Genomic DNA, 71793 nt, shown 5'->3' on the forward strand with positions numbered 1-71793 from the left:
ACAATTGAGCGACTGAACTGAACCCACACACATGCACACACACATCATTTCATGTACTAACACTAATCATGATGTCTATATATTAAAATAAAGCAAAACTCATAGAAAGAAAAGCAAAATTTGTCAAAACTAGGGATTCTAAACTCTAGATAGGATGTGATAAGTTATTTAAGGCTTTACATTAGAAAATAAAATACCCCTTAACGTAGTTTCATTGCCCAAATCACAAACTCTTCTCATCCTATTTCACTTCCTTTGCCAAGACAGTAAAATCTTTCCAATTAATTTCCTTCTCTGATTTACCTTTATACCCATATAAAGCACTGCAAACAATAGACCCTTAATATGCATTTACTGAAAGGATGGGCCCCATAAAAGCATCAGATGGCTTCAAAAGTTGAAAATATGACCTAATGCAAGTTTCCATTTTGATTCCTTGGAAGCTTTCAGATAGTTTTCAAGCTGAAAACTCCATATTTCATGTATTGGCCAAAAATTTGAAGGAAATTGGTAAGAAAGAGATGATTTAAAAGGTGCTGTCCATACTTAGTTGGGTTTTAAAATACTTTTTCACTCTTTGTTTAGATTGTGATGGTGGCATTAATAAAAACATTTTACAATACAACAGGAAAAGGATATGCACCATAATTTCTTGAAAAATAACAGTGAAAGCAATTAAAGAAAGATTTTAAAAGAATGACTTTTCTGGGCTTCCCTGGCGGCTCAGTGGTAAAGAAACTGCCTGCCAATGCAGGCAGCTTCCCTGATACCTCAGTTGGTAAAGAATCCATCTGCACTGCAGGAGACCCCAGTTCAATTCCTGGGTCGGGAAGATCCACTGGAGGAGTAGGCTGCTTACTCCAGTACTCTTGGGCTTCCCTCGTGGCTCAGCTGGTAAAGAATCCACCTGCAATGCGGGAGACCTGGGTTCGATCCTTGGGTTGGGAAGATCCCCTGGAGAAGGGAAAGACTACCCACTCCAGTATTCTGGCCTGGAGAATTCCATGGACTATATAGTCCATGGGGTCGCAAAGAGTCAGACACGACTGGTTCAGTCCCTGGGTCAGGAAGATCCCCCAGAGAAGGAAATGGCAACCCACTCCAGTATTTTTGCCTGGGAAATTCCACTGACAGAGGAGCCTGGCAGGCTACAGTCCATAGGGTTGCAAAAGAGTCAGACACAACTTAGCGACTGAACACACAAGTTGAATAAAATGGAAAATAAAAATAGTAAAAAAAAAAAAAAAAGAATGACTTTTCTATAATTGTGTGCTTGTTAAACTGTCTAAATATTTTATTGTGGTGCTGTCATTGTTTAAAATTATTTATTTGTTTAATATACCTTTCTGTGAGTTAAGTTGATACAGTATTACTGTGGTATGGGGAGTAAAAAGATTTGCCTACACAAAAGAATCCAGAAATAAAAGTTACTGTTCATTGTTTAGAATTACAAAGCTCTAATAAAAGAGTTCTGAAACTGGCTCCAATAGAATTTGGTTTGGAGTGTGGTCATTGGATAAATCCTCAGCAAAGTATTTATTACTTTTATGGGTCAAACAAATGTCCCTCAAAAATGATTACAAATGAAAGCTTAAGTGCCCTTCATTCATAATCTAAATAAATTTCCTTTTATAATTCTATAAAACCACCCCCCAGAAATCCAGTTAAATAAAGAAAAAAGTGATAATGACAGAAGCAAAAGAATCAGAGACTGACAGACCAATAAGGTTATTGAGTATAATTATTAGGATATTATTTCTACTAATAGACATCAGGTAACATACACAGTGGGAATACCAGACCACCTGGCCTGCCTCTTGAGAAACCTATATGCAGGTCAGGAAGCAACAGTTAGAACTGGACATGGAACAACAGACTGGTTCCAAATTGGAAAAGGAGTACGTCAAGGCTGTATATTGTCACCCTGCTTATTTACCTTACATGCAGAGTACATCATGAGAAACGCTGGGATGGAAGAAGCACAAACTGGAATCAAGATTGCCGAGAGAAATATCAATAACCTCAGATATGCAGATGACACCACCCTTATGGCAGAAAGTGAAGAGGAACTAAAGAGCCTCTTGATGAAAGTGAAGGAGGAGAGTGAAGAAGTTGGCTTAAAGCTCAACATTCAGAAAACTAAGATCATGGCATCTGGTCCCATCACTTCATGGGAAATAGATGGGGAAGCAGTAGAAGCGATGTCAGACTTTACTTTTGGGGGCTCCAAAATCACTGCAGATGGTGATTTCAGCCATGAAATTAAAAGATGCTTACTCCTTGGAAGGAAAATTATGACCAACCTAGACAGCATATTAAAAAACAGAGACATTACTTTGCCAACAAAGGTCCGTCTAGTCAAGGCTATGGTTTTTCCAGTGGTCATGTATGGATATGAGAGTTGGACTGTGAAGAAAGCTGAGCACCAAAAAATTGATGCTCTTGAACTGTGGTGTTGGAGAAGACTCTTGAGAGTCCCTTGGACTGCAAGGAGATCCAACCAGTCCATCCTAAAGGAGATCAGTCCTGGATGTTCATTGGAAGGACTGATGCTGAAGCTGAAACTCCAGTACTTTGGCCACGTCATGAGAAGAGTTGACTCATTGGAAAAGACCCTGATGCTGGGAGGGATTGGGGGCAGGAGGAGAAGGGGACGACAGAGGATGAGATGGCTGGATGGCATTACCAACTCGATGGGCATGAGTTTGAGTAAACTCCGGGAGTTGGTGATGGACAGGGAGGCCTGGCGTGCTGCGATTCATGGGGTCGCAGATAGTTGGACACGACTGAGCGACTGAATTGAACTGAACTGAACATACCTAGTACCTGGAAACACGTGCTGAGTAAATGTGTGCAGTTCCTCAATCAGATAATAGTCATACAGATGCAGAAATGACAGGATCTTCTGCATACACCTCTCAATGCCAGTCCTTTACAGTGATTAATCTGGAAGACTTGCAATAGAATGTCAAGCTGAGCACATTGAGCAGAATCACAATACCTTGGCTTCATTAAGGACTTCCCACCCAGTTCTATACAGTCAGTGTTACCCGATCCCTGACAGAGATGGCCCAGGCTAAGCTTACATCCTGAAGGGACAGGCAGTTCACCACAGTCAAAGCTGTCTTTTCCAGTCCTTTAAATTTTTAGAAAAAAATTTTCTCACATTGAGTTTAATCAGTCTCCTGGTAACATCTCTCGACTGACCTTTATCCTATATCTTTACAGGAAAAGGGTATGATTTCACCTAAAATGCTTTGAGCACGTCTGGGTGAACCATTTTGCTGTATGCTGGCAATGTAAGAATGAAAGAGACAAATACCAACTTCATCCACAGTCTACATCTTCTTCCCCAAAACCAGCCCCAAATACTGGAGGATAGGGTTCACAATTCTAAGTTTTCTCTGTTCTAGGATGACGATCGCAATCTCCTCAACTCTTTCTCCCTCAACATGATGTCCAGGACTTTCTCTAATCTGATTGCTCTCTGTTAGGGACATTTGGGTTTACAAATGAGGTCATAAGCACATCACCCCTGATCTTTATTAATGCAGTCTGGGATTTCACTCACTCCCTGTGTTTGTCGGTCTCAGTATATTGCTGGGCATGATGCTTAATGTGGTTTTTGCTATGCTTTGTGGCTTGCAAGATCTAAGTTCCCCAACCAGGGATTGAACCCACGCCCGTGTCAGTGTAAGTGTGGCGTCTTCACCACTGGACTGCCAGAGAATCCCCAAACTGTACACATTTTCATGTCTTCCTCTGTCCATTTCTCATCCTCCCCTTTATGCTTACGTTTTTATTTTTATCTTTGTTAAATTATAGCCTCGAGGATTTTTTTCCAGAGTATTAGCCTGTCAACATATTTTTCAATCCTCATTCTGTAATGCAAGGTACTGACTCTAATGAACACATCTTCTAATTCTTCTGAGTTACTAATTTTTAATATTAGAAAGGATAAGGCCAAGGACAACAGTCCTATAGCAAATCATTGAAACAATTGTCTCAAATTGGTTTCTATTAGTCAATCAACCTCTTTGGGAGAGAATTATTCAAATAGCTGCAAATCTGGGGTGAAAATGGTAGATACAACATACCAATTGATTTCCTTATGCTGGAGGCCATGATAAGCATTTCATATGTATTATCTTATTTAATCATCACAACCATGCCCATGCAAAGATTATTGCTATGCATGTTTCATATAATGAATGTGTCTCATATGTGGAGGTATGTTTCAAGGGTTTCATACAAGAATATTATGGCTCAGAGAGGTTATGTAATTTTCTAATATCCAAGAGAGCAAGGGATGGATCTGAAATTCACAAATGTCTGTCCCACTCCAAAGCGCATGTCCTTAGTCTAAAGGCACACTGCCTTCACATAGGACGGCATCACTCAACTCAGACTGGAGAGCCAGTGAGAAAGTTTTGAAATGTCTCTGTAAGCTCCGGATACATTATGGCCCTGATACTCAGTCTAGTAAATCTATAGCAAAGGATGTGCGAATACGTGGAAGGATCTGTTCTTCCAGAATCCATGCTGGCCCCTAGGGGTGCCCTCTTTCCCTTCCAGAGTGCACGACTAGCCATGCTGACAATCTAAACTATCACTTTTCTGTGGAAACCACAGCATGATTCCCCACCTGTAGTTTCTAGAGCCCCTCTTTCTCCCTCTTTCTGAAAAATAAGTTTTTTTTCAGCCTCTGCTATTACACATCCTTCCCATTTTGCATACATTTCAAAGGTAACTGACCATAATTTCAAGATCGAAACTGCAAACTCTTGACTATATTAGGATGTCATTCTTCTAGACTTGACACTTGATCTCTTTCAAAGCACCTATTAGGTACTATCAAAATGATTGCCTCTTCCTTCAAGTTTTATTCTTATCCTTTCTTCGTTTTCTTCTAATATGATTTTCCTAAAAGCTTTTGTGTGTGTGAGCCAAGTTGCTTCAGTCATGTCTGACTCTTTGAGACCCTATGGACTGTAGATCTCCAGGTTCCTCCGTCCGTGAGATTCTTCAGGCAAGAATACTGGAGTGAGTTGCCATACCCTCCTCCGGGGGATCTTCCCGATCCAGGGATCAAACTCATGTCTTTTATGTCTCCTGCATTGATGAACAGGTGGATTCTTTACCACTAGCACCACCTGGGAAGCCCATGTGTGAGACTAGTATTTATCAAAAGATCAGGGTCAGTTCTCTTAAACTGTCCCCTAGACAGTCCCAGAGAGTTCAGATTTTGCTGTAACATGTTCAGAAAGAAATACTTTCATTTAAAATTTTTCATTAATTACCATTAGTTGCTTTTATAAATCTCATTAAGTCCATTTCTAAGGAAAAAGAACTTCGATATCATTCATTAAATTCATCTCATTTTGTAGATGAGAAAATTGAGGAATGGAAAGATCCAAGGACTTGCCCAAGATGATATAGCTGGTAAGTGAAAGAATCTGCTTATGTTAAAGAAATAAAAAGTCATTGAATACACATAAATCTCCATTTTTCTCAAAGTTCATGAATGGGACTTTTAGGAAATAGTTCCAATGTAATGCTAATTTCTCCTGAATGTTCCTTGGACTTAAGAGACATTTCAGCTCTGATGTTATACATCGTATGTGTTTACTCATGCTTTAAAGGTTAGATTTCTGCTCTACATCTTTCCATGTCTTTATTTGCAAATTTTTCCTCACAGATGTGTATTGGTCTATTGGTTGCATTTTGAAACCAAATTGTTTAGCATTCTCACCCTTTGAGATTGCCCCTTCTTTAAGCAATAATATGGAAAATATTCACAACGATGGAAATACCTGTCCCCCTGCATTGGTCACGCCAGGGAAAATGAGCACCTCTCACATTTTGTATGTGAAATATCCACTAGTGTTGGAAGCAATTGTTCTCTGGCTGTGTGCACCATTTACTCCAAGCCCTACCCCTACCTCCATTCCTTAACCTCTTTATCTCCAGGAGATAGAAATTTGAAAAGTGTTCCTTTCTGCAACTTCACACCCCCACAATTAAATAGAAAAGCCTAAGGATGTCCAAACATCCAAAATAGGCAATAAAATTACTGCTGCTCCTCAAAGTCCCAGAGAAGGTAGAAGTTTCTGTAGTCACAGTGATTTTCATCCTTACAAGTGATTTCAGTTTAAGCATCACTTTAGAAATTCTCAATATTGACATTGATTAAACATTATGGTTAAAGCAAGAAAAGCTGTTTCCTTTCCAGTGTTTGCCTCCATCTGTATAATCATGAAGAATCATTCTAGAGGTCATTTCACCTGCATTTAATTTAAGAAAAAGAAAATCTTTATGCAAATGTTAGTCCCTTCTATTTCGCTCTCTCATATCCAGATCACTGACACCTACGTGGTAGCAAAGTCTTATAAATCTAAGGGCAGGAGCTTGAACTGTAGTTTCACACATTCGACAGTAATTTTTCCAAATTGATGTTAAAAATACATAATCAAGATTCCTCCAAAATATGATTACAAGAAAGCTTCCAGATAGAAACGTGGCAAACAAAAAAATTAGAGTCAGACTATCACAACAAAACATGCACCTGTAATGTCTGATTTGGTGAGCAGTTATGCTTTTTGACGGGTAAGAGGTTGAAGTAGTATTTGGGTATGTGAAAGTAAGTCAATGCTCCCTTTTCTTGCTTTCTTTTGCCTGTTTATGAATCCAGGACAAAAATAACTCTGGAGAAAAGTGATAGTCCAAAAATATTGTCTCCTTCATTTCGGGAGGAAGAAAGTAAAGAAGGGTGGGAGGAAGAAAGACAGCATCATAGCAGTGTGGACAAAGTGCTGAGCATGTACATAGGTGGGAGATCCAGGCTGGAGTTCTCACCCTTACTTTCTAAGCAGGAAATTATGCACGTCCCCAGCTGATGAAAGCCTTCATTTTCTTTACACCCAGTTCAGGGTCTTGAATTGATGATAGGAAATTAAATTGTTTTGCAAAGTGACAGTATAGGATGGATTCCTTCCCATGTGTGATCTTAAGGAATTCTCACATGCATTCCCATTTCACAGCTCACTAGCTATTGAATAGCTTACTCCAACACCCAGGATGAAAGGGATCCGGGTCCTAAAGTGACACGATAATCCTAAATCTTGGTGTTCCCCCATTTTACTATCTTTGTGGCTTGGAATGACAGAAGAGGGAAACCAAGGCCGACAGTGTATTGTGTAAAAGAAAAGGCAGTCACAGGGAGCTACAGACAGAGTTTATGAAACCTTAAATCTCAGATGCCAAGGTGAGTAATAAGGAAGGAAGGAAGTCGGAGAAATTTAGACAATTCTTAATTAGATTTTTAGAAGAAAGACGTGAGACATGAGAGTGGAAATAGTTGATTTAATAGAATATTTTTCGGTGACATAAAAAAAAAAAAGTTAGAAATCTACTAGAAAACCGCCAGCAGAGGGCTCCATGCTAAGAGCATTCACATCCATGTGTGGCGCCTACATTTATCGGAAAATAGTCCCTCTCTCTGAGACTGAGAAAAGGGGAGTATTATCAACCTTCCTTTCTACTGTTAAAAACGTAAGTAAGTTTAAGTGAGAGCGGAAAATATGAACCTGGGATGTCTCCAGAGCACTTCTACTTAGACTAGCATGTGCCAGCCTTGAAAAACAAAACAAAAACAAAAAAAATATGTATGTATGGGTGTAAGGCATGATGAAATGGAAAATGAAATGATGATGAAAATACATATATTGGGTCGTTTATCTTCCCTTAGAAACCAGAGTTTGTTTTGCCTTTGCCTTTATTTTGTTTTGCATTTATTGAGTCCTTGTGGGAAGCTGTTCCTGCATCACGTGATTGGAGGTTAAAGCGAAATGCAATGGAAAGTTAGAAGCTGGCTCAAGTTAGGAAATTTTTCTTAGAAGAGAATGAACTTTTATTTGTACATACTTGAGACATTTGGAATTTTTAGATGCGGAAAAAATCATTTCTAAAATTAGTAGACATGATAAGACTTGAACTTTTAAAATGTCTTTAATAATAACAGGTTTTGAAGAACCGAAAGAAATCTCTCGGGGGAAAAAACAAAAAATCGTGCTTTCGTGCAGAATTTGCTTACACAAAACCCCGACAGAGGGCGCTGTTGCCCGTTCAATGACTTAGGGAAGGCTCCCTAAAAAAATTTGCCATGCAATTTCAAGGATTTTTTGAATAATGCCCACGTTGAAAAATTGACTCATTGACTTTAATGATAAATTGTGTATTTCCTTAGGTATCTCTTACATATATGTATATATTTTAAAATTTATGCTTCATTCCTAATAAACCAGATTTCCGTTTTTCTGAAGAATGTACATAAATTTCAACCAAATATTTCAAGACATTTCTAATTTTTAAAATACACAATTGTACCACAAAATAAAATTACACATGGAAATTTGAAATTCTCTATATACGGCTATGTAAAATAGTTACCCTAACAACGTATTATGTATTTTTAAGTAGTTGTTTAAATAAAATATCCTTCTCAGGCTTTTTTGTTTGCTTCAAGCTTTAGAGTTTATTTATTTTAGACTAAGCAATGATATACCAAAAAGAGATAAAAAGGTGTTAAAAGTATTTAGAGAAAAAAAGTTAAGATTCTTTTCCAAGTGCTTTTTATTTGGGTTGGAGTGATCTTTAAGTAAAAAAGATAAAGGAGTTACTGACTTGAAAGGGAGAAGACAGTTATTCCCATTAATAAATTTTGTCTAGACAATTTGAATTTCCAAGTCTATAATATCTATCTCGGACAATATTGATCTGAGATTGGTTTTCGTTCTGGAAAGTCTGGAAAGAGAGGGTAAAAGCCCGTTTCAAGTCCCACCACACAACAAAATTAGAAAGAATTCCTCCCCATGTCCAGACTAGGTCCAGGAGCAAAGAAGGAAATCTTCGCTCAGCCGAAGATTTGTACAGATTTTGTATAATTTAAGGTGTTAATGTTTAAAGTAGAGAAAAGGAGGGAGAAAGGAAGGGGGGAAGGAGTCAGGGAGGGAGGAAGACAGGATGGAGGAAAAAAGGAAGGAGAGATGAGGGAGGGAGGGAAAGACAAAACGTAAAAATTAAACTGGAAATGAGGAAAGGGTTCATTTCTGAAGTTCCTTCTGATGCACCTTCTTCGAGTTTCTTTCATGTGACTTATCTTTTAAAAAAATAAATTAAAAATCTGCAGACTTGTTCATTCTGCACGATATGAAGCGTCGCCCCGGTTTTGATCGAATCAATATCCACCGCGGTTGTCCGGAGCCCTCTCCGAGCGCGCTGCAGCGCTCGGCAGTCCAGAGATTTAGAGACAATCGCCCTTTGCAGATTCACTCTTATCAGGTTTAATAACTTCCACCCCAAATTGCCCTGGTCCCTCCTCATTCCCTCCTGTCATTTATTTTCTGCCCCAGGGGCAGAGAGCCTCCACTGGACTTCCCTTCTGGCAGTGGGAATCCTTCCGCACCCTGGACGGGAGTAGAAAAATAGAGGGGGTGGGGAAAGGGGGCAAAGAGGTGAGCATTCGCTTCGATGAAATTCGGAAACCCTGTGCCTTAAAGGGCGCCCATTTTCGAGGTTCGGTTAACTTTGTTCCTGTTGATGTTTATGTTTTTCTTAAAAAAAAAAAAAAGCTATACAAATCACCTTACCAAGAAAAAATACACTCAAAACAAACGAACAAACCCCCACATATCTTAAAGTATTTTTCAGTATCTTCCTGAAAAACATTCTGCTTAAATCTTCCAAAGGTTCAGGTGACCATTTCTTGATTCTCCGTGATTAAAACCACTTAAAAGTTATAGACAACAAATGCAGATATAAAATATCCCATGCCTCTGCAAAGAAGGCTTGAAAATAGCATTGCGTGATTGTGCACCTATCTTGCTTCCGACATCTGAAAAAAAAAAAAAAAAAAAAAAAAAAACTTCATAAAATGGAGACTTCAGCCAAAGAAAGAATGGCACATGGAATCCGTTGAAAATACAAACAACCCTTAAAGGATAAGCAGGACAGACTTAGGTGGTTATACTGTATTTAAGTTTTCAAATGCGTTGGGAAAATATAAGAAATGGTCATTGTGGTGAGCCGGCTTTTTTGTTCTACAGTGACTAAGGTACAGTGGGGGGAAAAAAAAAAAGTTGTGTAGCCATCAACACAGAGAGATCACCCTTAAAATCCCCAAATCCAGCTTGCAAAACCCTCCTGCTGAACAACCAAGAACAGGAGCTTTTGTATTTAAAAATCTCAGTAATGGTCCCTCTTTAAAATCTACATAAGAAAATGGGGAAACTGTGGGCACCCCGGTTTCCCCTAATGAATTGTAAAGATTTTAAATCAGTGGGTACAATGATTCATCATTTTTAGTACAGAGGTTTTTAAATGTGTATATTTATATTAATCATGCTGACCAACTCTCTCTCCTTTAAATGCATGTTTAGAGTCTGTAGACTCTTCATGACCCAGGGGTGCTTATATAACTAAATGTGGGTGTCTGGGTGTAAATACGTGTTTATGATTTTTTAGAATATATATGTCTGTGGGTTGCATCTAACTCCAGTGTGTGTAATCATGTTTTTCTCTCAGCTGAGGCTTACTTCTCCAGCCTATTGTTTGAGACAACAGATATAAGTTGCGATGGGAGAGGAGCGTCGGATTTGGTGTGTATCCCCCATTTCCAATTATAGATGGATCATTACAGACAGCGGAGTCCTGAGAAGCCAGACATCTGCTCCTCACATGAATGCACTCACCTCCTAGAGACCAGGCTGCCATCATGCTCTGGAAGCTCGTGGAGAATGTCAAGTACGAAGATATCTATGAGGTGAGCCGACACCCCCAGATGCATCTTAGAGCTTTGCAGATAGAGAATTTGAGCTTCTTGACACCCCAACTCATCTATATTTTTAAGCTATTTGCTTGTAGATTTCCGGCCGGTTTTCTCAGCTTTCTCTAACTTTTCGAAAAACTGGCTTGGGGAGACTTCGACATTCTGAAAAGGGACTTTAAGGTGGAAATCTGACTACTTTAACCTAGGAGATTTCTCTGGGGTTTTTTGCTATTTTATTTTTCTTTCTCTCTTCCTCGCCCCCCCTCCTTCAGGATCTGATGAGGAACGGGTGCTAGTGAATGTGGGCATAGAAAATAGAGACCAATAAAGGCAGAGGCTCCTCGTTTTGAGTGTGGGAGAGAATTAGACTTTCAAGCCTCCTTCGTAACAGACTCGGGCTTTGAATTTTTTATTTTTAATAACATTTTTGAGATCGATAACAAACGGATCCAAGTAGAGCACGAAAAATTAGAAGGAGGGTGGTCAACGGATAGACGGACAAACGATAGATGGATGTAGAGAGAGCGCAAGCCAAGGAGCCGTAGCAGACAATTTTTTAAACTTTCTTTTTTTCTTTCATGTTTCGCTTCTTTGAGACTCGGGGCGTCCAAACGGCCCCATGTCTTGACATTTTTAACCAAATTTTCTACCCGGGTTGAGTGCGCACGGTTCGTTAGCGCTGAGGCCAGGGGGACTTCCCCTCGGATGGAGATGCCGTCTGCAGCCCGGCGGGCGTCTGCCTCCTTGGGGCCGGGCGCGCAGGCCGTGCGCTCGGGTCTCGGGCGCCGACGGAGCGGCGGGGCGGCGGGGCTGCGCGCGGGACGGGCGGCCGGAAGGAGCGGGGACAGCGGCCCAGGCCCGCGGAACTTCGCTCCGAGCGCTGCAGCCGGGGAGCCCCCGAATTAGGCGCTAGGGGGGACGGGGAACGCGAAGATTCCGAGGAGACGTCGAGGGAGGGAAGCGAGAAAGAAAAGCTTGGAGGAAGGTGAAAGGAAAGGGGCAGAGGAATTGGGGAAGAGGGAGGTGGAAGCTGGCCAGCGGGCGGTGGCTGGAGATCGGCAGGAATCGGGAGAAGGGAGGCTGAGAAGCCAAGGCTCGGGCGATCGGCGCGGGAAGCGCTGGGTCGGACGAAGTGGTCGCGGTGGAACGCAGAGGATTCCCCAACCCGCGGGGAACACGCCACCCCGCCCGCTCCGGGGCGATCCCAGAAAGCCGGACGGGGAGCCGCCTTGCGGACGCTGGGAGTGGGCTCCTCCCGACTCCGCCGGCCCAGCCCCGCGACCCAGACCGCGGCTCCGAGGAGCCGGCGCGCGCCTTACGGCCACTCGGTGAAGTTTCAGAGGCAGCGCCCGGCGCCCGCGCCAGGAATCTCCCAGCTCTGCCCAGCCCCGAATCTTGATCTTGGGGTGTATATGTGTGTGTGTGTGTGTGTGTGTGTGTGCGCGCGCGCGTGTGTATGTGTGTGTGAGAGACAGAGAGAGGAGAGAGGGAGAGAGGAGATTCGTCTTTCTGCGCAATGATGACCGGGGCTTTCCTCTCCTCTTTGTGGTTGTGTATTGACTGTAACGGAGAGCCGCGCCTCCGCCTGGTGGGGTTTGTTTCGGTTCGGCCTCCTTTTCTTTCTTTAACAGCCGGGATAATGGTCAAGTCGAAGGCGCTAGAACCGTCCTAAAGAATGTGAGCGCCCAAAGTGGGCTTGGCGCGGGCTGGGATGGGACCACGGTGTAAATAGCTCGGGGTATACAGAAAGGGACTTCACTGGGTTCCGAAAAGTAAGCAGGATAAAACTCGTTCCAAGAGTCCAAAAGTAGACTGGCTAAATGGGAGGGAGGAGGGAGGAAGAGGGAGGGGTGGAGTGGAAGGGGGAAAGAGGGGAGAATAAAGGGGGTGGGGGAGAGGAGAGACTGGACGGAGAGAGACCAGAGATACTGCAGGTACTCCTATCTGCCTAATTTTTCTGCTCAAAAAAAATATAGGAGAAGGCGAAGCTGGTGGAAGGAGTCTATTTAAGTCTGGAGGAAGGTTGAACTTTAACAGAAATGGCAGTCAGGCCAGTTGAACGGGTTCCTGAAACATCCAAAAAGGTTTTCTGTTGCCCCTGGCTTTGCCTGGAAAGGATAACTTTAGTGTACTTGAAGATTGATTGCATATATTTTAAATTGAAATTTTAAAAAAATCACAGACTGCAGGAGCACCAACGAGGGAAAGGCTACACAGGGAATGGAAAGCTCCCCATGTCGCCTCTGTCCTTTAATAAATAAGCATCATCTCCAGTATACTGTGTAAGTCTGTAAACGTCACTATAAACAACCGGGCCCACCGGTTTCTTTTGCTCTCCCCTGCAAAGGGGGAGGCGACGCCTTTTTATTTTGTTTTGTAATCTGCACGCCAAGCACCTAGGGCGATCAGTTCTTCCCATTAGGAAAGTCCCTCTCCAGGAACCCAGACACCTACGGTTCAGCCCAAGACCCCAAGGATGCTCTCTCCTTCATCGTCTGGTCTAGGGGAGCAGGGGCTGCTTGACGCGCGTCTTCGGCTCAGTTAATTGAAGTTCTGCCTCTTTCCTGCTAAACTTTTTCCCCCGGCCTGCCTTTGCCAGCCCCCTCGTCTGATTACATCTAGTAATTCTCCACTGAATGAACGTCATTTACAATAGTAGGGGAGCTCTGCGCCCGCTGCTGTTCACGCTCCATTTGTCCTCCATTCTCCCTTTAAAGTACTCGTGTAATATTAATAGTCATGAATATCAATTATTATGAGGCGGTGTAGGCAAGCGGAGGGAGGAAGGGGCGCCCGAGCAGTCTGAGCCCAGCTTCGGGCGGAAGAGGACTGCTCCTGGAGCCTCGAAGAACCGCAGAAGAAAAAAGGCCAAAAAGCCAAGCAAGAGGCGGATGAACAGCTCTGTCTGTGTGTGACAGGCGTCGCCAATCTCGTTTCGGGGTGGGGGGGGGGGGGAATTTTTTTTTTTTTTTTTTTTTGATGGCTTGTCCTGGAAACACCTCCAGCTCGGCTCCTGTGTCCAGCTCGTTTCTCTGCTGGACTCCTTGATTTTTTTTTAAAAATCATTGTTTGATTTTGAGCAGTAACCAGGCTTTTTTTTCCAGATGTTAGTCCACACCTATTCATCCATGGTGAGTCTGGATTCACGTTGTACCAGAATTGCATGCTCTCCCCTCTCACTGTCTCTCTGTCTCTGTCTCTTGTGTGTGCGTCTCTCTCTCGTCTCTGTCTTCCTTCGAGCGCCTTTGGCTTGGTAATTTAGCACCATAATTGGACGAGGCTGCAGCTGCTTCTCTGCATTGTGTTCGTCTGAGCTCCATGAGTCAGCTGGGGAGTAGGGGGAGGCCGAACAGAAAAACTTTTGATTTGCCATTGCAGTTGGGAAATTTAGGTGACTCTTTCCCCAGAAAGAACCATGGGGACTTTACCATGGCATTTCCAGAGCGGAGAGGGAGAATCACACACTCATGCACACCTTCCCCTTTCACTGAGTTCAGCAGTCCACTTAGGACCAACACTAAATTGTCTGGGCCTTTTGTTTTTATTTTTTGGTTTCCCCCCCTCCCAACCCAAGGTCTTTCATCTTCACACCCTGGAATAGGGAACAATATTAGATAAAGAAAAGCAACCTTAGAAAGAAATCCTTTGAACTGCAGTTCAACTTAATTTAAGACGGACTCAGGATATGGTTTTTGAATGAGATCCATTTCAACCCAACCCTACATAAATTATTTAACTCCTCTTGGGGAGGAAGGGGTGACTGGAAACCCAGATCAGGCAGATTCCTAGGTGTCCTGGAATGACCAGGTCGTCTTGGGAAACTCCTGGCCAGCGGGCTGGGTGGCCACAGAGGCAGAAGTTGGTTTGTAAGGAGAGGAGCAGCACAGAAAATAGTAGGAAGTTTTATTTGTTATGCTCTGGACCTCTGGAAGAGTTAGAAAAACATAGTCTAAAACACCCAGAAGAACAAATACCGTGTGTTAGACTCCTGTATTTTCCATTAGGGAATTGATCATCTTCCCCCTCCCCCCCATACACACTGTTTCTTTACCCTCATCCCTTTTGCCGGCTTTGCACCCCAACAGAAGGCTTAGATATTGGTTCAGTGGGTGAGTCGCCCCCATGTTCCCCCAAAGCCTCGCGTTTGGAATTGCTGAAATCATGTACCCTCTGAGTCAGCTTGGGAGGCTAAGTTTCAGACTCTTGTTTCCCCTGTCCCGGGAAGAAGATGCCCAAGCCGGGTTTCTCCATCTGTCGCTTGTGTTTTTTGTTTTTGTTTTTTTTTCCTTCCCCTTCTCTCTCTCTCTCTGTCCTCTCCGCTCCCAGGACCGGCACGATGGCGTCCCGAGTCACAGCTCGCGGCTTTCCCAGCTGGGCTCGGTGTCCCAAGGACCTTACTCCAGCGCCCCGCCGCTGTCGCACACCCCGTCATCAGATTTCCAGCCGCCCTACTTCCCGCCCCCCTACCAGCCGCTCCCCTACCACCAGAGCCAGGACCCCTACTCCCACGTCAACGACCCCTACTCCTTGAACCCCCTCCACCAGCCCCAGCAGCATCCCTGGGGGCAACGGCAGCGGCAAGAAGTGGGTTCAGAAGCCGGTTCTCTCCTGCCCCAGCCTCGGGCCGCCTTGCCCCAGCTCTCGGGCCTCGACCCCCGGAGGGACTACCACTCGGTCCGCCGGCCCGACGTGCTCCTGCACTCGGCTCACCACGGCCTCGACGCGGGCATGGGGGACAGCCTCTCGCTGCACGGCCTCGGCCATCCGGGCATGGAGGACGTCCAGGTAACGGCGCGCAGACAGTAAACAAGTAACAAATGCCCAGGGAGGGGGGACGGGTGGGGAGGGACAGCTCGGTCTTTTGCGGGGGCGGAGGGGGAGGCAGTTTGTATAGGAGCCCCTGGACTCGACGTATGTAACCGTGTATTACCTCTATGACTCTCTAGTGGCGTTTTCTGGGGTTTTGATGATGAAAGCTAGAAAGTGTGAGAAATGCAAGAATGGAGGAGAAAAGTGTACATGTGTTTTGCTAGTTTGGGATCATCAGAATCAAGGCTAGGTGCTTTTGTCTTGCCTTAGCTAGGGGACTCCTTCCTGTTCTCTTGGCTTTGTGTAAGCAAGCCGGGTGCCCTCTCAACCTGCCCCCCTGGGTCTGGCCCCCTGACAGGGCAGGTGGAATCCTGGCTGCCCGGAGGCTGGGGCTGCAGCGTGGAAGTGCAGGGACCTCTATAGAGGTTCCTGCTCAATTTGCAAAGACTCTGTTAAGCATGACAAGGCACATTTGGAAGAAAACGTATTATTTTGTCCAAGCCAGGTCTTACTTTGAATGTCCCATAAGCTGTAGAACCCTTTTCCAAGAGAACTGAGCTCCAGAGGCAGCATCTGAGCAATGGAAGATTTATGGGGAGAGACCCAAAAAGTCATAATTCTGTTTGGGGGTTCATGAGGACACATACCGTTTTGGAGGTTCTTTTCCCCATTTGGACCGTGAAATGGCAGTGGGGCAACATTCTCCAGGTCCTTCCTTAGTCCTTCTTTCTGCTAGTACCCTCCTCTCCCCCGTGTCACCAGTTGAAGAGGCATCACATGTTTGTTTCTTAAAACAAAAGACTCCAAACACTCCCCCACCCCACCACTATCCCATCTGCAACCTACACAATGGAGCCTGATTTGGTGGAGAATACTTGGTTAGATTAAACAAAGAAACATCAAGGAAATGATTTCTGAAAACTGTCTGGGTGATTCTGAGCAGGTCTCCTTTTGCTCTTTAATTTAAATAGTCTCTAGAAAAGAAAAATGGTTGAAAGGTTTTCAAGTGATTCTTCAGTCTCATTGGCATGGTTGTCTATATTACGCATCCTTATAGACATACCTCTAAAGCGAAGGAACATGAAATGGGAAAGAGAAAGGGTGCATGAGTCCTTTCTCTTTACCTTGCTGAAGAAAATGTATTTTGAACAGTTAAAATGTGGTGATAGCATTAAATGCTGTCTGTGTCTTGTCTATGATGGTTTACTGATTTAAGGGAAATGTAGTTATTTAGTATTTCCGGAAATAATGGAATCACCTGAGTTGTGGCTGGATTTACCCATAGTCATAAGTGGTAGTTCTGTTGATTTAAGCAAGTTTAACTGTTTCTGTCTTGGAGGTATTGCTCATTTCAGAATATCAAATGAGAAAGGAAATATTCAGTAGTGTGTGTGTGTGTGTGTTTAATGCGTTGGGGTAATACTTGTCTGGGGGGAAAAGTTTTTAAATTAACCTTTGTGGGTACGGTTCAAAGTGCTAGATAATGAAAGTGGATCAACTCATCAGCATTGCTGTTGGCAACGCTACATTGGCTGTGTCACTACCACTCTGCAGGCGGGGTGGCTCAGGCTACTAAACCCAGAGTCTGCACCCAAAGAGGGAGCAGATTTCTTTGCTTTTAGTTATTTTATTGTATTTTTAAGACAGAATTGTGAGAACTTTGGAGGGTTTGGTCAGATGCAGGAGGCGAGAGTGAAATAGGGCCAGGTCGGTGTGCATTCGGGAGAACATCCTTGTCGAAGTTGCAGCCGGAGCTCAGACCTGGGAGGTGGAGAGAGCCCAGGGCAGAGAAAGCGCCGGCCCGGGGCCCTGGTTGCTCCCGCCTACCCCATCTCTCCCCGTCCCTCCCCCGGAAGCATCTCAGCAGGTCCCCTGGCGAGGTGGGGAGGCCCCTGAGACTTTCTCAGGGTCGACTCTTGGTGCCAGGGGTCAGGAGGAATTCACCCCGCGCCTTCCCAGGAAAAAGGGAGGATCTCTGTCTCCCACGCGATGACAGGTGTGCTTGACGAGACACGGGGCAGGTAACAAAGAAAGACAGGGGAGGAGATGGACCAAAGATGAGACCCCTGAATCCAGAGGCTGCGCCTCCTCTGTTCCATCCCGGAGGCTCCACTTACGAGTTAGGGATCAGGAGTGCAGGGGACGGTGTGGCAGGAGCGGCTGGCGGCCTCTGCGTTTCCCATTTCCTGCCTCTGCGGTATGGGTGGGCTGCGTCCCCCTCCCCCATCTGTAAAAAGGGACCAGAGGTGCCTCCGCCTGGACCCCAGTCACTTGTTCCATCTCAGGGGCCTAGTGTGTGTCCCGGATCTCTCTGTCAGCCCAGCCGCGATCCGGCAGATACCAGGGAGCTGCCAGGCCAAGGAGAGGGGAGTGGCCTCTCAGCCAAGGGTCCTCACCTGACCCAGGGTCGGGGCAAGATGTTGTGTGACCCAGACACACACGCGGGGCCACCGCCCCGATCGCGAGAGAAGCAAAGAAGAGCTAATTAACCAAATGCTTCTAATATTTTTTAAATGAAACTATAAAACCCTGTCAATTTCTATTTCAATTTACTCACAGGGGCTATTAAACCAGCAAATCGCTGTTTGGGTTCTGGTATGCTACATTTCACCCATTGTGTGTGTGTGTGTGTGTGTGTGTGTGTGTGTGTGTGTGTGTGTGTGTGTGTACGCGCGCGCGATCGCGCGCACCCGCGCACGGGCAGGCACGCAGGGAGTGGGGACAGTGTTAAAAACTCAGAAAAACAGCATCAGAAAGAAAGAGAGCTGCAGATGATAGTTTGGAGTTTGGTCAGTTGCTGTGAACACCTCTTTCCTTCTTCTGGCCTTTGCTCTCTAACCTCTCATCACCTCTCCTACCTGAGTGTAATCATATGAGGATGTTAAGTCAAAGCCCTTACACACACACACACACACTCAAACACACCCTACTGTCTTAAAGCAACCCCTGGTATCACTTTTAACTAAAGAAGTCTAGTAATTACGAGTCTGAGTTGTTTTTCCGAGCTTCCGCATGCAGTCCTAATTAAATCTTTACGATCCTCCCTGTGACGATTAAGCGCCAGCATGCTGCGTGAATATCCTGTACAAAAACCCAGCAGGCGGCCGTAATTAGATAGAAAATCAGACAAGAGCCTTCTCATTAACTACCACAACTACCCCACGTCGCTGATGAGGCGTATATACATATTTACGTACCGACGTGAGGGTGAGGTGTGGGGGCGCACAGTCCCGGCCCGTAAGATCGCGGGTCTGCCCGCCCACAGACACAGGCGAATATTTCTGTCCTGCGTGGACACGTCGCCGCTGTAGACACGTGAGCACAGAAAGGCGTGAATCTTGTGTGTGCGCGCCCGGTGTGCGTGGTGGGGTCTCCTGGGAGTTCCGAACAAGTTACATGAAGCATTTTTTTTTTTAAGCTTTTTGTTTTTACTATTTTTTAAGATGGAGATGGCATGTTGCAACATGGAAAATGGTTCTTATGGGGAATAACAATTTTCCTCATCTTTCTGAGAACAGAAGAGTGGCTATTAAAAACGAAAAGAAACAAATTAACATGCCCCCTCCGTGATTAGATCATCTCGTTTCTAATGTGCTGCTTGTTTGGGGTAGACAGTCTCTTCCTTGTGATGAACACACGCCCTGTCTGGGGATGCAGCTTGAGTGGGTGGGAGGTGCTGTCTAAACACAACCTCCCTCTCAAGCCCTTTGCTTTTTACTCCTCTGTAGAGAGGGTGACAGATGGGTCCAAATTTAGGTTTGTAAGGGTCAAGGAAAGCGGCTGGACATTGCAGGAAAAGCTAACACTAATTTTCACTGGGGAGTAAAAGGTGGGAATCCACTGCTTTTGGATGCCCTGGGATGCACAGCTAGAAGCCTAGTGCATCTTGACAGCAAGAATATCATTCTAAGAGCCATTTCCCCTCTGAAGTGCAGCCAACATCTAGGGTCGGAATTTTCCTTCTCTGGAATGCAACTGGCAAGGAAGGTGACTGTTCTTTGCCATGACCCAGGTGCTGCTCACCGGGAGATCCTGTGTGTGTGCGCGCGTGAGTGTGCATGTCTGTAGTTACTGCCTTCCTAACAGGTGTGCTTCTTGCTGGGCAGCAGCAGTGGCAGGGGGCGTAGACTGTGCAGGTCCCTCCGAGGGACTGTCCTGCAGCAGGAAGCTCACACAGCACTGAGATGTGTGTGGACTGCGGTGGGTGTGCGGTCCTGACCGCCTGCAAACGTGTTCCTATGTGTTGCTGTTTGCATTCCATTCCAAATTGCTCAGACTTTAATTAAAATCCTATAATGTAAACTATTATGTATTTGTAAAATGACTCTGGGGTTAAGATGCACTGGGATAGCATAGAAAACAGACATAGCTCTGACTAATATTGGTGGAAATCCTTCAGCGGCTGCCAAATTTTCACAATTCATAAGAGCGAATAATATAAGTTTATGTGTCTATGTAATATCTATGTTTAATATAATCACTAAACCAATCCTGCATCCCAGATGCCTCTCACAGTTTCCTCTTTCCTCTTCTTCCATTGGAAGAATTTATAATTTGGGTGAATTTCATTTCTGTGTCCATTTGGAGGTAATAATAATAATAATAAAACCTCCCTTTGTGAATTAATATAAATGGAAATAACAGAAACTCCAGTTTGGAATGACATGATTTATGTGTGCGATTCTTTAATATCCAGTCGATTTGAATAGTGATGTTTTTATATTCACAGTCAGTTGAAGATGCCAATAACAGCGGCATGAATCTATTGGACCAGTCTGTCATAAAAAAAGGTATGGACTCTCCCCCTCCCCAAAGTAAGCAAAGTTTTCCCGTGCATTCATGTCTTTGTGATGCATTTTCACTTTTAAGGACTTCATTGTTTTATAAGACACCAGTGTTTGTTCACAATCATAGGACAGTGGCTATCTGGATGAAAATGCCTGTTGGGAAGAAGGGATGGGGGTGGGGGACTGAAGGCAGAAACCCTGATGAGAGAGACAGAGACCACTGCCATTTTTCTCACAGTACATTCGCTAGCAATCCTAGATACATCATAAATAATTGAACTACCATTATGTATGGTTGGGAAACACTGCTTTCAAAAATATGAGCTAATTATTTCATTGATAACTGGAGTTTGTTGAGCCAAACCCTATGCCATTGGGGCAGCTCCTTCTCTCCTTGCTTTTGTATTTTGGAGTGGTAATTTTGTTCCCAGTTCTCTGTGTTTTACGAGTTGTTTCTTCAGATTTTTTTTTTTTAACTGTGCCAAATGTGTCGCTAAATATGCTCTTCCTGAGAAGCTGAGCTGGCCTCTGAACATTTCTCAATCTTCCTACATATGCATTCATGATTTAGTGTGACTGTGGAATCACCCCATACTGTTAAAGGGCATGTGATATTAACAAATGTTTGCAGTCTCTTGTACAGCTGTAAGCAAAATAATTAACTAATTAAACTAATTAAATGTAATTACAATAACTCATTTCGGGCGTATTGCAGCTGCTTAATTTTTCCCCCCCTCTTCTCTGACAGTCACTGAGAGAATGCTTGGCGATTAGTGTGGCTGCCAAAAGGCCCGAATGTCACTCACATGCCACAAATTTAGGAGCTTGAATGTGTAAACAGTGCAATCTTTAATTATCGCAAGAACCGGTATTTGGAGCTACAATTTTAACTACTGTAACCCTTTTTTAATCGATGCTGGAGAAGGCCTGTCCTTCTGTTTGGTGTCAACAATTCCTAGCTGCAGTCACTTCTGATTCATTTGAGCCAGATGACATTCACAAAAACAATGAAAAGGAAAAGGATGGTTTGAAAAGTAATGCAGAGTCAAGCCGGTAGAGTAGGACGGTTGTGAAGGAAGGATTGCAAGCAGGATGAGGTGTGCTCAATTTTCTGCTCTTACAAAAGCAGAAAAAGTCACTTGGAGAGGTGGGAGGTGAGGAGGGGGGGCTGTACTTGAAGTGATGCCATTTGGCTTTTGAATGTAATATCCTGAAGAAGACTAGTAGGGTTTGGGGTAAAAGTATCTAAGTGTTCCTCCAAATGTTTCCGACTCTTCCTTAGATAGTATCGTTTCGGGTTTTTAATGCCAGGGTTTGGGTTTGCTGGGACACTTGGGCTTGCGCTTGGATTTGCAAGTGCACTGACAGCTCACTTTCACCATTCCCTCCTGGGTCTTCTCTTCTGGTTAATTGCTGGTTAATGGGATGACGGGGTGGTAGTATGGGGAGGAGGAGAGGCGCTTCTTCATTGGCGTTCTTGGTTTCTTTTCTAGTTTCCGTCCCTTTTCATGGAAAGCTTGAACCCCTTAGCTCAGAGTTCTCTATGGGGGCTGAAACAGCATCGGGGCTGGTGGTGGGGCATGCCCAACTGACGACCAATCAGAATATTATTAATAGTCAGGCCAATAAAAATATTTGGAACTTAACTTGCCTAACAAAAATGGAGCTGAAAATATTCTTAGATGTGGGATGCTTTGGTTTCAGGGCTTGTGTATGTCTGTCAGTGAAATGTGAATATGTATGTATATATGAGGATCTCCAGGAATAAGAAAAAGAGAATGTTGACTAAGGTGGCAGTTTCTGGTTTTGGAAACATGGACTACTTTTTAAATAGTAAACCTTTTTAAAAATGCACAGCCTAACACATCTAAGTGGCACCCCAGTCAGTCTATTGATTTAAGGAGTGTGGTATGAATATGAAGTGTGAGGTCAAGTCCATTATTTAATATTTCAGGTATTTGCTTTATTACATGACAAAAAGATCCTAATACTATATTTTTATCTTTAGAGAGCCATGGGCAAAAGTGGAGTAAGTGGTTGATTTACTTTTCTAGATCACTATGAACCACTTAAAATAAGGTTATGGATTCATTAGCTCTGTCCCTGCCCTCTGGTCTCCCGTCTTTGCCCCTCCCCCACCTTTATGAGGAAGAGATTAATTTCATAAAAGAGGAGGTGAGAACGTTTCCTGGATGAAATATTCTAAATTTCAACAACTGGCAAGGGACTTGGTTGCTTTGTTTGTTTTCTAATGGGCTTTTAGAGAGATTTTTAAAGGTCTACCTTATTAATAAAGTGGCAGCAACTGGCCCAGGTTTAGGCTTCTGTGCCTCTGTGTGTATTTAAGGGAGAGGACTTAGACATAAAGGATATATATCTCTATGTGTCTGCATGTGTCTCTGTAATTATGCAAGGTCTCCGTCCTAAAATTTAACCCTGTCCAGTTTTGTGCCCGTGTTGATATCGCCCCCTTGATTGTAGGCTAGCTCTCTGGTTATGTTTGCTATCTGGGCTTAGCTGACATTTCTGAAGTAATTTAGTTAAGAGGAAATGAGTTGTTCCCAGTAGAGAGAGCAAACGAGTGGAGTGAAGGTAGCCAATGTGATAAATGGCTCTTTCATTTGAAGATCTCCAGAGCTCGTTTACGGCTAATTTTCTGTATTGGCCCCCTTTGAGCTATTAATGCAATCGGCAGGGACTGGGGCCCCTCTCCTCTTAGCTGCCCCATTAGAGCTCCCATTAAGCCAGCGAGTCTCAACTCCATTGCAGGAGTTGGGGGCGGGGGGAGTAATGAAAGGTGCTTTTTAAACTCTCCTAATCTAAACCGGCAGAGGGTGGTTAATACGATTTGAAGGGGGCTGGTCAATGAGCAATCAATAAAGTAATAATGAGAAGGATTCGGTACATTAACAGTCTAAAAATCCAACGAGACATTAAAAAATCATTCTTAACTCTCAGTTCCATTAAGATTAGGAATCTGGGCCGGGCAGGGGGTGGGGTGGTGCCCAGCTCCTATAAATGATCACTGCCACTCTCCTACCAGCCTAACCTAAAGAAGGCTCACCTAGGCTTTCAGAAAAAGTTTTTGGTGCAATTAGAGGCCAATATGCAATCGACTGGACATCTTAGATAGCAGAAAATGATGCTGGGATATCTTGGAATGACTGGCGTGGCTGGAGTCTAGGGTCCAAGTGCTGTGACGATGGGGCGTTTTCACTGGTCTTAGGGATATCCTGTTTGGTTAGTTTCAGTTCAACTTCTTGGTTCTCTCCCACTTTTTTCCTGTTAGTTCTGGTCCCTTCCCCACATAAACACTTTGATTGGTGTGGATTTTCTCTGGGTATGGTGGGAGATAGAGAAATTGCCAATTTCAATTACAAGGGGTTCTGTTGAGACTCCCCCTTCTGACATAGGAGGTCAAAGCACCCAGAGTCTGTCAGAACCTCTGAGAAGGCTATGAGTTTCCTCTCAAAGGGAGAGGTTCACGTTTTCAGAGCTGACTTGGGTCCCCATCGGCCTTTATTCAACTAGAGGCTCTCAGCCACATTCCAGCCACACAGGGAGTAATCAGAGTTCATAGAATTTCAAAGCTGGAAGGGTTAGATACTCTTCTCCAACTCCTACCCCCACCCTCCAGTGAGGAAACTGAGATGAAGAGAAGACAAATGACTTCTCAAGGTCCCACACACCCGAGTCAAATGATGGGATCCAACTCAGTTTCCAGCCTCTTAGGCTTTGCCCCTAAAGGAATCCAACACAGGATGTTCGTAGTTTCCTTATGTTCTGGCTTTCTCTGTGAGAAGCCTTTTTATGTTTTTTTCTTTAGGATTTCAGTGCTCATATTTATACACATGCTCTTATATACATATGGAATAACATTTAGCCCCCAGGTAGATAAGAAACAATCTAAGTATGAGGAAAAGGGTGATCTGCTGGTGAGAAATAATTATTTCAAGCAATGCTCCACCTCTTGCTGCTTCCGGGTGTAGTTTCCATATTTGAGTCTGAGCACCTTTCAGAGGGACTTAGGCTTCAGTCCATTAGATGGGTTCATTTCTTTCTTCTTTCCCACCAACAGATCAGAACCACAGAAAACGTGCCTCCAGTCAAACACAAAGATATCAGAGCTGTGATTTCATACTTAAGTGTAAAGAGTAAAGATGAAACGCTAGCTTATTAACACTTTGGCTCTATAGCGTTCACTAATGAATAAGATTTTCTCCAATCGGTTTTCCTTCCACTCTCTCAAATTAAACTCCAGTCCCTGTAATGAAATATTGATCGATTTTTAAACCTCTGTTCTTCTGCCCCCATATAATGCAAGTTATAAGGGAGGGGGGCAAATTTTGTGGGTGTTACATCCAGAAGTTGGCCACACTATCCAACTGAGAACTGAAGAGGGAAAAAAATCCCACCCAGTTTTAATGTATGCACAGAAAATTGTAAACATGTAAAGAACTGAAAGCTTCACGCTGAGTTTTGCTATGCTCCATTTCCTTACCATTTCCTGCTGTCGCTTTAAACCTATCTTAGTCATCTCTGGGTTCCGTGAGCAGGAGCAGTGTGCTCATAATTACTAACAAATCAACCGGGTCCTGTTGCTCCCTGGGTTTATTGATAAGCTGGAGGAAAGCAGAAGGGAAAAGACAAAGAGAATAAAATATGGGGTTAATCAGCTGAGGAAAGCAGGTGTGAGAGTGGAGGGGAAGGTAGATGCTAACAGTAGGCTGGACTTAGAAGAGTGTGAGACAAGACGTGCAGAGTCTAGTTTAGGAGACCATTCAGAGGCCAGCGTTTAGCACCTGAAGATGAGAGAGAGGAGGGTATGAACAAGATTGATACTGAAATTCAAAAATAGAAATATAACCTGAAGTGCGTCTGCTCAAAGTCTTGTCGGGCGGGGGTGGGGGGAGAAGGGGAGTGAAGAAATATCACCACTCCCCGCTTCCTTCTCCCTCTAGACAGCAGTGTGCTGAGGGATGCTGCCTGGGTGGGTGATATTTAGGTGATAATGTATATACAAAAAGGTACAGTCCTTGGGAGGGAGCTATGGACATGCCCCAAAGGAAATTGCTCTTGTCAGGTAAATCAGGCAATTAACAATAGTGAAATTGAGGGCAGGCTATAAAATGTCTCAAAAGGCCTGGCTTTTCAAGAGATTTGGCACCTGGGACTGTGAAAAGCAGGCAAAATTCCAGTTCTCAGCAGATATTCGGTTATCCGGTATGGTAAATAGGAATTAACTTACTATTTTCAAGTTGCTTGGCCATGGGGGGTGGGGGGGGGTTCTGTTTAAATTATCTTTCTAAATACAGTAGGATTTAAATTTTTAAATTTTGCTGAATATCAAAGATGAGGCTTTTTATACAACTTATTTCTATAGTTCATACCATATTAAAACTACAAAGGGCCATCTGTATTTTGCAGAAAAGTTTTTCAAGGTTACCATGATCATACACTGTTTGCTTATAGTGCCTGCATATGAATCTGAAATACAGAAATCAGAACAGCAGTGAACAAAAAAGGCATATTGCAATAGATGTGGATATTGTGTAAGAGAATTAAATGACAGGGTTGTTCCCACCCCAATCATTGTTTTTTAAGTGACTTTAAATCTGTACTTTACTCACATTTAATTAATACACTTCGAATTTGCATTGGTTCGCTCTCAAATGGGAAGCACTTTACTGAGTGTGATGAAGGGAATCAGAAAGAAGAAACCCCACTTTGTAACTGCCCCACCACCATGACAGTGCAGAATATTCACTTGGTTACCTGACATCATTCATTCAGCCCTGGGAGAGACTATATAGACAGATCAGAAACTCTAAAATGTCTATAAGAAGTAGAAAAAAGGCAATGCTTGTCTCCCTGTCCACTTTTCTCAAGAAAGACCTTTCTACAGGCATTTGTAAAGAGCCAAATGCAATTTATAGGAAATAGAAGATTTGAGACCTGCCTTTTAGGAGTCTCTAAAATACCATGAAGGTCTGAATGCTGGGATCTATGGTAGAGAGAATAAGCTGTTTCGAGAACACTCAGGGCGGTTAGTCTGTTTTAGTCAAGGGAGGTTATATAATTTGCTTGACGTGTGGGGTTCTAGGTTCCAGAGAGAAGAAAAAGCGTATCTTTCTCTTACTAGGATTATAGAGTGAGACAGAGTCTTTATTAAAAAGGAAGAATGGAAGCATCCTTTTTCATGCCAGAAACATTGCATGTTTCAATAAGTCCCCTGGCCTAGTGATCACTGGAGAGGTGCTTGAGGGGCTTCAGACCCCCATGGAAGAAGCTAAGGTTTAGGGCAAGCCAGCAGGGAGCGTCTCCTGCCCAGGGGCCTGCAGAAAGAAAATGGGCATCAGCCATGTAGAAGTCCAAGGGAGGGAGACTGCCAGGGAACTGGGAAGCTGACCGTTCACTGTTCCTGGCTCCCAGCCTCTGGTTCTACCGAGCCCCGCCTCCTCCTAAGGTGCAGATGACGCTGAAACACAATTAAACAGAAATACAGGCTGAAGAGACTGAATGCGCCTGGGTAGCAGTGGCAACCAGCTGTCAGCTCTTATTAACTTCTGCATAAAACATACCTTGAGTGCGGTTTGTTATCAATTACTTGCCGAAATGAAACAACTGGGGCAAGGCAAGACCGCCGCTCACATGAATTAGAGTGATTGGTTGATTGATCAGGGCACCTGTTGTAAATCATAACTGCTCCAAACAATCACCAGCCGGGTGCTTTACGTTAATTTGTAAACAAAATTCATGTCACTGCGGAATTGCTTTCACTGGAGAGGAGCATTTGGGTTCATTTCTAAATGAATCTGTTGTTAGGATATAGCAAAAACTGGGATCCACTGCAGAGAAATGAGCAGCTCTTTTGGGCCCAACTGCCCCAGTTTAATGGTATTATTACTTGGCTGTTCTTGGGCAGAGTGACTGATGGGGCTCACCATGCTGATCTTTGCCAGTGATGATCACGGATTTGTATCAAATAGGAGAGGAGGGAAGGGTTCCCATAAAACCATTGGTATTACTATTTTATATCACTGGTAGGGAGCATCGCCTTCAGGCTTCAGCACCAAATGTGATTATCAGGAGACAGACGAGGACGTTAAGATTCAGAGAGGTTTAGTGAGATGTCTAAGGTCACACAGCCAACACGTAATGGAATCCCATTTGTCTGGCTTCACAGCACAGTCCAAACTCTGGGTTGCGTGCTTTTCCTGATTTGTGTAGTGAGCGGGACTGTGGCAAGCCACTCTCACATGTCCACACATTTGGGGTAAGTTTCCAGAGGTGATGGCTTTTGCATTTTGTTTGTACACAGTGCTCTGAACGCACCGCGGAACCACGGGAACAAACACTTCCTCCTGCAGCTTTCCTCTTGGCGCCTGGCCTGTGGCCTCGCCCCTGCGCAGGCAGCGACACATTCATTCTATCGGCGGTCACGAGGATCGAAACCCGGTCACCTTTATGGCATATTTTTTCTCCCTCTCTCTAGTTCCGGTTCCTCCCAAATCTGTGACTTCCCTGATGATGAATAAAGATGGCTTCTTAGGAGGCATGTCCGTCAACACCGGCGAGGTGTTTTGCTCGGTCCCAGGCCGTTTGTCTCTGCTTAGTTCAACTTCAAAATACAAAGTAACTGTGGGAGAAGTTCAGAGACGGCTGTCGCCCCCCGAATGCCTCAATGCGTCTCTCCTCGGCGGCGTCCTCAGAAGGTAACCCACCACCTCAACCACTTTTTAATGCCGCGCGGTTGCCTAGCAACCGAATCCTGTAGCTTACGGCCGCCTCCACCACGTGCTCCCCGCCCAGCTCGCGCCGCCTCGCCCTCCCGCTCGCCTTGCGGGCCTGGGGACCTTCCACTTTCCCCACCGTGTACCCGGCGCCCCTCTTTCCACTCCCAGGATCCTTCGGGGCATTCTCTACCTTGAGTGGGACCCAAACTCTGCACACACTTACCTAAAACAGGAGTATCATGGAGCAACCCCCTTCTCACCTGCAATGTTCTCTGATCTCTTATTTTGTTTTAAAGTGCACTTGGCGGCTGACCAAGTTGATCCTGTCCCACTAATGCATTGTGCGCCGCAGTTTGAAAAACTTTATTCTAGACTTGTGTGACTTCCTTTCCTCAGTACCACTACCAAAAATAACAATGACACCATTTTAGAAGTATAGACAGGTATTCTTAGGGCCTTTCACATGCTCCCCAGTGTTGGAGAAAGACAATCCATAGACTCCTTTTGGAAACTGGGGAGGAGTTGAGTTTTATCTTAAGATTCAAAGCCTCCCCAAAAGTCCCTGCCAACACCTGAACTCTTTGGTTAGTGCCTCCGATATGAAGGTGTCACACTGCATGACATGACCTTTTCAAGTTAGCCTATCTTGGGAGTTGAAACCCCTTCTTCCCTAAAAGTGGCGGGGTGAACAGCACAGGAAGAGAAGTCAGAGTAGGTTTTTTCTTGTATTTTTGCCCAGACCTTAGCACATAAAGGGGGATCATTGGGAAGAAGTAAGGGTGTGACCCACAGACTTTTTTCACTTTGAGTCCTTTTGCTCTGCTCTACTTTGTAGTTCAGTTTCACATGAGTCCTTTGAGCTCTACAGTGTAGAAATTTCTTTCAATCAACCCTAGGAATTGAGGGTGTGTGTGTATGGAACTTACTATGAGATTAAGTGAGATGATCAATATAAAGTGCGTATCATGTAACTAAACTCCTCTGGTGCTAGTTTTATTGTTATGATGATTGCTAACATCATCATTAGTTTCCTGTTTCAGTCTTCCTTCCCCTTTTAACCCAACTCCATTTTATTGTGACTCTTGACCTCTTACTCTGAAAGCCCACCCGTTTCAGGCTGAGCCTTCTCCTTTCTGAACCACCCAGTTCTTCTCGTCTTTCGGCAAGGTTGTACTTGCCCGGTTTCGACTTCAGCTCACCTCTCTGGCTCCATGACCAGGAAGGAGCTGGGCTTGGGCACATGCAGCTTCTACCTTCTCTGGACCCACAACCTACACCCTAATTATTCCCATCTGGTGTCATTTTTTATTCTCATGAGATAGAAGAAAAGGACACAATTTTTTTTTATGCTCTGTATTGCAGAAATTAAGCAAGCCTCAGCAAACTATCAGCAAATAACCAAAAGGAAGAAAAAAAAAGTGCTAACCTCAAGTTAAAACCTCTTCAAGCTCCACTGGGCTTTAGATTGCTAAATCTAAACTTTGTTTCAGGAACACTCTGAGGTTAATCAGAATGTTAATTCTTGCAATTTCAGAGCCAAATCGAAAAATGGGGGGAGATCTTTGCGAGAAAGGCTAGAAAAAATCGGTTTGAATTTACCCGCGGGCAGACGCAAAGCAGCAAATGTCACGTTACTCACCTCCCTGGTGGAAGGTAAGCAAGACGAGTGGCCATTTCACGAAGTGGCAGAGTTTAACTGTTGGCTGAAGGCTGACATTTTACACGTTTCATGATTAACTGGAAATCATTGCAATTGTTGTGCCCTTATGAGTTGGATGTCAAGCGTTTGCTTGAAAAGTTCAAAGGTCTTTTTACTTAGAGGGAGTAGCAATTGTCCAGAGGCCAAGGGATGTGTGCGAGGGTCCCTGAGCTCTGGAGAGTGCTCAGGTCTGGCTTCCAAGCCAGTGCAGGTGCCTCCAGGTGGAGGACATGGTACCTGAAACAACCTCTATACAACTCACGAATAACTCTGTAACCATTAATCCCTTCTATACCCCTTCTCCTTCCCAAATTTTACCTCTGAATCATCAGTAGTAGTAAATACACTGTTGATTTGTGAAATTATTGTTGCATTCATGACCTCTAATGGTTATTTTATTTTTTTTTCTAATGGTTATTTTAAAACTCATGTCACTTCCAGGGCCCCTATCTCCCGCTGATTACCTGGGATTTATTGAAATAGAGCTTCATAAGACCAGTGACCTAGGAGAAATACGGGTTGGGGATGAGGGGAATGGGAGGGAGGAGTTAGGAAACGTGGAGGGGAGTTATGTATGATCTTTGGTTGTAAATTTAAAGGCCCATACTTATAACAAGCACATTCTAATTTGCTCATCATTTTGGGATTGGAGATGATATTTATGGTATGTAATAAAGAGGATCTTCTCCAGAGTCTAGAACAAGTGGATCTGCATTTGAATTTGTGGGTTGTGGAAGGCACAGGAAATACAGCCAGAAGGGCCTAATAGAGGAAGTTGTAGAATTTTCTCTATAGTCTAACATGTAGGTTTTGTTTTCTTCTTCTATTTTTATGGATATGATATTCTGACACTCCTTCGGAGAGTTAGTTTTTGGAGAGGGGATCTTAGAATATTTAGGCAGCAACCATAAAGTCATCACATTGACAGGCATTGCACTTTGCCATCTTTCAGGTAAAGTTGCCTGGCCCAAACTTACCCTTTAGAGGCAGAGGTGACCAAATTTCCAGACCACACTTATTAGTGGTTGCCTCTCAGCCTGGGGGCTTTACTTTTTGCCCTTTAGCGTATTGCTAAAATCACAATCTTCATTTTGAAAAGCAGTCAAGGTAATTTCAGCCCAAGACAGGGATTTGGGTGGAAAAGGAAAGGAACTGGAAAACCCACTGAAATGCCAATATTCCATTGGCAGTTTTCAGTGTTATGAGATGTTGTAAGCCGGAAGTGTTTGGTTACTATGCTAATGATGATTAAAAGTAGTCATGCTCCTTACAAATAATGTGGCTGTGGGATAATTCAGCATATCTCTTTTTTATGTTCAAATCTTCCCTTGAACCCCTAAGGCTGTGTTTTTAAAGGGTAATAATGCTTTATTCGAAAGGGGTTTCCACATAAACTGAGGAGTCTCTCAGCTGTCCAGGTTTTCTATAGCTGCTCTGTCATCTTTTGTAAAGTAGAAAGTCCTTAACTAGGAAAATGATGGCAAGAACCTCTGAAGAGGAGAAACCTGAAACCTAACTAGCAGGAAACTGACAAGGAGAATAAATATTTCATTGCTGGATAGACACTGATCCATATATGATTTACATATTCTTTAATATATGTGGACATAGGCACACAGGGATCTATATTTGTATATATTAGTTATTATAGGAAGATACAAAAGTTAGGAAGACTTAAATTTTATTTAAAGCAGGTGTTAACATGTTAGATGCTTAAAAAAGGGGCGGGGGGCAGATCTGGCTTGAATGTTCAGTTCACTGTCTGTCTAGGTGCAATTGCAAGGTGGCTCCCGAAAGTGGCCCACCTTTCCAGGGCTGGGGTGTGGGAGACCCAAAACTATTCAGGGGATGCCTAGCTAGGATTTGACTGGAAGTGTGATCAGGGAGAGGCTGGAAGGAGCAGCAGGAACAAAGTTTGTTCCATCAACTTTAATCATGGCCTGAGAACCATGTTCATTTGGGCATCTGTCCCACCTTTGCTACTGCCCCCAAGAGTTGACCTGTTTTGTGAACAATAACAATAGACCAGGGAACACCTCCTGATCTTGGGATGGTCTTGCGTGTTGATTATTTCCTCTGTGCCTGTCTTCTCAGGAGAAGCTGTTCATTTAGCTCGGGATTTTGGGTATATTTGCGAAACAGAGTTTCCCGCCAAAGCTGTTTCTGAATATTTGAACCGGCAGCACACGGACCCCAGTGACCTGCACTCCCGGAAGAATATGCTGCTGGCCACCAAGTGAGTGTCCTAAACTCGTTCCTACTCCCAACCTGCGCAGCCACCTCGCTTGGGAGGAGGCGGTGGGAGCTCCCAGCTCAGTGGCGGAAAGCCGGTGGATTGCTGGTAGGGAGCCCTCTGAGCTCCGCCCCCCTGCGCGTGCCCACCCCTCAGCGTTGATTACAGGCTGTGTGTTTGTGTCAGCCTTCTCTGTTTCCTAGATTCTGAGAAGGATGGCTTTGTTAATCTGAATCCAGGCTGCTTAACAAGTCACATCCCCAGCCCTGGGGATGACAGGCAGACCTTTTCGGGGTGGGGCCTTATTCCAGTTCTTTCCTGCATCCCTGGGTGCTTGTTTCTGCCCAGGTTGCACATCTTCCTGTCCTCCCCACACAGCCACGTGGCTCGCTCAGGGAGTCTGTATGTCACCCACGTGTACCCATCTCTACCCCCAGCTCTAATTACTCTCTTTCCAACGTTGCTGTTTGGCATCTTCCACAGACGTAGAATTTACTACAACTCCAGAGGGGAAACTAGTAAATCTCTGGCTAAATTTAGGTCTAGAGCTCATTTGAACTTTTACAGTGGGTTTTCTATTTATTTGATTTACTCCTGTCTTTGGCTTCGATGTCATATTGCTGGTGTTTTATGGCCGGCTCAGGCCTTCAGTGGGCGGCGCGGCGTGCACCCGCACGTTTCTCTCGCAGGCGCGGCGCAAGCAGCGGCGCTCATTTATTTAGTGCTCCAGGACGCGGTTTGTTCCGTTGACAGCGTAATTTAAAGAAATATATGGAAGGCTGAAAAATCATTTGCTCAAATTTGTCCAGATGTTTTTGAGACGTGATTGGAATTTGATTGCCCCTTTCCGCAGGGTCAAAAAATATTAATGTCCCAGAACTTTAATTGCTTACAGACCCCAGTTTGGGCTTTGAAGATTTAAAATGTTTGACTCTAAGCATTTGTTCTCCGCAGTTCAGAATTTCCTTTTTGGCACTTTGGTAATGAGTACAAACTTCAGGAAAGCCTTTAACCATCCCTTCCAATGATCAAAACCTGGCACCCACCTCTTTTTAGAAGGTTTTCCTTGATGTACTAACTAGCAATATAATAGATCTTTGTCAGTAAATTGCCCTCCCACCTATTGCCCTTGGTGGCTAGTGGCAGGGGAACTGTTGGTGCTTTATAAAAGAGTAAAGGTACTTTGGGGAAAAAATAAAGCCAAACTGGATAAATTAGATAACAGGATTTCACAAACAACTCTGTGGTTTCCCTGAGGAGTGCTTGTGGCTTCTCTTAGGCCAGCATTTCTTAACCTGAGGTGAGCATCAGAATCGTCTGGGGAGCATTTCCAAGATAATTATTCGTGGACCTAGCCCCAGGCTCCCTGAATGGGAACCCATTCGGGGAGGGTGAGGGTGAGGCTGGAGGCCTGGATGTGTTTGTTTGAACCCTACAGGTGATTCTTAGGAACCTCTGACTTAAGAAACTGCCCTATTTAGGTCAAAACTGTTACCTGTTTCTTCCTGGTTGGGATGATGTATGCCTGCATTTTGAACAGAGGAACCAGTGAGCACACGCCTGGTAGTGTCTTCTACCCATCAGTCTTAAAACCAAAACCCTTTTCTGGCTGTTGCAGGTGGGGGAGGAGGTGTTTTTTGTCTCCTTTGGCTGTTACTTCTCCTGGGTGTAATCCCCTTGGAATAGGTGCCCCAGAGTTACTCACATGAGCCTCCAGGCATTGGCCCTATTCATCTGTTGGCCAGGCCGGGTGTCACCGAGTGTCAGACTGTCCCAGGGAGGCCTGGAATTGGAGTTGTGTAGTTTTTCTTTTCTCACCACCCTGGAGACCAGGTGGAGGCAGGCTGACAGAAGCCTGCCAGTCTGTGAAAGGCTATGACCTTTGGGATGCCATGCCTCTGACCACGGTGAACCAAGCCCTTGGGCCTTCCAGGAGATGGCCTTTTGTCCATCTCCTATATTAAAAATTTCTCAAGTAAGTTCAGCCCATAGTTAAGCATGCAAGATTTCTAAGGCTGGGAGATTTGGGTACCTTGAGGAATTAAAAACCTTCAACAAATAAAAATCTTCCCTCCCTGGAGTCTTAACCATCTACTTTTAGGTTTTATTTAAACAGTGTGGGACTCCTTTTATATGGACAACAATCCTGTTGTACAAAGATCTTCTGTAGCCTACACTTTAAAAGAAAGGGGAAAAGGGGGGAGATGGTGGTGGTGGGAATACCTCCCTTCTCAAATACTGCAGGTAAACAGCTTTTTGCTTTGAATGGAATCAGCATTCTCTCATGGAATAAACAGTTGCTTGCCCTGGGCCATGCACAGCTCCAGCAATCTGCTTCTGTGAGAAGGACAGGCTTGTGGCCCAGGGCCCTAAATCTTTCTGGGCTTTCTGAGCCTGATCGCCAAGAGGTTGGAGAGGCAGGAGAGAGGAGGGGGAAAGGGCTTTAAAAAGAACTGTCAGGTAAGAGCTAAAAATGACTGAATATTCCAAATCAAATGCTAAAAGCCTAGCGATTTTCCCAAAGCGGGGTTTATGCAGTTTCCTGCATAATGAAGGGGGGGGGATGGGCAGGGGAGAGGGCTGCCAAAAAGGCCAGGCTTTGGGATGGAAGGGGTGCCTCACCTCCCCACCCCCGCTTTCCTTCCAGTCCCAGCTGCTCGAGAAGGCCGAGCGCTGGGAAAGGAAACAGAGCGGAATCGCCCACATTAGCCTCGCTCCCCGGCTCTCCGGTGACCGGGCGCCTCTGGGCTTGTGTGAGCGTCTCCTTTCTAATGCCAATGACAGCGACGCTGAGGGTGGTGTGTGTTTGTTTGTTATTGTGGTTGTTGTTCCTCTCCTGCCCCATTTGCAGGCAACTTTGTAAAGAATTTACGGATCTGCTGGCTCAGGACCGGACTCCGATCGGGAACAGCCGGCCCAGCCCCATCCTGGAGCCGGGGATCCAGAGTTGCCTCACGCACTTCAGCCTCATCACGCATGGCTTCGGCGCCCCGGCCATTTGCGCCGCGCTCACGGCCCTGCAGAACTATCTCACCGAGGCGCTCAAAGGCATGGACAAGATGTTCTTGAACAACACCACCACTAACAGGCACACGTCTGGGGAAGGCCCAGGTAGTAAAACTGGCGACAAGGAGGAGAAACACAGGAAATGAAAAATTAAAAAAAAAAAAAAAGGAAAGATGTTTTAAATACAAAAGGAAAACAGAAACAAATTTTAATTTTAGCTTTAAAAATATTGGATTGGCTTTGGAAGAATTATATTAGGTAGATACACATACAATCAAAATTTTAAAAAACAAAACTAAATAACTTAAAAAAAAAAAAAAAAAAAAAACTGAGGCGTACCACGGAGCAACAGTATCGGTTCTCAGTGTCTATTTCAAGATACACTTGGAGACCACCGTCCGGATTTTCCACTTCGGTTCTTTCGAGCTTAATAATACTGATAATAATAATAATAAAAACATGATTTTTTTCCCCTTTGGAAAATAAACATAAGACTAAACATGAGAAAACGCTAACTTATTGGAAGAAAATCGGAGAAACCTTGTCGGTGTCAGTGCTTTGAGAGCTGGTTGACTGAGACGCACGAACTTTTTAAATTTTTAATATATTTTTAGGAAACTGGCAGTCCCCGCCTTTCCACCTCACCTCACCCCTCTCCCAGCCACCCTTTTCTACGTTGCCCTTCCTCCCTCTGGCTGTCACAGGAATCTTCCGGGATGAAAAGGCGTGTGGTGATTGCGGTCCCCTCGATGCCCCCGCCCCGCCCCGCGTCCTTAACTCACCGGTGCCCCAGCTCCCGGGCCGTTTGCATAATTAGGGAGGGCGAGGGAGGGCGGGGCGGGGGGACCCTCGGGGACGCAGGCGGTGGCTGCAGCTCTCGGGCCGGCTGGCCTAGCGGAGGCTCCCGCGGCCGAGGAAAATCCGGACCAATAAGTTGATTCAGACTCATCATCAGTTGCTTTCAGAAACCTTACTAGTTCCCAGCCTTGCTGGCATCTGCCTACAGAGCATCTTGCATTTGTTATCCTATTTGTCATCTACCAATTTTAAGAACAATAGTAAAACCAAAACACAATATGAATACGTTGATTAGTATGTAATCCCTTCGGAGGGGTATGTACCATTTCATTCTCTTCTGTTTTCCAAAGCTTTGCCCGCATGGTTTATGAGCTTCTTCAAAGAGGACTTGGGCTTCCTACACAATCTATAAGGTACAGAGAAAAAAAAATCCGATCCCTTTTTAATCAAAGCCTGTGTGTCAGAATTCTGCAGGTGCACTTCTTTAAAGAAGCTCAAAGGGAATAATTTAGAAAGTGGCCAATAAGAGATTGAAGCAGCTTTCAGTCTAGTTGTTAACAGATACCTCATCACGGAATTCCGGAGGAGTGGGAAGCTGCTAAATGAATTTTAGGGGAGAGGAGTAAGGCTTCTTGGAGCCCAATATTTTAACATTATTGACTCGCCTTTAAAATGGATTCCATTTCCTTGGGCTCTTTGGCAATTTCGGGAAAAGCAGCAGCTTTGCGAGTGGTTGAGTGGTCCTGGGAAGAAGGGTGGTGCAAGCTCCTGTGTTTCAGCAGCAATTGCTTTCTTACAAGATGCTTTATAAATGGGGCCTTCCCCCACCCCAACGGACATGCACTTGTTTCGACAATAATGGTAAAATAATGCAAAGTGAAAGGAGATGTATTTCAGCTTTGAATGTTACCGTCTGGATACACTGGGGCTATTCCCAGTGGATAAAGTCTCATGCACTTAATATCTCTCACTTCTGGCAGCCCAGCTCCTTTCTTGGGCTTCACCTGAGCATTATCATGAAATAAGATCTGAAATCCATTGCTCCACCATCCCCAAAGCAGTGGGAAATCCCCAGGGGTATAAGTGGGTGAGATAGATCTCTAAAATAGAGTGTGAATGAACGCATCTCTTTAAACAAAGTAGGCATTAGGACCTTTGCAGCATCTCTTGAAGATAAAGCTCCAGAGGTCTGTTCTGCAGGATTTACAGTTAGGACCCACTGGGACTCTTAGGCCGGTGCCCCTGGGGCCTTGGCCTGGGGAGGGGGAAGGTTGAAGGGTGGGACTTAGGGACCTGCTGAAAGTTTTATGTTGACCTGTTTATGGGGGAGGGAGTTAGGGACCTGGTTTCAGGTCCCCAGGAGGGCCCAAGCAACGGTTGATGTCAGACCCCAGCCCATCCACTGTCAGCTCCTTTGAGGACCTCTGGATGTGCAGGGCCCAGCCATAAATGAGTTGATAAGAGTACAAAGGCCGGGAGCGTGTAGATGCGCCATCTCTTTCTAGCTTAGAAGCCTGAGCCTTTGTCCGAAGGCCTGGCCGCTTGCATAAGACGTATTCTGATTGCCAAAGGCAGAAAGGAGAAACCGCACTGAAAACCATCGTCTCCTTTCCTTGCAGGGCAACGCGCCCCACGCGTGTGACGTGCGAGAGACGCGATGGATGCGCCTTGCTCTTACTGTGCAGGTCCCGAGAGCGTGGGGGCCACTCGCGCCCAGTCGTGTTGAGGACATAGAATCAGCCGCTGGAGGGGCCGCGGGCCGCGCGGGCCCTTCCCGCTCTCGGTCTCACCCTAAGGGCTAAGGCGACCGAGAAAGCCCGGTGCTCCAGTAGGTAATGGGGCGGCGCCCCGCGGGCTGCAGGCTAGAGGGGTCTCAGTGCTCCCCGAGCCCCTAGCTGCCAGCGGCCGCCCGGGGCGCCTGCTCCCCGAGGGCGAGTGGCCTAGAAATGTCCAGGGGATTGGAAGCTTCCCCCGCCTTTGCCAGGACGAAAACTCTCCACCCTCAGGCTCCTAAAGGCGGGTCTTGGGTAGGAATTGTCTTACTGGGCTGCGCAGCCTCCTCCGTCGCCCTTCGCCCCTCTCTGTGAGCGTTCCTCCCGCCCGGGCTGAATAGAGCCCTCGGCATCGCTTCCCTGCAGCCTCCCACCCCACCCCCCACACACGTGGATAGAGCCCGCTGCCCCCTTTCCCTCCCTCATTTCTTCTTTCATGTATGACTCCCGCCCCCCTTGCTTTCGTTAGGCCCGCTACGTTTATCTGATAATTGAGTTATTAAAAGATTTGGTTTCCTTGGGTCCATAAATCAATAAACATTGGGATTAACGCAAGAGTTTGCCTTTTAAGTCAAGGGAAACGTTTAAAACAAGCCCCTTTGAGCCTTGTTTTCAAACTAAACAGGTGAGTCGCAGCTCTCCCCTGCACCCCTACCCTGTTAAGACACTATCCAAACCTCTTAAGTGCCCGGTCCCAAAGTAAGAGCTAAAAGGTAGGAAGAGTCAGGATATGGCAGCACTGCCTTCACACTTTCCATTCTGTAAGTTCCTTCGGAGGTTCTAAAGGTCTTCTGACCATCATCGTCTGTCCAATCCTGCCTCCTCTTATATGTATGGTGGCTCTTCTGGGAGAAAGAGAGAAAAGAAGGGCTGTTCTGGGTGAGGATTTCATCATCCAAGTGATCATTAACTTCTCTCCCAAACTGGGAAGGTAACTTTCTCCCTCGCAGTTAGCTTGCATTTTCTTTCCTTCTCTCTGGCACCGCATCCTTAGCTTTCTCCACTTTCAAAGTTTCAAAGACATGGCTGTTTTATTTTCTTTGGCCAAGGAAACCACTTTCTCTCAAGCAATTATTTTAGATCCTATGAAAACTTTGTTCGAATGGAAAAGCTGAAACCCCCAACTTATCTACACGCTGTTCCTCTGGTACAAAGCCTTACCTAAAAGGGCAACTCATTCCTACTTAGTGTGTTTATAGACAACTTGTCATCACATCTGATATTCTGTATGCATAATACATTATGTGGAAAGGAAAAAACCTTAAAACATCTGATGTTGCCTCAAGAGCCCAAACAGTGTTTCCCCTCCTGTGCCGATGTATGTTAAATTATAGGGTTAAAAAAATAACAAAATTCGTTTTGTTTTCTTTTTAAAAGTAGAATGAACACTATTCTTGAAATGCCAAAATCGACTCCTCTGTTGAGTTGGTCTCTCACTAACATTGTTTTTGACACACAATCGAGAAATATCAATCTATTGACTCTTCAGGAGAAGTGCTCTGGAGGGTATCCATGTTAAGTTTGTATATATTTATTTATGCTTAATTTAATGGGAATGTGTAAATATGGCGAGCAAGTAGTTTGGGATTATTTATCTGTGAATCTATACCTCTGTGAATGGGTGGTAAAAAGAAAAAAAAAAAAAACCGCTTGACCCTAGGTAGAATCCTCTCTGAATTTTTCTGTTCTTTATAGACAAGCTGTTATGGTAATGGGTAGAAATTGGTTTATTGTCCAGTGTTGATCTGATTTACATAAATAAAAAGATTGTTGTGTTTTTGTTGTGTTTTCATCTTCAGTTTCTTGAACATACTGTTTAATTCTACAGACAGAAAGAGTACAGCCAAGGAGGTTTCCTTTTTGTCCCCCACTCCATCATATAAACACAGGCAGTGTTTTCCTTACAATAAATACAATAAATTTTGCTTCTCAGAAAAATGGACACTTTTGTTTTCACTAGAAGGTGTTTTTGACTTTTTAAAATTCCAAATTGACACTATTCTCTCCTGTTTCTCACCGAATTTGGAATAAAAGCTCATGTTAGTTGCATCTCTTGGCTTATTTTGCCCTTTCAAAAAATGAGGTTGTCAAATTACTTACTTCCTAGATAACTAAAAGACTTTGTGTCCCAGGCACTATGGATCTCTGGGTCCAAGTTAAAGAAGGTGCTCCCCTCTTGTTGCTAGTGAGATGGCATTCTGGCATGATGTTCTTTGAAGGAGATGGTGCAAGAGAGTAGCCCACCAGACCAGGGCTCCTGTGCCTTACACCTTGGGATGTGGAGGAGTTAACTGGCTCATTTCAGGACTGAACCCTACCCTGACCTCACCAGCAGTGCAAGGCCCTCTGTAAACAAAAGAGGAAAAGCTCCCTTGACTACAGGAGGAAACAGGCTTCCTACCTTAGGCTCAGAGGGTGCCCAGAGAAGCCAGAGCATTTGTCATTTGGGTTAATGCGCTACAGCCCAACCCTAATGGGCTGCAGTTATCAAACATCTTCTCAATCTGTATTTCATCCCAAGGCTTGGTGTCTTCCCTGAGGCTAGGAAAGTAAATTTGTCCAAGCTGTTGCACACTTTGGACCAGTCACTGTTTCTCTCTGGACCTCAAAGTCTTTATCTGTAAAGTTCCTTTCCAACATTGTCTAGGTTTAATTATAAAAAGCAGGAACAGCAACATGTATATATATATATATTTAAGGATAACTAGCAAAGTTAAATCTAGATAACTGGTAAACCCAGATGAGGAGAGTGCTTCACATATAGTTGGTACTTGGGTAATTAATACTCAGGTAATTAATAATATGCCTTCTATATCAATTTTCTGTTTTTCAGGTGACTCAATCCCACTTGGACTCCCCTATAGGGAAAGACAGAAGGGACAATGGAATCTGCTTTCTGTGAGATTTTCCACTTCTTGGCTTCCTTACTAATTAAAAAAGGGGGATTATCATGGCTAGAACTATAAATGACTGAATCGAGAAAGAGAAGGAAAATAGAAGGAATTAAAAAAAAACAAGAGAAGTGATTAAGAGGGCCTGCAATGCATTTATCTAGAAAGAAATTAGGTATATGCCTTTGTCTCTGGCTCAAATGTATTGAGTTTCGTTTTCTTTTGCTTTCTTGGCCAGCGAAGGGTTGGTTACCACTGGGATTACACAAAGGCAGTGATGAGTAATTTCCATATCCTACCGCAAACTTACCTACTGAAGGGTTAACACCAGCTCTGGAGAAACAGACCAGCCATCTATTATTCCATAGGTAAATTCCAAATCATCCTCTCTTCCCACCACCATAAGACAGTCACCTTTACTAGGCAAAACTCAAGGTCCTGAGGGGCCTGAATGTGTGGAAAGAACTGGAAGAATGGGAAGGAAAGAGGTAGGTAGCCAAAGAGCCTTGCCTAACAAAAATGGCCCTGGGCTGCTAGTTACAGGTCCTCCGCCGGTGCTTTTGTTACTGCCTTAACCAGGCCGCGGAAGTAGTAAGGCCAGAAGGGAAACTGGAACCGCTAGGCCGTGGACCCTGAACACGGGCCCTTCGGGGGTCCTGGGTAACCTTGAAGGAGGTGTCTCTGCCGCCCCAGCCTGCCTGGAGGCAACCAGCCCGGGTGCGAGGCTTCCAGCGCCCCAGAAGTCAGCCTGCTCCCCCGCCCGCATTAGCGGCTTATGGGCCCATTAAAAATAATGCTAGGAGGAAGAAGAACCGATTATTTTTTTATGCGGCCACGTGCTTTTTCTTCTTTTGCAAATAAAAGTCCCATGGGGGTGGGGGGGAGGGTCCTTTCCTAGGGACCCCAGGCACCAGAGCTTAAAGACACCACGGATGGGACGTGTAATCTTCTTGGGGGCGCTCATGACTCCCAACGAAGGCTGCCTTCCACGCCTGGACTTCGAAGGCGGTTACCTGTCAAGTCGAAGCCTCAGAAATTAAACGTGCGGCTCACAAGTCCATTAATTTTGGCTTCCCATTAATCTATTTATAAGTGAGCCAGCGCTGGATCTATAAATACAGTCCTATAAAATTGAACGCCTTCCCATAAATCTTCTACGTTGTTTATTTACATGTATTCCCTCGCCCTCCAACGAGCCTCGTTTCAGGTTGGGGAAGACACTTCGCGGGGTGGGATCTCCCCACCTCAGCTTCCCGGCAAGAATCCTGGGCTCCTTGGAAAGGAATTGCGCGGGGGCAGAACACGGAGGGAGAAAACTCATTTTTCCTTCTTGACTTTGTTTCCTTGAGTCTATCCCAAACTCACGTTCTCCATATTTCCCATCACAAGCTCCACATTGATTTATACTGTCATAAACAGCATTCTCGAGACTATAACTTCTCTTATAGCTTGGGGTGAGCTCCTTTTTCACTTCCCTGGCAGCCACTACTTTTAAATCAGGCCTCATAAATAATCTCAGCGCTTCCAGAGGAGGAGGTCAGTCAATCGTCTCCCCAGGTCCACTTTCTTGGCTCGGGTCCCTCTGTGCCCCTCCCCCAGGTCACAGACCAGCGCTCTCCCACCGCCTTTATGCCACATTTCCAGGACGCAGCCGCGGACAGCAATGCGGAAACTGGGCGCCCGCGCTCGGATATTCACACCCCGGGCCCAGTCAGCGTGTGCACGTACCGCGCCTGCGCTGCCGCTGCCCAAGTTGAGCGCAAGCACGCGGCGCCGTGGTCCGCGTCTAGGCACGCTCTCCCAGTGCCAGGGCCGAGCGTCAACGAGCACGCACGCGCGGACGCCTACGCACGCGCACGCACGCACGCGCCGCGGCCCTCCCCCCAGCGGGCGTATCTCGTGGCCCAACTACTGCCCAGGGCGCAGTCTGCCCGTCAGGCTTTCTGCTGCGCGCCCTTGGGGTCAAGTTCGCGAACGGCCGCAGTGTTGGCAACCCTTTTTTCTTTTTTCAGGCTATTTATGCTGAAATTGAGGGAGCCGTTTTGTCACACAAGTTCAACACATTTTAGGCTGGTTCCAACCTAGCAAGATCAGGCCGCGATTTCTGGCCTTCTTGTTCTGAACCTATTTGTTCCTCCCCACCGTGCTGCTTTTTGCTTTTTCTCTTCTCTCAGAAGGGCTGCCGCCTTCTGGAGCTGACTCGAGCGAGAGGCGTCCAGACCCAAATAGGGGTCACACTTGCTGTCAGGAGAGGCCTCTGCATAAAAATGCTCTTAAAAAAAATTTTTTTTTAAAGCCGCATAATAGCCAATGGGCTTGGCAGCCTTGGCAGTCATCTGTGACTGGACCACCAGTTAACGTCGGAAACGTGCCTGTTCGCGGACGTATTTGCAAACGTTTAAAGGATGTGGCTGTCAGATGTCATTAGCCCACACGTTTTACTGGAAGGAGGGCACGACCATGGCGTGTAGGCATAGAATATTCTGGGGAGATCAGAGTCTGCCCTCTGTAAGTCACATGTCCCTTCCTGTACAGACTTTTATCAAATGACTGGAGAAAAGAAGCCGGCACATGAGCAGTGGGGTATGGGGGTGTGGAAGGAGTACATGCAAGACTTTGGGGGAAAAACTCGGACCCAAATCAGACACTACATAGAATGAGGTGGAGGATCGGATCGAGTCAACCCAATGAATTCTAGCACTCCCTGTGTGAACCATCAGGTTCTGAATGCTAGAACCTGGTGTCCAGAAGTGCCAGTTGAGGCCAGGCAGCTTGGAGAAACCTGGTGAGCCGGAAGGGCTGGTGGCTGTTCAGGTGGGCAAAGTGAGTGCGACTATAATCTGAGTGTCGAAAGAAATAGGATTCTAGATAGCTTCTACACAGCAGTGGATTTTACTGCTAAACTGACCACCCATGTAGGGCTGGGCGGGAGGGGAGAGAGGTTGAACAGAATGGCTGAGAAAATGCCAGTCAATGTGAAGAAAACAAGTGTAAAACCAAATCTTTGTGCTCCACTAGCCAACATCCTCTTTACCGCCGCTGTGTCAAAAGGTGGTAGTGCTAATTTTGAGAACAAAGTATCAATCTTGGACCAGTTTGAGTTTTCTGTATACATTATCTTCATTGATAATTCTACTAGAAACGACATGTGAGACCTGGGGGTGGAGGGTTGTAGTTACACACACACACACACACTACTGCCCCATACACACAATATCACAATATGGAAATTCCCCTAATAGTAGGACTACAAAAACAGTCACAATGAAACAGCATTTACCAATGTGAATTTACCTTTGCACAGGACTCCCATGAGTTAAGGAACCTAGAAAAGGGTTTTTGTTTTTTTTTTTTGGTAGTTTTTGTTTGCTTTTGTTTTTTAGGTTTTAGGGACTTTCAAGAGACTCCTTTTGGCCAGAGATTCCTAAAGATAGGAAACTACCAAGATTTGAGGCAGAAGCACAGTTGACTTTGGTTTGGGTTGTTTTCACACATTTTCCTTTTTGCTGTTTTTAGGAAGAAAGGAGAGCACGGGCCTGAGCCATATCAACAAAATAGACTCACTGAATGATTTCATTTGCCTTTATGTGCAATCTAAATATTCTTTTCTTCTTCAAAGATAAGGGCCATTTCAGACAATGGGGTCAAATAATCCAAAGAGGGATCAAGTTGATCTGAGTCCCTGTGACCTTTACCCTTCCTTTAATTCTCAATAGTGAACATCTGTGTTTGGTGGCCAGTGTCTGAAAGTAATAAAGACAATTAGAGCATTTTATTTTTTCTTGAAGGAGAGGGGTTTGGGTGTTGGTGTAGAGAGGTAAAAACTTTGCTTATGATGCTGCTCTAGGGATGAAACTAGGGAAGCAGCAGTCACTCGGCCTTGCTGCTTTGTAGGCCCTGAGAAGTTGAGTGTAGTAATGATGTACACTGAAGCTATAGGTAGTACATATTGTCCTTTCTTGATGAGGCTGGAGGCAGTCTTTTCTTACAGTCCCATCACTTGTCACCTATGCACCAGAAGAAGACAATGTCCACCTCTCTCTCCCTAGCCTTGCTCTGAGTTTGCTTCCAGCACTGACGATGGTTAATGAGTTAATGAGCTTCCTGAATACGTCCTCACTTCCCCCCTACTCTTGTGAAGGCCCTTCTCTCTCTTGTGCCTAAGAACAAACTAAATCCAAGCCCAACCCAAACGGCTTGACAAAGCACCAACACCCACCACATGTTAATCAGTTGACTGAAAAATATTTCAGCTTCTACTGCGTAAAACTTGAAAGTCCACCCATCTTGAGGCCATTTGAAAGGGGCTCAAGTTCTGAAAGAATAAGATATTCCAGAGATGACAATTAGAGAAAGTTATGTCCAGAACAAATGTCTAGTGAAATCACACATTTTCTCAGTCCATGGTGTCCTCGTGGCACTCTGCTGTGGGTTTTTCATGATCCAAAGTTTGTTTCTTATAAAGGACAAGTAGCTGATCTTGAATGAGAAAAACCTATTACTAATGCATGCATAAAACTACATAATAATTTAAGACTCCTGGGTGAAGTTAAAGTTGAAAAGTGATAAACTACACACACACAGATGTGAAAGCTCAGTTGAAGTGAAACTTTTTTCCTAAGGGAGTTCTTTGGAAAAGTCCTATTTTTAGTATTCTAAAATTCGTACAAGGGGGTACGTCTAAGAATCAGAGCATGAAACCTTAAAATAAGGGTAGAGATTTTTTTGTCAAGTAGACCCTGAGCGCCTTCTCTGCATGTCCTCACTCTGACATGCACACAGGAACATGCATCTTCAGTGGAATCATTCTGTGTTTAATCTCATGTGTGCACAGGCACACACAGAAGGCTGTTTTCATTCATCATTTCTCCTTGATGTTAAACATGTGTTGGGAATTTTGGAACTCGGACTTCTCCAAATCATATTTGTGACTTTGTTCTCACACATGCAGTTTAGAAACCTACAAGGTGATAACTAGGTTATTCTTCCTCTCTCTCTCTTTTTCTTTTTTTTGTTCTTAATAACTCTGTCCTTCTTCCTTTCCTCTCCCCCACTGGTTCCCCCTCCCCAGCATTCTGTCAAGCAATAGGCTGTAAAATAGTTATCCAGACCAGCAGCCAGGCAAGTGCCGTTTGAGAGTAATTTCTGCCCCAAGCGTTTAGCCCAGGGCAAAGCAAGCGTGCTCTCTAACTGATCAACCTGGATATTTCATTATTCATTAATTTACTGTTTAACCAAATCCCACTCATTATCAGAGGCAACGCTTGGCAGAGCCCAGCGAACAGTAGCAGTTGGTGTCAGGCGTGGAGAATTGGCCCATTTGATCCTGGGCTGTTTTATTATTCAACACCACTGACTGGGAAAAAGGTCCATGAATAATAAAGAGCCAAAGCGTGTTTGAACTGAGAAGCATGACACAGCCTTACAAAACAGCAGTTAGAAAATTAAAGGCAAGGTGGCCCAGACTTTGCATTTTTTATCTTGGCTGTGGGCACAGACATTTATATCCCTACATTGTTTTCAATGATTTTTTTTTTTTTAAGTCCTGAAGACAGAGGCATTTGTTTCAGTCAGTCTCACCCTTTCAAAACAGACCATTGAAGAACTCAGGAGCAAACTCACACAGCAAGAAACAAACATGCCTCCAGATGGGAACTTGAAAACATAATTTCTAACCTCATAATCAGTTAGGTCCTTTGTGGCCCTTCTCAGCTATAGGGAAGAGGTGGGTGATTTTAATTCTTCTTTGGACCTGCCATCATTCATACCCTGGGTTGGTTTAATAAGATAATTCATGATGCTGATCAAATGCATGTTGAGTTTCCTTTCTGTCCAATTGGTTCCTTGACAAGATTTTGGCTCTCTAAGCACCTGGTCACAAAAGCACATGTAGTAAGGGTTTTAGAGATCTTGTAGGATATCTAAAACCTTGTTAATATGAGAGAAAGGTCTATGAAATATATGGGTATGAAGGGAAAGTTTATGTTCCCCAGAAACACCTTTTTTGAGTTTACACAGGCAAGGAAGGTCATGAATTCTTTCTAGCCCTGTGAGATTTGTAAATGCACAGTTGTATTGAATATACTTGTTGGATTCACTGGTGGTGGGTCTGAAAGTGTGACTGTCTTTATTTTTTTAATTTATTTTTAATTTTTATTGGAGCGTATGACTGTCTTCAGACCTGACCCGTCCTGTCACTTTACTCTTGCGTCTTTTTTATTCTTTGCATTATAGTCCCTAAGTAAGTATGATGAAGCAGAAAACAGTCATGATAACAGTACTTCTTGTATGTTGCCTTCTGCTGCCCAAATAGCCTACTTTCCACAGGGAAATAAAGCACATGAGCTGTGAATCTTTCATTTAGATGAACAATAGCTGTGTAGGAAGCAGTTTCTAAGGACCAATGAAGTCCATATGGGCTGCTTATTCTCATCAAAGTAATATAGATATCATCTCCAGGATTCTTCAGAACTTGGTCAGGGTAGAACTGCCTCGGTATTAAGATACTTAAGTGAAAAACCTGTCCACTTAAGTATAAACCTGTCCACATAAAAGAACCTGTCCAAATGTGGAGGTGGTAAGATCAAACCTCAAATGATTTTTAATGTCAAAATCTGTAAACAGAGGTTGAAAGCACTAGGGGAGACTTGGCTTTTCCTTACCTCAGGATATTCTCTTGCCTGACTTGGATGCATTTGGAAACTATTGTTAATATGTTGAATTTAAAGAAGGACAGAATGTTAACATGTTAATGTTCCTTTTAACGTCATCAGCCTGACCACTTCATTTTACAGATGCTTAGAGAATGGCTTGTTCAGTTTCACGCATATAGCTCCTGGCAGAACTGCCATTGGAACTTTAGTTCCAAAGTGCCCTTTCCTCTACAGAAGTTCTTAGGACTTTGGTTTTTAGCTTAGATAATAGCATCAAATTGTTTTTCTACATATCTTTCAGTGGTTTCGAAGAAAAGGGCTTAACAAATTCTGATCCCACAGGACTGAAGTACAGTATTTTAGAAGTAGATCTCTTACAACAGATACTCTTCTGGCATCACAATTTTTCGTATTAGTTTCAAAAAGAGGGTGAAAATTGTTCCTCCAACTTAGTAGCTGGGATTGGAGGGTCAGGATCATCAGATAAAGAACTCCCTAGTTTTCCCCTCCTAACGTGGTAGACCAGGTTGCTCATTTATTTTAAATAAGAGTGAGTGTTTCTGTTGTTATCTAGTTGCTAAGCTGTGTCCGACTCTTTTGTGACCCCATGGACTATAGCCTGCCAGGCTCCTCTATCCATGGGATTCTTCAGGCAAGAATACTGGAATGGGTAGCCATTTCCTTCTCCAGGGGATCTTCCTTACCCAGGGACTGAAACTACATCTCCTGATTGTCTGGAGGATTCTTTACCCATAAGCCAGTAAGTTAACATAACTCAGTATGAATGTGATTGAAGCTCATGACAGAGAAAAATGATGCCTTGCTAAAATAGCTTGTGGTTTCAATCCCTGTTGATGCATTCTAGATGGTGAGCCAGTGAGCAAGATGGTAAATAGACCAAGTATGTGTTTATGCCTGCATGCACATGCTCGATTCTGTCCAGCTCTACGACCCCATGGACTGTAGCCCACCAAACTCCTCTGTGCATGAAATTTTCCAGGCAAGAATACTGGAGTGGGTTGCCATTTCCTCCTCTAGGGGCTCTTCCTGACCCAGGGATCAAACCAGAGTCTCTTGCATCTTCTGCTTTGGCCGGCAGACTCTACCAGCTGAGCCACCAGCAAAGCCCATGTGTTTATAGATTGTTCCAATTTCCTTTACTCTGGCTTCACCTTAAGCTAGGACATAGTATATTTTTCAGGTAATAATGAATTTGAAGTTTATATCTAGATATCTTAATATGGTATGCCTCATCAACATTTCCTTCTAAATCAAAGTATCCTTTATGTAGCTAAAATAATTATAACATTTGCATTTTACCTTCTGAAGTATTTTCATTGACTTAAGTAACATCATTTAATTTGATTCTTGCAACAAATTTGAGATGTAAAATGGGTGTAAAGGCACGTCTCTTGATTCTACCAGGTGAGAAACCTAGGCTTAGATTGAGACTAAAGCTCTCCTTACAGGTAATCAGAGAACAGATAAGATCCATGCTCTTTCTGTATTCCATACTGCTGTACTTAATGTGATGATGTATCTTCAGGAACCACAGAAATATGCAAATACTGTTTTGTTACAGTTCTTGAAATGCAAAAACAACAAGGCTAGCATATTAATGTATAGGAGCATGATATATATTTCAACACATACTAATTTATATCAGCTGAACAAAGAGGTGCATGTATTTGTGAGAGGTTTGAACTATAGAATATTTTAAAAGGATGTAGCTTTACCTCTTTCAAGAATACAGAAGAAGTGGACCTGCAATAATTAAAGAATCATTTTAGAAATTCTTAGAGTACTGATTAATGCATAAGATAGATTTATAACTATACTATCAATTATTTGTATGCAAATGGGTATCCTCAAGTGCTCAAGAGCACTAAAGACAGTGTATTCTCTTACATATTTTATGTTCTCTCCTTGTAATCTGTAGTTTACACTGGCCATTTGTTCAGCACGTCTTTTCTCTATTGATATGGTAAAGAAAACTTCTGCTCAGCCAGACCTTTGTGAGGCCAGAAATTCTGATTTAAGTGAATCTGAATTAATGAGGTTTTAGTTTACTTGCAACTTAACAAGTTTTGCACCATATATCTGCTTTTATATACACTTATAACTTTATTAATATATGTATTTTTATACATGTAAAAATATTCTGCAGAGCTACCAACTTGATTTACCAATGAACCTGAGACATTTCAAATTATTTTATAGCTTCTTAGCATAGATTTGCCTTAGTCCATCTGTAGCAGTGGAGGAAAAATTCTGTTTCCTTAAGTCCTTTTATGAGGGTGCCAAAAGGTATAAAAATATGAAGCCATTTAATAGTCCGGCTCTTTGAAAATCCTGAGCATACACAGTGTGCATGCTAAGTTTAATCACACTGATGGATTTACATGTAATGTCTCAATTCCAGACTCCCTCATTAGTGCAGTCAATCTTGAAGTTCTCCCTGGTGAGTGAAGGGTGAAGGTGGCTTCGACACCCATGAAAGAATGGCTGGATATTGCCAACACCCAGAAAAAGACAGTGGGAAAAAGCTCTACCATATGAGGCTATAATCCTAGCTGTGGTCAATGTGTTGAAAGCTTTATATTTCCTGACCACAGGATCTTTCTATAAAATGAACAGGGAGAAGGGATATTCCCAGGATTAGCCAGCTGGCTATTTCTATATGCTTATTAAAATTTCTGGAAGAAATGGTGGAGCCTTTAAACCCTTTTAAAATACATCCACTGGAGAAATCATAAACTTCCCCCCTCACCTGAATTTAGTATAAGAGGGCTGCATAAAGCATTTTCAAACTTAACTTTTGACAGTTGCAGCAAAGAAATGGGAATATAGAAAATGGTGGTAAAAACAGCGGTAGTAGCAGAAGCAAAGAGGGAGTCCAGATGTCACCTTCATAGGAAATCTTTTTCTCTTTTGAGGACCCGCAGGTCAGACTTTTTAATTTTGGACAAAACACAGTTTCATTCCATCCCATGCAGGGTGCAGGGACGGTCTTGTCTTTTGGAGGCTGTGTTTGGAACCTACTGTCTGTATTCAATATCCACACGCCATTTCCTTTGCTTGCTGAGAGTGGTATTAAGGAAACCACAGCACAGGCAATGCGTTTGCCTCTTTGTTTAGGGAAGAAAAAGCAATTTAACAATTAACCCTCATCAGTAGACCCTGGTCATCAGGTATTCTGTAGAAGTAGCATTCGAATCAGGTCCACCAGTGAGAAATCCACAGAGTGTTTAGTCAGACCTGCCAGATCCAGGGATATTCTGTTTCATGGTGTTCTTCCTCTTTCTTCTTCTCTTCTCCTCTTCTTTCTTTTTTTTTTTTTAAAGAGAGATTTGATAAGTGAAGCCTAGATCTGCACTCTTTCTCTCTTTCAATCTCCCTCTTTCTCTTTTCCTCTCTTGCTCTTTCTTTCCTCTTTCTCTTGCTCTTTCTATCTCAGATAGACAGATAGACATAAATATAGAAGTGCCAAATGATCTTCTTTTCCTTCTTTCTCTTCTCCTTTGACTAGATCACTGAGTCTTTACAACCAACTCTTTATTTTCAGATATAGGACTCCCAGGATATAGATAGGCGAAATCTCATGTCCTTTTCTGTCTTGAAGTTTTATCATTCCAGTTGGGAGACTATGTCTTTTTCTTCTAACTGGTATCCTCAAAACCATTGCATAACACATGTGTTAGACTGGTGACTTAAGCAAATTCAAAGGAAAGCTTTTTGTGGAAAAATATAATGAAAGTAGTAGTTTATATTTATTTAGGTTTTTACAGTTTATGTTGTGTTTCATTTAACTCTCCACAGCAAGTCGTCTGGAATATTACAAACTGCACAGAGTTGGCCGAGTAAAGGGAAGTCGGTTAGAGTGAATAGGCTTTGTCCAGTGACAAGAAATGAAAAGATATTCAGCTGATTCTCTGGTAGTCTTCTTCGAGACTGCCACACCAGAGTCCTTTAAATTACAACAGAAAATCACACTTATCAATTCAACTACAATAATATAAGTGAATAATGAAAGAATGAATTAGATGAGTTTTTGGTGTGTATGTATGTATTTCCAGTCATCAAGTACCTAAGGAGAGAGATGTCCAGGTCAAGGGCAGTGGTACGAAGAAAAAGAGAGGGCTCTGATTTTTGAGAAATATCTGTTTTCTGGCTTTTAGTCATCAGGGCTTTGTGCACAGGAGGACAAATGGTAGATTAAATGATTATCCACAGAAAGAAGAAATTAAGGGAATATAAGGATAAAAAGAAAAGCAAGATGTCAGGACAGAAATAAGAAAAAAAGGAAAGACTGGATTTGGGAATGGGCCAGTGAGATGGTAATAATACCACTGTTCTTTCTCATGGGAAGCCTGATATTTAGATTACTAAAATATTATGTTTAAATTAGAGTTGGCCAGACATTTAATAAGACTTTGAGAAAAGAAAAGGCTTCCTTCCCTTTTAAGGTATCTTTTACTTGGTTTTTGATGCCAGAAATTTCCTTGCCATCAGACAGTTTTTCAATTCTCTACTACAAATTAAAAAATTTAAATGACAATGTACAGGTAAAAGAGTATATAGTATGGATGATTTTCAATCAAAGTATAAAGGATGATTTCAACTTATTTCCTGTTTGGATATAAGAGGAGCATTGGGCTGGCCAAAAAGTTCTCTGGGATCTTCCATAATGTCTTATGGAAAAACCTGAACAAACTTTTTGGCTAACCCAATATTTATAAATATCCTTTGTGCCTTTGACAATGGGATGGAGTTGCTACTGAACTGAAAATGAGTGGAGGAAGTCAGGGAACCTCTTGATACATCATTGGAGAAACCTAGCCTTAACTGTCTTAACCAGGGGGCATGAGTCTCCTGTTGTGATACCCTGAGAAGAAGAAAATGTCGTATTGTCACTGTGGACTTTGATATCTTGCAAAGAATGCATAATCTGATTTTGATCACAAGGAAACATCAGATAAACCCAAATCTAAGGATAATATGCATGAGAAGTGCTCTGTACTCCTGAAAAACACCAAACTGCCCTGGTTCAAGTCTGGTCACTTGTTTTTTTCTTTTTTCCTGTTATCACCTGGTGTCACATTGATCCATGCCTCATGTTAATGCATTCCATATTACAGTGGCCCATATAGGCTTGGTCACTTATTTGTGTCAGAACTGATGCATGAATTATGGAGAATTCTTAGCTCCTCTACAACAAAGTTTAGCATTTGAAGTGCAAATTCCTTGTCTACTGATTTTCATGGCTTTCGCTGTTTGCTTCCTATCTCCTACTGTATAGTGAAAGTGAAAGTCGCTCAGTCATGTCCGACTCTTTGCGACCCATAGTCATGGAATTCTCCAGGCTAGAATACTGGAGTGGGTAGCCTTCCCCTTCTCCAGGGGCTCTTCCCAACCCAGGGAGTGAACCCAGGTCTTCTGCATTGCAGGCGGATTCTTTACCAGCTGAGCCACAAGGGAAGCGCATCTCCTACTCTATGGATTCATGTTAATCCTGGACATATGATTAGCCTCTCATTTGGCATTTTTTATTTAGTTATTCTATAGCTGACTGGAAATAAATGTGTTTTCTTTGCAATAGTAATGGAAAGGTTTTGAAAATGCTCTTGGATGTAAGAGTGGGAAATAGAACAAACGTCAGGCTGAGCACTATTTAAAAAAAAGTCTCCCCCACTACTCAGAAGTCATTTACTTTATTGTTACTTCCTGTGTTTTGCTATCAGCGACCCCCCATGACACCAGCAGCCTTTGGTTAAAAGCTGTTCACTGGCTCCCTTGACAGGCTTTTACTGTTTAACTGTTTCAGGCCCACGCGAAACTGTCATGTACCCATGCTTCCAAGTGCTCTCAGTTTTCCCATGGCGTAGGTTCTAGATCCAAGTCATAATCTTCAAAGACAGGCCTGTTTTTAAAACTAGCAGGTTTAGAATTGAGCTACAGGAAATAAAAGGTGGGAAATGCACAGAATCTCTGGGGCTTTCCTGAAATTTTTTTACTGTCAAATTTCTGCCATAACACAGGGCGCATCTGGGTAGTACAATGACAATGGGAATTTGGGGATTAGAAAGGACGAATGTGGAATGTTTCTGCCCCTCTATAAACATTCTGAGCCCTGCCTTGCTCTCAGACAACTACTGGAAGTACAACTATTGAAGCTTCTACCTGAGCGATTTCTGCTATGTCTGAGTTAGCTCTGTGCCAGCATCAGTCAGAAAACAGCCATTAGCAGGAACTGTCACAAATGTGGGGGCAGCAACACCGTGAGAATGATTCTCCCTTCAGCAGCAGCAGCAGGTCCTTGGGGTCTCTATAAACATAGCCTGCTATCAGGTTGGCTTACAGATTGTCAAAGTGTTTATAGATTGCCCTGAAAATGAGATGTCATGTGAGGGGCTCCCAGGGTGTGGCTCTTGAAATGAATTCAATATGAAAAATTAAAGTGATGTGGGATCTTAGTACCAGTCAAAAACCTATGTAGAATCATAGATGAAAGGAGCCAGTACTGTAAATTATGTTATTATGGATGAGGACCATTTATATCAATAATTAGGGCTGGAGGATGAGTTTATATTTGGGTAATTGATGAGTCACATTAAAAAAAAAAAAGGGCCAATATAGATAATAGCTGAGTAGGAAATAATTCCCCTGATGTTTGGGCCTGAAGTTGTCCTCTGAGTCACAGTAGCTAACAGTCAGGAAATTATTTTTTTAGCTGTGTGTGTGTGAGAAAATGCTGAGTACCTTTTCCATTAGACATCTCTGAACATCCTAAGTCATTACAGGTGCTGAAGTCATGTAAGGATTTTAAAGCACTACTTACAGATTCCAGAAGAGAAGGCCTGTGTGGTCTGTTTTACTGCAAGCACAGTAAAAATTAGTGGGCCCTATTTATTCATTACTAATCTGGTGGCAGAGATGTACCTTAATTCCTCATGTGCTTTAAGTGCTGCTGCTATTATTTGTTGAGAAATTTTCCCTTTTTTTCCCCTGTTAAATCTTCATTCCAGGAGTTGTGTTTATTTGGCACTAAGTTAAAAGGAGAGGATGTTGTTAAAAGAAGGGACCACTTTACTGTTCCTGTTAACACAGCATCTCAGTACCTACTCCTACTAAAACCCAATTGATTCAGTCTCTGAAGTCTGTCATCAAAGGGTAATTTGGAAACTATTAGAATTCACAGATATATTTTTTTTAAATCTGAAAATACACATCATGGTCAAATGGTTGAAATTTTGTGCAATGTTAATTCCTTTCTCTAGATTTTGGTAATGGCTGTATCATATTTTAATTTTATTACGTTTCTATGGGATTCATAGAATATGTTAGAGATTCTGTCCTAGAGGTACAAATGCATTTAAAAAAAGAAAGAAAAACTTCTATTGATAAAAAGTTCTGTCTATGCTGACATGTAAGAGCATTTAAAACTGGAGCAGATGATGAGCAATTTCATATAGTTGAAGTTGCTAATAATGATGTATCTGGCCATGTTTTAAAACTGAAGTGCAGAGGGCAAACAGAAATCTACAGAAACCCAAAGAAATACTACATTCGTCTCCTGAAACTGATAATTTAATTCCTGAGATTTTCCTTTTCCCCTAAAGAACTTGTGACTAATAAGGTGAAGTTCATTAGGAGCATTTTAACTTTCATATTGTATTATGCATAACTGAGTGAACATTCCCTCTATGGATTGAACATCTGTGTATCTCCGCTTCCCAAATTCATATATTGGAACTCTATCCACACCCCCAATGATATTATTAGGAAGTGAAGTCTTTGACAGGTATTGGGATTACATGGGATTGTAAGGGTAGAGACCTTATGAATGGATTTAGTGCCGTTATACATGTGAGGAGAGAGAACTTGCTTCCCCTCTCTGCTCTCTGAGAATATAAGGAGAAGCCGGGAGTCTGAAACACAAAAAACATTCTCACCAGAACCTGACCACGCTGGCATCCAATTTGGATTTCTAGTCTCCAGAACTAAATTTCTGTTGTTTATAAAGCCATATAGTCCATGATATTTTTGGCTGTAGCTGACTAAGCTAAGACACTCTCTGGGAAATCCCTTTACTTTTTAACCTGGGGACCAAGTCAATGTTTCCTTCTAATATGGGTAAATTGTACCTCAGACATTCTATCTCACCAGCTTGTGCCTAACTCCATGGCTCATGTAAGGGGCTCAGAAAGACCACCCCTGGTTACTGGCTTATTTTGATCTCAACCCAAGTTTCAGATGCCCTAGGAACACCAGAGTTTAAAGCCGGTACTGTTTTTGAGGGTACCTGAAAGAGCCAGGTGAGTCCTCTGGTTTGTTGGTTTCTCCCTGTTGTCATGGGCATTCTGGAAGTAGGGAGCCATGGCCAGCCACGGTGTCCTGGGCAACTGCAGAGAGGACCATTTTATGACTAGCTAGGGTAAAAGACACTAGAAGTGCCCTGAATCACATGAGTAGAAAGCCATCCTAATAACATACTTTGGATAAAGATGAAAAAGGAAATGGGCCCAAAACGTGTTTATTTTATGGGGGCTTACCAGGTGGCACAGTGGTATGGAATCTGCCTGCCAATGAAGGAGACACAGGAGACCTAGGTTCGATCTCTGGGTTGGAAAGATCCCCCTCTGGGTTGGAAATGGCAACCCACTCCAGTATTCTTGCCTGGAAAATTCCATAAACAGAGGAACGTGGTGGGCTAGAGTCCACAGGGTTGCAAAGAGTCAGACACGATGAGTACACACGCTGAGCACAACATAACAGTTGTTTCAATGCACATCAGAAAGAACCATGATATGTGATTACTAGGTATAATTAAGCGTTTGAAAAAACCAGAACAAATTGCTGTGTTATCTCTCTAAGCTATGAAAATAGGTAAACAGCACATTAGAGATTCTTTTTGTCCATGTGAGGATGCTAGATTAGTGGTCAAGATACTTGGGCATCAGTGCTGGCTCTGTCACTAACTACCTACTTGACCTGGTAAAGCTCTACTAACTTCCTCGGGCCTTAGTTTCTTCACCTATAAAATGAGAGAGCTGGGTTCAACCAGTTGGACTGTGCACCCTGCCTCTCTATGCCTTACAAAGGCATTTTAAGAAATAATAATCATCTGACCTTCTTTATTTTATTTAACTTTTTAGTTCTCCTGTTGGGGTATGTACCCAGGTGACAGCTGGGGGCTCTGTTCTGTCAACTTATTAATGAAAATATTACTGAGTTTGTTCAGAAGATCTACAGATATGCTAATTGGCAGCTGCTCCATTCTTCTCAGGGAGTGATTCCAAGTGAAATATTTGGAATTGGGTTTGAAATACTTCTTCCTTATTCCTGCCTGGGGGATTTATGTAAAAGAATAAAAAATTTACCCTAAGTCAGAAGATTCTCTGGTCTGATCCACCTCTTCGAGGTCTTTATGAGCAGGCGGGAAGGTTATGGCAGTTTTTCATTTTCTACAAGACTGTCAGAGCTTGAAACAATAATGGAGTCTGGAATTGCTCTTCATAAAAGTGTATGAAATTATCAGCAGAATGGAAGGGAAATGCAGCAGGTGAGATTAGAGATATAAAAATAATTTTCCTATTACAAAGTGGTTTTCTTTCTTTAAATGGCATACAGTGCTAATCCACCCTGAAAGCCAATGGTGGGTATTTATCTGGTGATATATATATATATATTTTTTTTTGCAAATAACTTCATGCTGTATTCCCTGATGGCTCATGTGGTAAAGAATCTGCAATGCAAGAGACCCAGGTTTGATCCCTGGGTCAGGAAGATTCCCTGGAGAAGGGAATGGCTACCCACTCCATTATTCTTGCCTAGAGAATTCCATGGACAGAGGAGCCTGGTGGGTCACAATCCATGGGGTCACAGAGTCAGACACGACTGAGAGACTAACACCTTCACTTTTCACTTTTCAAACTGTATTACTATTGTGATAAATTCTTCTCTACCTAGAGCTTTCCCAAGTGGTCAACATCCTAAGCAGAGCAGCTTCTGTCGGTGATGCAGGTGATGGTGCACATTCTTTAAAACTCCAGACCATGGACCGAGGCACTCCATGAAACATGACATCCCCAATTCTAATCAAAATGACTTTTAAAATCTTGATTAAGTTTGCAAGAGAAATGGGGATAAAGCAACTCGAGTTTCTCAGGACAAGCCAACCACAATGCCTGCAAGGAACTGCGTTCATGTAACCCTAAGAATGTAAATTGAATAATAATTTTGTAGACTTTAAAGCCACAGAAGGATGCCTGGGGTCGATGTTAAATGTAGAAAAAAAGATACTGTACTTAAAATTCTGTTATAGAAACTTGAAGACTTTGTCAGATTTCCAAGACTTTTTCTCTGCAGGAAAAACCATATTCTGTTGAACCCATGCATGATATATTATACATGCAGACATTCTAGGGGTTTATGGGTGGTGGTACAGGGAGTAATTATGGACTGCTGTTCGGAGAAAAGACAAGAGAAAAGACAGAATAGCATCTGGACGTCGAGTATTTCAAAGACAAGCTGAGACATTTTTAGAAAGGGAAGAAGCTGAGCAGTAAGATGCAGGGTGGTATCAAAAGAGATGTGGCCAGAGTTCTCCATGTTACCCTCTGGAGAGTGGTCTTAGAGTCAGAAGCGTCGAAGCCTTGATGCTTAAACGTCCTTCCCTGCTTAGCTTCTCTCTGGAAGTGGCCCTTCTCTTTTCTGTGTTTGCTTTTTCTCTTTTCAAGGAAAGATTTCGGCCCTGGCTATTAATTCCTCTTCAAAGAGTTTCTTTAATTTATAAAATTAAAAATTGCAATTCTTTAATTTCAAATTTCCTATATTCAAAAGTCAATAAGTCAGGCCTATTCTAGACAATTTCTGTGTAATTCAATTCTGAAAGACAGCCTACATTTCTTAACGTAGGTGTCAGCATTGGAACCAACAAGAATTGTTCTTCTGTTTCTAAGCTAGCTAGATGTTACATATAACACTTAAGGCATCTATCTTGTAGAGAAAAAACTGTCCTTCTCCGGAAATGAAAACTACAGATTAAGAGTTTGGCAATAATTTGTTCTGACTCACACAAAAAGAAAGATGAGCAGCCTGGGTCGTGTAAAAGAACAGTGAGCCTGGAGTCAGAGAGGCGTATCTGGCTCTACCGCTTACTAATTGTTAGATCTTGGAGAAAAGTGCATAAAACACAGGCTTCAGCTTTCTCATCTGCAAAATGGGTTTATAATATTTACTTAATAGAAATATTCTGAACAGTTTAGTGAGTAGGCAGCATAAATCACTTGGCACAATGCCTGGCAAATTACAGAATTCACATCATTGGTAGTTTAGCAAGTTCCCCCTACTCCGATCCCTCCTTCTCCCTGAGTAAGAACTGTACTCACATTAACGAATTGTGTTCCTTCTACAGTACTTGACTCTAGTAGGCTGTAAGCGATGCAGCTGTATTTGGCTCTGAAGTGTGGTACTCCCAACTTAATGGGCAGGGCCCTTAATGTCTCCCACCTGTTTCGTTTCTTATTAGCCCCTGTCTCTTCTACTTTTCCTACTCAGGCCACAGATCTCTGTTCTGAGTGTAAACTAATTCAACTCTTGTTGGTTATACAGCAAGGCTACTCTTTCCAAGTGGCCTTCAATGAATGGTTTGGAAGGTTAACATAGGACCCACTACCTGCTAAACTATAACCTTTTTTGTACTTTTTCTGTATTTAAACTTCACTCTGTTGTCTAACTTGTTTAATTAAAGATTTTATTAGTCTTTAATTTTTATATCAATAACTATAAATACATAAAACTATATACAAACTATAATATCTATAGAATTATATTGGTACCATTTCTTTTTAAATTTTGTTTCTTATTTCCTCCTTTTAAACACAGGCCACTGGGTAGGGGTTTGATGTGGTGATTGGCGGGAGGGACGACATCTCACTGAGGCAGACAGGTGTTTTCCAAATTAAAGCTACCTATGATGGGACTTTTTCACTTTGGTCAACAGATCGCCCCTAACATAGCTGAAGACTGGAGGCCTTCAGTATAAATCTGGCCGACATAATTCGATGATAAACTGTTTCAATATGGTTCCCATGCTGTGCTTGAAATGAATTTGTGATTTTTGCTATATGTGGCTTTTTGCTATGTATTTTAAATAAATAATGACACTTCGTGGGCCTGTCCATTTAGGGCTCCAACCAGCCAACAGGCCAACTCCCCCCCATCTTCCCCAGGACAGCCTGAGGCCAGGACTTGCTCCCAGGGTGTGTTTGTTGTCCTCCAATCCACTGACAGACATTTCCTTAGCCTAGATCTCCCTCAAAGAGACTGAGAAAGGACTTGATTGGAGTCGTTATCTGGGGAAGTGAACCCAAGGAAAAGGAGCGGGGGACTGGGAGGTGAGAAATCAGGAAGACAGAAAAGCCAAAGGGTACGTTATGGAACTGATCATGATCACAGCCGTGTGCAGCCGGGAGGTGAGAGAGCAGTGTGTGCCCTCTAGCTCCCTGCCCCGTGGATCCGGAGTTGCCTGGGAGCGGTAACTGCCGTGCACTTTGAGGGGTGTGCATGCGTGGGAGGCGGCGTGTTTCCTGAATACCCCTCGTGGGGAGCGGCGGGGGATGGGAATGCCTGGAGGTGCTGCTGGAAGAGGCTCTTCCTGGCCCCTACGGAATGTCTGGAGGAAAACAAATATCCTGAAAGGAGTAAGAAGTTTCTAACCCAGAATTGCGCTCTCCCTTCCACTCAGTGGAAGAATGACCATGTTTCCTTGGGAAACTGTCTGATTTGGTGAGAAACTGGAAACTTCTGACTTCACTCTTACAGTTAAGGTCCCTAAGCTAAGCTTTAGTCACCTTAGGGTACTGTCCTGCGAGACAGTACCTGAGACAGGTACTGCCCGAGAGCAGAACCTGCGACAGATGTTTGGGTGGCATTTGGGTGGCAGTCTTTTATTTGGACATTTTCATCGTAGGGATCCAGAGTTCAGGAGAAGGATTTAAATAGGAATCATGTGTACTTTACGTGCTAAGGCACTTCAGTTGTGTCCGACTCTTTGCGACCCCATGACTAGCCCACCAGGCTCATCTGTCCATGGGATTCTTCAGGCGAGAATACTGGAGTGGTTTGCCATGCCCTTCTCCAGGGCATCTTCCCAACCCAGGGATGGAGCCACGTCTCCTGCGACTCCTGCATTGCAGTAGGATTCTTTATCGCTAAGCCACTGGGGAAGGCCAATGTGGGGAACTGTGAGAGTGAACTCAAGAATGCATTGAAAGTGAAGGTGGCTTAGTCGTGTCCGACTCTTTGCGACCTCAAGGACTATACAGTCCACAGAATTCTCCAGGCCAGAATACTGGAGTGCGTAGCTCTTCCCTTCTCCAGGGAATCTGCCCAACCCAGGTCGAACCCAAACCTCCCACATTTGCAGGCGGATTCTTTACCAGCTGAGCCACCAGGGAAGCCCCAAGAATGCAGTAGAACGCATTATAGTTTGGTTATCCAGGGATGATGTGGGCTTCATCCTGCCGGGGCTTTTGAGGGGCCTTGTGAAATGTCTCTCTTTCATTATCTTCCAGGTTTACGGAAGGAAGTTCGGTCCATCTCTTTAGGTCACAGGGCTATTAGAGACTGAAAACAGATTTTAATCCAGGTCTGGCTGATTCCCAAGGCCTTTACCTCTTAAATGTAAGGCTGTAGTGCTCGCTTATATTGCATATTTTCCTTATGATAATCAAATGTTTATGCAAAACCCACCTCTCTAGAGGATAGTTAGCAGATAGGTAAGAGTAAAACTATCACACATTTTTAGTTATCAGGCATAGTTTTGATCTTCAATGGCATCTTTTATAAAGACTGTCATGTCATTATGTCCTGTCTGGGCTAATTCCCAGGCTATTAGACATAATGTAACAGTTAAGGTCTCTTGGAGGAAAGCATTACTCGTTACGTGCATTGTCATTGTTTTTGTTTGTTTACATGGAAAACAATTAGCAAATCTAATTTCTAGGGAGATATGTGTCATTATAAAGACTTAAGAGTATTTGAGATGTTATATGCCTTGAACATTTTTTCTGTAATGAGAATGAATACAGCTGTCAAAATAATGTTTTGATTAATCATAACATTGCCAATATTTTTGAGATTGTCTGAGTGTGTTTGTGGCTTCATTGTTTATGTTGTAGGGAAGCTTAACCATCTGTGGATGGGGTTTTTTGATGTTAGTGGGGAAGTTGTTTATCTGTCTCTACAACTGCTTAGGATCTGCCTAACCAAAATTACAAAGGAGCAATGTTTTGTCTTTAACGTCTTAAGCTTCTTTTTGGTATGGGTTTTCCCTTTCTTCACATGCTCAGATGCCAAGTACAGCTACTCAGTCTAGAAAGTCTTTGTTATTCATCAAATGTATAGTCCGCTATGGACTTAAATCAGTGTATTGGTATTATTACCCTTTGCCCCTCCGATTCTTGCTCCTTAGGCTCCAACAACCCTGAGTTATGGATGGTAACCGAAACCCAGCATGCCGGCTCTGCTCTTTGCTGTACTCCGGAGGCCCCCTTTGTAAGGTTGTCATCTCTGCTCTTTACTTGGTTATCTCAGCTCATCTTCTGAGACTCAGCTTGGGGGTAACCTCATTAGGAAGTCATCCTAGGTACTCCTGTCCTTTCCAGAAGGTTAGGAGACCCTTTTTCCTAGTCCTATAATCCTCTGTATAGATCTCTTTTACTATACTTATCACATGTTTCGTGGCTGTTTCCGTTACACAGTGATCATCTTGAGGGCAACAACAGTGTTTATTCATATTTTTCAAGTCAGAATTTGGTAAATAATAGACACTTATTATATGTTTGCTAAATCAAATTTGAACTTAAGTTTAATATTTTAGGGCAGGAGCTCTTTCTCTAGCTCCTTAAATAATATAAGACTGCCTCTTCTTTCCCTGGTGCAGTATCAATATTTCCATTCTACAACATCTTGCATTCAGGGTTTATAACTTGGTGAAGTGCTTCACTCAATATGCCAGCAAACATCAAGACTGTAAATTGTCACCCTGCTTATTTAACTTATATGCAGAGTGCATCATGAGAAATGCTGAGCTGGATGAAGAACAAGCTGGAATCAAGATTGTCAGGAGAAATATCAACAACCTCAGATATGCAGATGACTCCACCATTATGGCAGAAAGTGAAGAACTACAGAGCCTCTTGATGAAAGTGAACGAGGAGAGTGGAAAAAGTTGGCTTAAAACTCAACTTTCAGAAAACTAAGATCATGACATCCAGTCCTGTCACTTCATGACAAATAGATGGGGAAACAATGGAAACAGTGACAGACTTTTTTTCTTGGGCTCCAAAATCACTGTAGATGGTGACTACAGCCATGAAATTTAAAGATGCTTGCTCCTTGGAAGAAAAGCTATGACCAACCTAGACAGGATATTAAAAAGCAGAGACATTACTTTGCCAACAAAGGTCTGTCTAGTCAAAGCTATGGTTTTTCCAATAGTCATGTATGGATGTGAGAGTTGGACTATAAGGAAAGCTGAGCATTGAAGAATTGATGCTTTTGGTGGGAGGGGGGTTCAGGATGGGGGACACATGCACACCTATAGCTGATTTGTGTGAATTTATGGCAAAAACCACTACGATATTGTAAAGTAATTAACCTCCAAATAAAATAAATAAATTAATTTACAAAAAAAAAAAAGAATTGATGCTTTTGAACTGTGGTGTTGGAGAAGACTCTTGAGAGTCCCTTGCAAGGAGATCCAGCCAGTCCATCCTAAAGGAGATCAGTCCTGAATATTCATTGGAAGGACTGATGCTGAAGCTGAAACTCCAGTACTTTGGCCACCTGATGTGAAGAACTGACTTATTGGAAAAGACCCTGATGCTGGGAAAGATTGAAGGCGAGAGGAGAAAGGGATGAGATGGTTGGATGGCATCACCGACTCTATGGACATGAGTTTGAGTAAACTCTGGGAGTTAGTGAAGGACAGGGAAGCCTGGCGTGCTGCAGTCCATGGGATCGCAAAGAGTCAGACACTACTGAGTGACTGAACTGAACTTGGTAAAAATTTAAGCTTGATGCACATAGTTTCATTTGATTAAAATAATTTTAAATTATAGTGGTGCTGTAAAATGAGGTTGGCATGGAGTAGCAAATGTGTTTCTGAATTTTAACTGACATAAGAAACGAATTTTCAAACCAAAAGCATATCCTCTGGTTTTAGTGATGATGTATGCCAATTCTGAGTCATTGCCTGGCTAACTGGAAGCTTTAGAATATTTTAAAAATGCCTTTACTCTGTAGATGGTGGGATAGCCAGAAAGTTGTAACCTTGAACTTCTATACTCACTGTTCCTTCCCTGCTCCTTGCAATTCCTTCATTTATGGGACCATTACCATGTATATGTAATCGCTTATATTTGAATTTAGTGCTTAGGCAACCTACATAACTCTAAATTTTAAGGACTGCATAAATACATGCTTATGGATATTAAGGGACTTTTCAATTCCCATTTCATAAATAATCATGTCATGCTTTCTAAAAGAACGGTGTTGGGGGGAAAATCACAAATCAAAGTCATTTATATCTAATACTCTTAGTGAAAAAACTTTAATATTAAAATGGTAAACATCAATTATTGCCATCACAATGACAGCTTGGTGGAATGAACTAAAAAGTCAGGAACCTAGACAGATAAAATATGTGTTTTGTTGCATTTTAATTATTTAAAAATTTTCAAATAAATAACATGGATGTATGCTTTTTCTCATTTCGTTTGCTACCGGTTTTGTTGTTGTTGTTCAGTCACTCAGTTGTGTCCGACTCTTTGCAACCTCATGGACTACAGCACGCTAGGTTTCCCTGTCCTTCACCATCTCCTGGAGCTTGCTTAAATTCATCTCCATTGAGTCTGTGATGCCATCCAACCATCTGTCCTCTTTTGTCCCCTTTTCCCCCTGCCTTCAATCTTTCCCAGCATCAGGGTCTTTTCCATTGAGTTGGCTCTTCCCATCAGGTGGCCAAATTATTGGAGCTTCAGCTACAGCATCAGTCGTTCCAGTGAATATTCAGGATTTCTTTGAATTGTTCACTTAGGAAGGCTTTCCTATCTCTTCTTGCTATTCTTTGGAACTCTGCAGTCAAATGGGTGTATCTTTCTTTTTCTCCTTTGCCTTTTATTTCTCTTCTCAGCTGTTTGTAAGGCCTCTTCAGACAGGTAGCACTACTAGAGTGAAAGTGAAAGTGTTAGTCATTCAGTCCTGTCTGACTCTTTGTGACTCCATGGACTGTAGCCTGCCAATCTCCTCTGTCCATGGAGCTCTCCAGGCACAAATACTGGAGTGGGTAGCCATTCCCTTATCTAGAGGATCTTTCTGACCCAGGGATTGAGCCTGGGTCTCCTACATTGCAGGCAGATTCTTTACCGTCTGAACCACCAGGAAGCCCCCTATCACTACCAGCCTATTTTCAAGTCTTACTCAGTGACTTTATTAAAAAATTTTTTTTTTTCCCAAGTGGTCTGTGATTTAATGGCTTACTCCTATAATTTTTTCTACTACTCATATTTGTTTATCCAGTTTATCTTGCATATTTCTCTGTGCATGTGATACTTTGCCACAATTTTAATGTGTTAGGTTTATTCAGTGGTATCAACTGGGTTCCCAAATAGGAGTTTAAGTGTATATGTGTTTGTATGTTACATATGGTGGGAGTTTAAAAAAGAAGAGATGGTTCTTTCCACTTTCTGTGCGTATCAGGATTCACACAGAGAAATAGAATTGGTAGGATGAATGTGTGTGTGTGTGTGTGTGTAATATAAAGAATTGGCCTGCATGATTGTGAAGGTTGACTTAAGCAATTTCAAAATCTGCAGGGGAGGCAGTCATGAAGGGAAGATTATGGTCAGGGTGGTACTCAGTGGGCATAGGCCAGAGCTGTGTCCACAGGCAGACTCAATTACTCTCTGTCTCTGAATCTTTAACTCTTTTTTTCAGGCCTCCCAAATGGGTAACTCAGACCCATTTCTTAACAGATTTTCCAGCATACTTTCTTTACTTAAACTCAGTTGATTAGAGATGCCAAATACATCTGCAAAATCCCTTTGCTACAATCAGCATTTGATTGAAAACTGGGGACTGTAGACTAGCAAAGCTGACATATCAAACAAGCAATCCCACTACACTTACACTTTACTTAGGAAGGAGAGGCAAGGTATACTTTAATGAAGCATCTGAGCAAGCAGATAATCCACAAGTAGCAGGTGCCATTGGAATGCAAAGAATGTGAAAAACTATTTTTCCTGAAGTTAACTGGGAAGGCTTCAGCCTGGGTCTTGAGCTGGATTTGAGTATGGCAGTTGACCTAGAAAAGAGCCTGTGGAGAATATACCAGGTTAAGGAAGATGGATAAGGGTCAGGGACAGGAATGAGATTAGATTGATTGGCAGGACTTGCAGACCCAACAGTCTCTATGACCTTGGTCAGAGTGAAACTGTTAGTCACTCAGTCATGTCCGACTCTGTGACCCCATGGACTGTGGCCTGTTAGGCTCCTCTGTCCATGGGATTCTTCAGGCAAGAATACTGGTGAAAGTGAAAGCCGCTCAGTCATGTCTGACTCTTTGTGACCCCATGGACTATACAGTCCATGGAATTTTCCAGGCCAGGATACTGGAGTGCGTAGCCTCACCTTTCTCCAGTGGATTTTCCTAACCCAGGAATCGAGTGGGTTGCCATTCCCTTCTCCAGAGGATCTTCCCAATCCAGGGATCGAACCTCGGTCTCGCACATTGCGGGCAAGTCTTTGCCTTCTGAGCCACCAGGGAAGTCCATGAACTTGGTAGGTAATGTAAATTAATGAAGTGGGCAGGCACGTGAGGCAGTCAGGAGTGATGGAACCATGCTGACCTAAAAAGTCATACCTAGTTTAAACTCATTCAAATGAAAACAGGCAAAAAGCATTGTTTGAGTCAAACAAGTATACTGGAGGCGTTGCTATAGAATGAAAATATTCCCTCCCTCTACCTGTGTTTGGAGGTGGGCAACTTTGGGAGGTGATTAGGTCATGAGGGTTGAACCCTTGTGAATGGGATTAGTGCCTTTATTAAAAGAGACCCTAGAGAACTCCTTTGTCTCCAGAAGAAGGCCACTTGCAAACCAGAAACTGGGTTCTCACCATGCACTGAGTCTGTCATGATCTTGGATTTCCAGCCTTAAGGACCATGAGAAATAAATTTCTGTTGTTCATAAACCACCCTATCTATAGTGCCAGTATTGTGATTTGTAAGAAATATATGTTTGATCATTTGGGCATCTAAATATTAGATGACCAAATACATATAGCTATATGTAGTAGTTCCCCCTTATCCATATGAGATATGTTCCAAGACTGCTAGTAGATACCTGAAACATACACTATATTTTTCCCTGTACATATGTAGCTCTGATGAAGTTTAAATTAGGCACAACAATAACTAATAATAAAGTAGAAAAATTATAACAATTTATTGTAATAAAAAATATGTGAATGTGGTTGCTCTCTTTTTATAAATTTCATGCCTTTTTCATCTTAACTAAGTACTTACCAGGCACTCTGGCTGTAACTTTGAGGTGTGACGGCTTGAGGTGTGACAGCAAAACTAGCATGAATTTCTTTTTCCCTCTTTACAATTTCATGGATAGAAAATTAGTTTCCACCATAGAGCAGCATACATTTTTTTTCTTTCCTTATTAAGTAGAGAACTTTCACCTTTTCACTTAAGGGAAGCAGTTTAGGGCTTCTCTTTGGCATATCTAAATTGCTGGCATCACTACTTTTGCACTTTGGGATCATTATTGAGTAAAATAAGTTCCTTGAACACAAGCATTGTGAGGCAGTGACAGTAATCTCATAACCAGGACCAGTACTAATGGGTGGAAAGGCTGATGGCCTTTATCAGAGCAGGTTTGAAAACAATGGTGAAAGGGGTGAAAGCATTTTCTATTTATACCCTTATCAATTCAACCAGGTTTACTAAACAAGTTGTTTACATACATAATATATTAAGATCAATAACAACTAACACATACTCAATAATTACCATGAGCCATAATAATTAGTATTAAGCACTTTCATGTGCTAATTATTTTAACCTGTCCAGTGGGTACTATTACTGTTCCTACTTTACAAATGAGAAAACTTCAGAACAGAGAAAGTAAATAATTTACCCACGGTCACACATCTAGAAAGTCACACACTCTATTTAATAGATGCCTTTGGTTGATGTCTGCCTTAATCAGCCCAGGCTGCTACAACAGAATACCATTAAGTAAGTTCTAAGACCAGTTTCTGCAGGGAGAAGGGTTCCCTTCTCTCCCCTCACCACCTCCCCCCACAAAATTTCAGACACCAGCAAGGTGTTGGAGAATTTCAATCGATTCAATTTACTTCTGACATGACCCAGAGATAGCATCAGATTCCACAGGTTAAGAGCTCAGACCTACAAGACTGCCTTCCAATTCAGGACCGATCCAGAAATTGTTTTCTTCTACTGTTGTTCCGTACTCCAAGGCCAAATTTGCCTGTTACTCCAGGTGTTTCTTGACTTCTTACTTTTGCATTCCAGTCCCCTATAATGAAAAGGACATCTTTTTTGGGTGTTAGTTCTGAAAGGTCTTGTAGGTCTTCATAGAACTGTTCAACTTCAGCTTCTTCAGCGTTACTGGTTGGGGCATAGGCTTGGATTACCGTGATATTGAATGGTTTGCCTTTGAAACGAACAGAGATCATTCTGTCATTTTTGAGATTGCATCCAAGTACTGCATTTCAGACTCTCTTATTGACCATGATGGCTACCCCATTTCTTCTAAGGGATTCCTGCCCACAGTAGTAGATATAATGGTCATCTGAGTTAAATTCACCCATTCCAGTCCATTTTAGTTCGCTGATTCCTAGAATGTCGACATTCACTCTTGCCATCTCCTGTTTGACCACTTCCAATTTGTCTTGATTCATGGACCTAACATTCCAGGTTCCTATGCAATATTGCTCTTTACAGCATCGGACCTTGCTTCTATCACCAGTCCCATCCACAACTGGGTGTTGTTTTTGCTTTGGCTCCATCCCTTCATTCTTTCTGGAGTTATTTCTCCTCTGATCTCCAGTAGCATATTGGGCACCTACCGACCCGGGGAGTTCATCTTTCAGTGTCCTATCATTTTGCCTTCTCATACTGTTTATGGGGTTCTCAAGGCAAGAATACTGAAGTGGTTTGCCACAAGAGAAGACTCTACACATGGACATCACCAGATAGTCAACACCAAAATCAGATTGATTATCTTCTGTGCAACCAAAGATGGAGAAGCTCTATACAGTCAGCAAAAACAAGACCAGGAACTGACTGTGGCTCAGATCATGAACTCCTTATTGCCAAATTTAGACTTAAACTGAAGGAAGTAGGGAAAACCACTAGACCATTCAGGTATGACCTAAATCAAATCCCTTATGACTATACAGTGGAAGTAGGAAATAGATTTAAGAGACTAGACAGAGAGCCTGATGAACTATTGGACGGAGGTTTGTGACATTGTACAGGAGACAGGGATCAAGACCATCCCCAAGGAAAAGAAATGCAAAAAGGCAAAATGGTTGTCTGAGGAGGTCTTACAAATAGCTGTGAAAAGAAGAGAAGTGAAAAGCAAAGGAGAAAAGGAAAGATATTCCCATTTGAATGCAGAGTTCCAAAGAATAGCCAGGAGAGATAAGAAAGCCTTCCTCAGCGATCAACACAAAGAAATAGAGGAAAACAACAGAATGGGAAAGACTAGAGATCTCTTCAAGAAAATTAGAGATATCAAGGAAACATTTCAGGCAAAGATGGGTTCGATAAAGGACCGAAATGGTTTGAACCTAACAGAGGCAGAAGATATTAAGAAGAGGTGGCAAGAATACACAGAAGAACTGCACAAAAAAGATCTTCACCACCCAGATAATCACAATAGTGTGAATACTGGCCTAGAGCCAGACATCCTGGAATGTGAAGTCAAGTGGACCTTAGAAAGCATCACTATGAACAAAGCTAGTGGATGTGATGGAATTCCAGTTGAGCTATTTCAAATCCTGAAAGATGATGCTGTTAAAGTGCTACACTCAACATGCCAGCAAATGTGGAAAACTCAGCAGTGGCCACAGGACTGGAAAAGGTCAGTTTTCATTCCAGTCCCTAAGAAAGGCAATGCCAAAGAATGCTCAAACTACCGCACAGTTGCACTCATCTCACATGCTAGTAAAGTAATGCTCAAAATTCTCCAAGCCAGGCTTCAGCAATACGTGAAACGAGAACTTCCAGATATTCAAGCTGGTTTTAGAAAAGGCCGAGGAACCAGAGATCAAATTGCCAATATCCGCTGGATCATCGAAAAAGCAAGAGAGTTCCAGAAAAACATCTATTTCTGCTTTATTGACTATGCCAAAGCCTTCGACTGTGTGGATCACAACAAACTGTGGAAAATTCTTCAAGAAATGGGAATACCAGACCACCTGATCTGCCTCTTGAGAAACCTATATGCAGGTCAGGAAGCAACAGTTAGAACTAGACATGGAACAACAGACTGGTTCCAATTAGGAAAAGGAGTACGTCAAGGCTGTATATTGTCACCCTGCTTATTTAACTTATACGCAGAGTACATCATGAGAAATGCTGGGCTGGAAGAAGCACAAGCTGGAATCAAGATTGAAGGGAGAAATATCAATAACCTCAGATATGCAGATGACACCACCCTTATGGCAGAGAGTGAAGAGAAACTAAAAAGCCTCTTGATGAAAGTGAAAGAGGAGCGTGAAAAAGTTGGCTTAAAGCTTAACATTCAGAAAACTAAGATCATGGCATCTGGTCCCATCACCTCATGGGAAATAGATGGGGAGACAGTGGAAACAGTGTCAGACTTCATTTTTTTGGGCTCCAAAATCACTGTGGATGGTGACTGCAGCCATGAAATTAAAAGACGCTTACTCCTTGGAAGGAAAGTTATGACCAAGCTAGATAGCATATTAAAAAGCAGAGACATTACTTTGCCAACAAAGGTCCTTCTAGTCGAGGCTATGGTTTTTCCAGTGGTCATGTATGGATGTGAGAGTTGGACTGTGAAGAAAGCTGAGCGCCAAAAATTTGATGCTTTTGAACTGTGGTGTTGGAGAAGACTCTTGAGAGTCCCTTGGACTGCAAGGAGATCCAACCAGTCCATCCTAAAGGAGATCAGTCCTGGGTGTTCACTGGAAGGACTGATGCTGAAGCTGAAACTCCAGTACTTTGGCCACGTCATGAGAAGAGTTGACTCATTGGAAAAGACCGTGATGCTGGGAGGGATTGGGGGCAGGAGGAGAAGGGGGCGACAGAGGATGAGATGGCTGGATGGCATCACCGACTCGATGGGCATGAGTTTGAGTAAACTCCGGGAGTTGGTGATGGACAGGGATGTCTGGCGTGCTGCGATTCATGGGGTCGCAAAGAGTCGGAGACGACTGAGCGACTGAACTGAACTGACTGTTGTTCCACCTTGTTTATCCATTTGTCTTTCCCCATTCCTTACACCGTTTCTGACTTCTGTGGAGCTGACGGAAGGGGTGATAGGTGAGGGGCAGATGTCTTTTAATTCACAAGTCCCGTGGCTATAGATTCTCTTGACTGCTGGACACCCTCTGTCACTTCAAGAGTGTGATGCAGTCACTCTCCTATAGGGGCCCATGGGTTCTTTCAAGAGTCCCCCATGGGAACACTTTGTAGGTGCCATTTTAAGACTGACTTCTTGTCCTCTAGCTAGGTGCTTCTGTAGTCTGCCAGGTAGCCTTCCTGGCAGAGTCCTTTCAAGATGTTTTGGGTCTTTGACATTTAGCAGCATCAAATCTGAGAAGAACAGGAAATCTTGTTAGCTCCAACCTCCAAATATATTTAGAATCTAACCCCTCTTACCCACACTAATGCTGTGACTTTGGTCCAAGGCACTACAGTATTTTACCTGAATTGCTGCAGTGGCCTCCTCTGGCTGCCGGTATCTACTCTTACCTCTCGGGATCCATTTCCAGTACAGCAGTCAGAGTGGCCCTTTTGAAATGTAAGTCAGAGAGTGATCCTTCTTTGTTCTAAGTCCTGCAGTGGTTCTCTGCTTCACGAACCTTCAAGCTGCAAACTTTCAAAGATGTGAACATGCGTTTTACCAGCATCAGGCCTGGGTGAAATGGCAGCTTGGCTTCTGTCTCCTCTCACCAATGATCCTTCACCTCTGCCATCTCCCCCCTCCTCTCCTTTCTCCAGTCTAACTCTGCTTTGCCTGTTTGTCTGATGCTGGCCCCTGTAGGCCAGCTGCTGTACTGTACTACTGTACTTTTTAAGGTACTGTATGTAAGATTAAAAATGTTTTATTTTTTAAAAATATTTATTATTTTTAATTGATTGATGATTGGTTTACAATATTGGCTTGCTCTCTGTCATACATTAACATGAATTAACCATAGGTGTACATATGTCCTCTGCCTCTTACATCTCCCTCCCACCTCCTGCCCAGTCTCACCTCTCTAGATTATTACAGAGCCCCAGTTTGAGT

The 71793-nt window shown here is 43.3% G+C and overlaps 1 protein-coding gene across 10 annotated transcripts; it reads left to right on the forward strand.

Moving 5' to 3' along the window:
• Positions 1–7502: 7502 nt before the first annotated feature.
• On the forward strand, positions 7503–39442 carry TFAP2B (transcription factor AP-2 beta). Of its 10 annotated transcripts, XM_043907699.1 has the most exons (11): positions 10074–10111; positions 10582–10819; positions 13930–13956; positions 15152–15610; positions 20364–20424; positions 27917–28136; positions 29692–29810; positions 31951–32092; positions 34941–35200; positions 36244–36306; positions 37513–39442. In XM_043907699.1, the coding sequence occupies exons 2-10, from the start codon at positions 10739–10741 to the stop codon at positions 36303–36305; spliced, it is 1431 nt and encodes a 476-aa protein (XP_043763634.1). In that variant the 5' UTR covers positions 10074–10111; positions 10582–10738; the 3' UTR covers position 36306; positions 37513–39442. The 10 variants fall into 10 exon arrangements, 9 of the variants coding, with proteins under 9 accessions (XP_043763632.1, XP_043763634.1, XP_043763637.1 ...); XM_043907697.1 differs by lacking the exon at positions 10074–10111 and adding an exon at positions 7503–7551 and having other exon boundaries at positions 36244–39442; XM_043907702.1 differs by lacking the exon at positions 36244–36306 and having other exon boundaries at positions 10075–10111.
• Positions 39443–71793: the final 32351 nt, after the last annotated feature.

Source organism: Cervus elaphus, chromosome 7 (assembly GCF_910594005.1).
Source record: "Cervus elaphus chromosome 7, mCerEla1.1, whole genome shotgun sequence".
Taxonomy (NCBI): Eukaryota; Metazoa; Chordata; class Mammalia; order Artiodactyla; family Cervidae; genus Cervus; species Cervus elaphus.

What these genes read in the sequence shown, in the direction of transcription:
- TFAP2B (XM_043907697.1), top strand. Translation starts at nt 10,739, where the DNA reads ATGCACTCACCTCCTAGAGACCAGGCTGCCATCATGCTCTGGAAGCTC. An exon ending in CTCGGCGGCGTCCTCAGAAG is followed by an intron (nt 28,137 to 29,691) that starts GTAACCCACCAC and finishes TTGCAATTTCAG; the next exon opens with AGCCAAATCGAAAAATGGGG. An exon ending in ACTCACCTCCCTGGTGGAAG is followed by an intron (nt 29,811 to 31,950) that starts GTAAGCAAGACG and finishes CTGTCTTCTCAG; the next exon opens with GAGAAGCTGTTCATTTAGCT.